General features: G+C 39.3%; 2 protein-coding genes across 2 annotated transcripts; one reads left to right on the forward strand and one right to left on the reverse strand.

Moving 5' to 3' along the window:
* Window positions 1–12,752: 12,752 nt before the first annotated feature.
* On the reverse strand, window positions 12,753–43,288 carry rpap3 (RNA polymerase II associated protein 3). The gene is made up of 17 exons (XM_062994689.1): window positions 43,184–43,288; window positions 40,454–40,626; window positions 38,719–38,865; window positions 38,496–38,606; window positions 36,177–36,304; window positions 30,524–30,645; window positions 29,591–29,661; window positions 29,352–29,489; window positions 28,590–28,717; window positions 26,691–26,812; window positions 25,474–25,544; window positions 23,985–24,071; window positions 22,570–22,787; window positions 19,497–19,701; window positions 19,304–19,401; window positions 18,121–18,221; window positions 12,753–13,011 (listed from the first exon to the last, which is right to left on the reverse strand). The coding sequence occupies exons 2-17, from the start codon at window positions 40,604–40,606 to the stop codon at window positions 12,926–12,928; spliced, it is 1,986 nt and encodes a 661-aa protein (XP_062850759.1). The 5' UTR covers window positions 40,607–40,626; window positions 43,184–43,288; the 3' UTR covers window positions 12,753–12,925.
* A 2,185-nt stretch (window positions 43,289–45,473) lies between these two features.
* Window positions 45,474–55,232, forward strand: atp23 (ATP23 metallopeptidase and ATP synthase assembly factor homolog). Its single transcript, XM_062994690.1, has 6 exons — window positions 45,474–45,863; window positions 47,689–47,734; window positions 48,723–48,804; window positions 51,198–51,335; window positions 51,472–51,555; window positions 54,481–55,232. Exons 1-6 carry the CDS (start codon window positions 45,713–45,715, stop codon window positions 54,682–54,684), a joined length of 705 nt encoding a protein of 234 aa, XP_062850760.1. The 5' UTR covers window positions 45,474–45,712; the 3' UTR covers window positions 54,685–55,232.
* Window positions 55,233–72,089: the final 16,857 nt, after the last annotated feature.

Genomic DNA, 72,089 nt, shown 5'->3' on the forward strand with positions numbered 1-72,089 from the left:
ATGGGTAATTCCATGTAGTTTGACTGGGTATGACAATCACATATCCTTTGAAGTAAAATCCACACCATAAAAAAGTCAAGATGTTCAAATATTTTCTAAATCTTCCATATACTATATGGACAATAGTATAAGGGCACCTGACTAACTTGTTGGACCCTGACCAGGATAAAAAGGTCAGTGAAAATACAGAATGAACAGATTAATTTAATAATCCTTAATTTCCTATCTATCTATCTATCTATCTATCTATCTATCTATCTATCTATCTATCTATCTATCTATCTGTCTGTCTGTCTGTCTGTCTGTCTGTCTGTCTGTCTGTCTGTCTGTCTGTCTGTCTGTCTGTCTGTCTGTCTGTCTGTCTGTCTGTCTGTCCGTCCGTCCGTCCGTCCGTCCGTCCGTCCGTCCGTCCATCCATCCAATCTTATTCTTAATTAACATGTCATTACAAATTAAGCTAATAGTCAAATTGATAAAAGTCCCAGGTAAATTCTTCATGAAAAAATAGCTTTTATATGTGCCTTTAAATGTGCAGTTACTGGGTTAGAACATGCACTGGTCAGCCGTAATATTAAAACCACCTTCCTAATACTGTGTAGGAAACAGCACAGAGACAGAACAATGCAGAAGTAAAGAACAGCTTGCTGCTGTTGTTTTTGCTGATAAACGTATTTGCTTTATTAATCAAGCAGCATGCAAGCAGCCTCACCTGTCCCAGAATCCTCTACACGCCTGCATTAGCTTGTTCACCAACAATGGTGTACAGACTCATTTTACTTTCTTTTCTACTACACTTTGTCCATTCAACAGGTATGGAAACCAGTTTACATGAGTTTCATTACAAATAGTTCTGTAACCCTTTTAATTAAATAAACATTAGATATACAATAAAAATGTAAAAAAAAATGTTTATATATATTTGTTAAGGAAATGTTGGTCAAGGCAGCTTTGTCACTGACTTCTGTTCTTGGTACTTTATTCCTAAAATGTTTTACAAATATAAAAAATGGTCAAATTGTACAAAGGACAACAAAGATTAACAATTGTTTGGTGTAGAAAGTTATAAAATATCATTTAACTTATGTAAATGGCTGTGTGAATAGAGTTAGTTAACTACACCCATTACAAAGTACTGTATTTTAAACAGTGGTAACAGTACTACCAAAAAAGCAGAAATTAGAAGCTGCTGGAACACAGACCATACTGTCAACAGTCAAAAAAGCTTTTTATGGGCTTAAAAACTGAAACTCAAGTAAAAAGTCACTGCTCCTGCTTTTTTCTTGGGCGTGTGACCAGCAACAGATTCTAGTCAAGCTTTAAGGTCTCAATTTTATAGCACAGGTTTCTTTCTTTTAATTAATCATTTTAAACACAAAACTGCCAGAACATACAGTATACAGCCAAAACTATATATACCCTGCCAAACTAAGGAAAACAAACTAGGACATTACCAAGTTAAAGAATATACTACCTGGACCAAATTAGAAAAAAGTTGGGACAAAATTTTATTTTATTGCAGACTGTATGAACCCAACATATTTCATGTTTTGTCTGATTATCTTTATTTCATTTGTTAATATACGTCAATTCCTGCATTTTAGGCCTGCAACACATTCCACAAAAAGTTGGGACAAGAGCAATTTAGGCCTAGTAATGAGGTTAAAAAAAAACTAAATAATTATGTGATTTCAAACAGGTGAATATAATCATGATTTTGTGCAAAAGCAGTATCCTTAAAAGGCTGACTCTTTGATGAGCAAAGATGGCCAGATGATCTCAAGTTTGTAAACAGAGGTGTGAGAAAATTATTGAAATGTTTAAAATTTGCTCTGCTCTGTTTAAAAAATGTTCTGCAAACAATGGTTTGAAAGAATTTGGGTATTTCTCCCTCTACATTGCTACATGTCATCAAATGATTTAAAGAACCTGAATGAATTTCATTGTGTAAAGGGCAAGAGCGCAAGCTTAAGCTGAACGCCCGTGATCTTTAATCCCTCAGACGGCACTGCATCAAGAACCGCCACCCAACAATAGCTGATATAACCACATGGATGAGGGATTATTTTGGCAAACCTTTGTCAAGCACTACAACACAGAGTTACATGCACAAATGCCACTTAAAACTTTACTGTGCAAAAACGAAGCCTTATGTTAACCATGTCCAGAAGCGGCGTCAAGTTCTCTGGTCTACTGGAATGAACCATCACACAGTGGAAACGTATTGTGGTCAGATAAATCAATATTTCAGATTTATTTTGGAAGAAATAGACACCATGTGCTACAGACCAAAGATAAAAAAGGACCATCCAGACTGTTAACAGCAACAAGTCAGGGTCTGTCATGGTATGGGGCTGTGTCAGTGCCCTTGGCAAAAGTAATTTACCTTTCTGTGATGTATATTGAGATCTAAGAGCAACATATGCTGCCTTCAAGGACATCCATGCATTTTTCAACAAGACAATGCAAAACCACATGCTGCACACATTACAAAGACATGGATGCAGAAGAAGAGGGTACAGGTACTGGACTGGCTTGCCTGCAGTCCTGACCTGTCCCCAATAAAGAATGTGTGGAGAATTTTGAAACAAAAAATGCAACAATGACGACCCCGTACTGTTGCACAAGACGTGTTGGCAGGAAGAATGAGACAAAATAACACCTGAAACATTCCATTGCTTGAATCATTGGTACCAAAACACTTATTAAGTGTTGTAAAAAGGAATACATTTTTTGGAATGTGTTGCAGGTCTAAAATGCAGGAATGGATGTTTATTAACAAATAAAATAAAGTTGACCAGACAAAACAAGAATACTGCAAAAGGTTGTAACTGGGCGGATTGCGCCTTGTGACTAAGGCACCAGGCGAGCCCCGCACTACTGCTAGAATTAAAAATAAACGCAATATTGAGGATGGTTATCACCCCTTGCACGCAGCTCTCTTTTTTGCCCACAGTGAACAAACCACCTATTCCACCTATTTAGAATGGTGCACTGCTGGGCCAGCATACAGGTGCTTGTCCCTTTAATGTCTTCCCACCCTGGTTTGGTGTGGTGTTCAGCTTCTGAAAAATTCTCCAGAGAATTCCTACAGAATCTCGAACTTAAGGAGCTGTTCCTTTTGGAGAAAGTTCTGTAATGGGCCCACCTGCCACAAAGTTTGTCTGGCTTGCTCGATTTTGGAATCATATCCCTCTGCCTTGCCAAATTTGGCCAGCAGAGGGGGTATGAAGGAGCAGATTGACAAGTCAGTTCCTTTTAACTGATGGTCACCTGTGCCTCGCCGACCATTAGTTTAATCCAGCTAGGAGTGTTTCTATTTATCATGTTTTTTCCCCCATACAAATTTGCCAGCTCTTTTTTTTAGAGGCCTACCTTTCTCTTGATCCCAGATGTGATCCACTCTGGTTTTCTTGCAAGTGCAGGGCTACACCTGGCAACCCACTGGATTACAAAGGTCAAACATTTCTTATCATAGCTTTGCAACAATGGACTAATGTTGTATATCACTAGTATGCATTAGTCACCACAGAACACAAAACAGTGTTTCCTGATATTAAAACAAAGACTGTACTGCACTATGTTACAAGAGTAACTTTTATAGCAGCTGATGATTTAAATGAGTGTCAGAATGTAAAGAGATTACACTGAGACTTTTGGCCATATAGTATACATTTAATACCTATTCAACACTGGTAAAACACTGGGTAAGTTCCCTGGTTCAAGCCTCACAACCCCTGTGAAAGGCCCTTAACTCTCAAGTTTTTGCATTGCTAAAGTTGCAGTTGTAATTGTAAGTGTAATCACTTTGGATAACAACATCTGCTAAATGCCATAAATGTAAACTAAACTAACATGACTTGCATCACAAATTGCATAATACTGTACTATTTATTATGTCAATTCAGTGCAACAGTATAGATACTATTTTGCACATAATATGCAGCTTGGGTTGCAGTAGAAAATTGCACTTGTAAGAAAACATTGCCTGCTGTTACCATGTATGTAAGCTAGCTTATGACCAAATATGATCATGTGAATTAAGAGCGTAGCTGTGGAGCATAGTGCACAGAACACATTTACCAAAGAAAAATCCAAATTAGTTTATGTCTCTTTAGACTCTTTAGTACAACCCCAAATCAGAAAAAGTTGGGACAGTATGGAAAATGTAAAAAATAAAATAAAAACACAGAGTTTCTTACATTTACTTTTAATTTAATTTTACTTATTTACATTGACTTTTATTTGATTGCAGACAATTTCATTTACATTTTCAGCATTTTGCAGACGAACCTGAGATATTTCATGTTTTGTCTGCTCAACTTAATTTCATTTATTATTAAACATCCATTCCTGCATTTCAGGCCTGCAACATATTTCAAAAAAAGTTGGGAGGGGGGCAATTTAGGGCTAGTGATGAGGTGACAAAACTAAATAATGTTGTGATTCCAAACAGGTGATGTCAGCAGGTGATTGTTTGTTTGTTTGTTTGTTTATTAGAATTTTAACGTCATGTTTTACACTTTTGGTTACATTCATGACAGGACGGTAGTTACTCATTACACAAGGTTCATCATTTCACAAGGTTATACAGTCATGGACAATTTTGTATCTTGCATGTCTTTGGACTGTGGGATGAAACCGGAGCACCCGGAGGAAACCCATGCAGACACGGGGAGAACATGCAAACTCCACACAGAAAGGACCCAGACCGCCCCACCTGTGAATCAAACCCAGGACCTTCTTGCAACAGGTGATTGTAATCATTTACGTTTTTGGCATTTAGCAGACGCTTTTATCCAAAGCGACTTACAATTCAGACTGAATACATTTTGAGCAATTGAGGGTTAAGGGCCTTGCTCAGGGGCCCAACAGTCGCAACCTACAAAAAGCAAAGATGATCAGAGGATCTCCAGTTCGTCAACAAATGCAAGATAAAATGATTGAAATGTTTAAAAACAATGTACCTCAAAGAAAGATTGGGTTCAAACTGTCTGCAATCAAATAAAAGTCAAAGTAAATGTAAGGAACACTGCATTTTTAATGTATCTGCATTTTCTATACAGTCCCAACTTTTTCTGATTTGGGGTTGTAGATACAGTATGTTTGATAAAAGAGAAAATGACAGCTGTACCCTTTATACAGTGAGGGTAAAGGTAATGTGGAGTATGGTAAGTAAAGGTAATCGCTGATGCCACCCATAAAATATTTTAAATATCATTATGTCAAATATTTTTGTCAAATTTTAAACTAAATTAGTGTTGAATATTAGTGTCTTTCCTTAGCAGACCGAACTCTTCTCTTAGATAAGCAGGTCCTAGATTTACTTTTGACATCAGTTTTGTTTGGCAGCAGGATATTAGTTCTTTCCACAGAAATGTATGTATTTAAGCTAGCATTTTAGCAAAGTAGTCTTCAATCTTTGAAATTATGAAGTAAAGTTAATGTTAAATAACGTTTTCTGATTTTAGATGGTCCACTGAATCTGGCACTACATGGTCGGGATGAGGTCACAGTGGGAGTGCCCTTTAGCTTTAAGTGTTCGGCGGATTGCTCACCTGCCTGCAGCTACACAATTAGCATTGATAAGCAGAGTGGAAAAGGAAATGAGGTAGGCTTTACCCTACGCCAATGGGTGGACTCTGAAATGGTGACCTGCACAGCGGAGAACACCGTGACCAAAAAATCCTCCTCGGTCAACAAAAGAATCCGTGTCTTGGGTATGCTGTTATTATGCTTAACAGAGCTGAGATCTCACAATTGAGATTTACAAAGCAGGTATCTTTAGTTATTTTGTGTACTGATGTTTTCCAGGGGGGCCAGTAAATGTCTCCATCAGTGGACCACATACTGTTATAGCTGGTGAGACTCAACTGTTTCTGTGCAGTGCCACCTGCAGACCCTCCTGTACTTACTCGTGGGTTGTTAATGGAGATTCAGTTGACGGCTCAGGAGATGAAGTGGTATTTAGACCGCCTCTGTATGCCACCTCAGGAACACTTACCTGCAAAGCTACAAACGATGTGTCTGGATTGTTCATTACCGCCACGCACAAACTAACGATAACAAGTAAGTACTGCAGTATTTTTCAGTAGTAGCACTGTTCATAGCATATCATGCAGTCAAAATAGTGTTGAATGTTTAATCGATGAATGTTTACGCTATGTGAGGCGCGTGTTTCTGAAGTGCTGACCTGAAAGCTACAAGATTTCCTTACATTTTTAAACATTTCATATATTAAAAAATTTACTATCTAGTGGAAAAGGGTACAGTGCCATTGAAAGGTATTTATCCATCTTTTCACCTGCATGACGCAGGTTCATATGTGGATCAGCTTTGTGTACGGAGAGCCACACCCTGATCAACGCATTATTCCTCGACCCTGTGCAGGCGCCATCGATCAGCCAGTAGAGGTCGTAATTGCATCAGTTATGAGGTATTCCCGTCCGGCTCCCACCCAGCCAATCATTGTTCATGAAGGTGCCTAGCCTGCCGGATGGCAGAGCTGAGTTACGAACTGACAAGTTCGAAATGTCAGCTCTGGTGTGCTAGCGTGTTTTACCGCTGCACTAATGCCATCAGCAAAAGATGTGTTTGGTTGAGCGTGTAGCCACAGATGCACCGCTGCTTTCACATCATCATCATCACATGAAAATCTTCTTCCCCTTAAAGCTTCTTTGAGCGGTCCAAAAAGGTGAAAATCAGATGGCTCTAAATTCGGACTATAAGCTCTCTCAGTCTCTCAGACACGACCAATTACTACTCCTCCCACCCTCACCATTCCAAAAAAAAGTGCAGAAACTTTTTGAAGATCCCTCGTATATATTACATTTATTATAAAAAAAAATGGCAAAAGGGTAAAGTAAAACATGACTAAAATAAAAAAAAAAACTAATTTGCATCAGTTGTGATGTGTTATATAAGCATCAACCAGAGATGTGTTCAAGGTGTGTTGCAACCATGGTGAAGACTAAGGAGCTGTCTCACAAGCTAAGAGGCTAGATTGTTTCATTGCACAAACAGGCAATGGGTATAAGGATATTTCCAAGACCTAGAACATTCCTAGAGATAGCACTGCCTGAAAGTTCCAAACTTGTAGCACAGCAGCAATACTTCCGGGTTTTAGAAGTTCAGAGGCCTTTGCAGTCTAATCACGACAATGAAGAAAACCCTCTCTTACTGCAGAATGACATGGTGAAGGCTGAAACAAATGAGTGGCAACCATAAGAAGAACCCTTAACAACCAAAAACTTCATCGTCAATGCACGCCACTTTCTGGGACACAGTTCTAAGAAGTGATGAATTAAAAATGAAACTGTGTATTCAGGAGTGGCCTTTACAGTCTCAAGATTTTAATCCCATAGAGAATCTTTGGTGGTATTTAAAGAAAGCAAGAAAGCAGTTGCAGCACAAAAGCCAACAAAACCTTGATGAGCTGGAAGCTTTGCATGTACAGATTCTCGTGATTTATGTGCCAGAACTAAGATAAAAATCAAATCATAGTATTGGAAATACTTAAACATGGTATCTAAAATGTTACATTTGTTGTTTAAGCCATAATCTGAAACCAAGCTTATCTGAAACCAAGGCTTGGTTTTCAAACAACTTCCTAAAATTACATATGGATAAAATTGAAAGTCTACTTGTGGGTACAACGGGCAATCTCACTAAAACTGATGCGTTTACTTTAAACATGGATAATTCTGTTGACTCTCCTTCCCCTCAAGTTAAAAGTCTGGGTGTTACTCTAGATAACAATCTTTCCTTTAAAGCACAAATCAATAATATCACACAATCTGCTTACTTTCATCTACATAACATCAGGGCGGCACGGTGGCTAAGTGGGTAGCACTGTCGCCTCACAGCAAGAAGGTCCTGGGTTCGATCCCCAGGTGGGGCGGTCCGGGTCCTTTCTGTGTGGAGCTTGCATGTTTTCCTTGTGTCCGCGTGGGTTTCCTCTGGGTGCTCCGGTTTCCTCCCACAGTCCAAAGACATGCAAGTGAGGTGAATTGGAGACCCTAAAACTGCCCATGACTGTTCAATATAAACTTGCAAACTGATAAACCTTGTGTAACTACTGTTCCTGTCATAAATGTAACCAAAGTGTAAAACATGAGGTTAAAATCCTAATAAACAAACAAACGTAACATCAATCATCTCTGCCCATTCCTCTCTACATTCTGACCTACATCAATGGTACGCCGGTTGAAATTGTCCAGAACACGAAGTTCTTAGGGGTTCACGTTACAGACAACCTGGTTCTTGCACACCTCCTCTCTGGTCAAAAAGGCTCACCAGCGACTGCATTTCCTACGGCGATTGAGGAGGGCCCATCTCAGGTACAGTAGTCCATAAAAGGTACAGTAGTCTACGCTGCAACACGGACCGTTTTAGAAGTAGTTCCTACCCGACTGCAATCAGATTTCTGAACAGAACAAATGAACCCAAATCTGATACATATTTCATCTATGGGTATAACATGTGCAATATCCTTATATCTTAACATGCAATAACGAAATGTGCAATAACGCAATGTGCAATAATTATCATTATGTATAATCACTGTGAATTTTTCTGCATGTGCAATACTTATCTACTATGTGCAATTTTTGTAATGTCAGTATTATTATATTTAACTTTTGATGTACCTCTTTTAATCCTACGTATTTTTATATATATACAGTGGTGTTCAAAAAAATAGCAGTCCAACACCATTAACCTGATAAATCACTGTTTTTACATAGCAAAAAATTTACTTGAAAGTGTAGTAGAGTAATGAAAACAAAACAAATCCAACAATTAGGACATGCATGCCTCTCATTCTGAGTAATTGAAGCATTGATTGAAAGGTGGTTGTTCAATAATAATAGCAGTGAGGAGTTCAATTGGTGAAGTAATTCATTCTGCAGAAGAACGGGTGTCAATTTTGGCCCTTATTTAAGGTAGGAGGGTGGCAAATGTTGCACAGGTTGGTCATAGCACATTTCCTTCTGAAATACTGGGCGTAAATAGCGTACTTTGATTAAAAAGTTGATTGTAGAGGGAAAAAACATACAGAGAAGTGCAGCAGATTATAAGCTGCTTAGCTAAAATGATCTCAAATGCCTTGAAGTGACAACCAACACCTGAAAGACGCAGAAGGAAGCGTGGAACTACTGTTCGAATAGATCGAAGAATAGCCAGAATGGCAAATACTCAGCCAGTGATCACCTCCAGAAAGATCAAGGAACATGTGAAGTTACCAGTGAGTACAGATGATGAATAAGTGAAACCAATTTACCAGCAAGAACTCCTTGCAAAGTCCCGTTGTTAAGAAAAAGACATGTCCTGAATGGGTTAACATTTGCTGAGGAACACATTGACTGGTCCAAAGAGAAATGGCTCAAAATTTTGTGGACTGGTAAAAGCAAAATTGTTCTTTTTGGGTCTAGTGGCCGTAGACAGTATGTCAGACGACCCCCGAGCACTAATTCAAGCCAAAGTTCACTGTGAAGGTAGTAAAGCACGGTGGTACAAAATGATGATATGTGGATGTTTCTCACACCATGGTGTTACACCTATTTATCACATACGAGGGATCATGGATCAATTTAAATATATCAGAATACTTGAGGAGATCATGTTGCCCTATGTCGAAGAAGAAATGTCCTTAAAATGGGTGTTTCAACATGACAACGACCCAAAACATCTTGGTTACAGACAAACAAGATTGAGGTAATAGAGTGACCAGCACAATCCCCTGACCTCAATCCCAGAGAGAACTTGTGTTCTGACATCTGAAGCACGTTTTTTTAAGCCAAAACCCAAAAATGCAGAAGAACTGTGGAATGTAGTGTAATCATCCTGGACTGGAATACCTGTTCAGAGGTGCCAGAAGTTGGTCGACTCCATACAACACAGATCTCGGAAACAATTGTTATGCCACTAAATATTAGTTCAGTAATTTAAAGTAAAGTGAAACCTCAAACATTTTCAGTTTATAGATACATTTTTTGAGTTTTTAAAGAAAAATGCTGGCACTGCTATTTTTTTGAACAGCCTAATATACATTTTTCTTAATTTTCTGTAAAGGATTAACACAAACTGGCTAAATTTAGTTAATTATTTGATTTAGAATTGAAAGTGTAGTATTTTCAGTGCATTTGCATTTATGGAAATAAAAGTTATTATAATGATTTTGTGCTTTATTCGCTTTTTTAAAATCACTGCTATTTTTTTGAACACCACTGTGTGTATGTATATATATATATATATATATATATATACACACAGTATATATATATATATATATATATATATATATATATATATATATACTGTATATATATATATATTGCACATTAATAGAGAGGCGAAGGGAAGGAAAAGATGTGGTAGAAAAAAGTGTACAAGCAATAGGGATAACCGCACCCTGGAGAGGATTGTGAAACAAAACCCATTCAAAAATGTGAGGGAGATCCACAAAGAGTGGACTGCAGCTGGAGTCAGTGCTTCAAGAACCACCACGCACAGACGTATGCAAGACATGGGTTTCAGCTGTCACATTCCTTGTGTCAAGCCACTCTTGAACAAGAGACAGTGTCAGAAGTGTCTTGTCTGGGCTAAAGACAAAAAGGACTGCTGAGTGGTCCAAAGTTATGTTCTCTGATGAAAGTAATTTTTGCATTACCTTTGGAAATCAAGGTCCCAGAGTCTGGAGGAAGAGAGGAGAGGCACAGAATCCACGTTGCTTGAGGTCCAGTGTAAAGTTTCCACAGTCACTGATGGTTTGGAGTGCCATGTCATCTGCTGGTGTTGGTCCACTGTGTTTTCTGAGGTCCAAGGTCAACGCAGCCGTCTACCAGGAAGTTTTAGAACACTTCATGCTTCCTGCTGCTGACCAACTTTATGGAAATGCAGATTTCATTTTCCAACCAGTACCTGGTTTAACGACCATTCTATCCCTGTTCTTAATTGGCCAGCAAACTTGCCTGACCTTAACCCCATAGAAAATCTATGGGGTATTGTGAAGAGGAAGATGCGATACGCCAGACCCAACAATTCAGAAGAGCTGAAGGCCACTATCAGAGCAACCTGGGCTCTCATAACACCTGAGCAGTGCCACAGACTGATCGACTCCATGCCACGCCGCATTGCTGCAGTAATCCAGGCAAAAGGAGCCCCAACTAAGTATTGAGTGCTGTACATGCTCATACTTTTCATGTTCATACTTTTCAGTTTGCCAACATTTCTAAAAATCCTTTTTTTGTATTGGTCTTAAGTAATATTCTAATTTTCTGAGATACTGAATTTGGGGTTTTCATTAGTTGTCAGTTATAATCATCAACATTAAAATAAATAAACATTTGAAATATATCAGTCTGTGTGTAATGAATGAATATAATATACAAGTTTCACTTTTTGAATGGAATTACTGAAATAAATCAACTTTTACATGATATTCTAATTTTATGACCAGCACCAGTACATACATACTGTATATATATATATTTTTAATTACTATTTTATATATATTTTCTATTTTAAACCTGTGGTATTTTTAGCATGAACCAATGCACGTAATTTTGTTTTTTTCTGTACACTTTGGTGTACAGTGAAATGACAATAAAGTAAATCTTGAGTCTCTCCCCATGAAGTGCTGCTATTCTCGTTCACGCCCTGGTCACATCCCGTACTGATTATTGTAATTCTCTTCTCTTTGGTGTACCCCAAAAAACTCTCCAATTACTACAATTGGTCCAGAACTGTCACTAGAACACCTTCCATCGAACACATCGCTCAGGTTCTTAAGCAGCTTCATTGGCTTCCTGTCCAGTACTGCATACAATTTAAGATATTGTTATTTACATTTAAGGCTCTCCATGGCCTAGCACCACCATATTTCACTGACCTTCTCGTACACTTAGATCTTTTCTTCTGCTTTTCAGCTTTTCCCTCTATACGTCTGTCCACTATGGTGGCCAGAGCTTTTAGTCACTCAGCCCCTTATCTTTGGAACTCTCTCCCGCTTGAAATTCAAACTGTCGATTCCTTCTCCACCTTCAAATCCCACCTAAAGACTCACTTATTCAAACTAGCCTACCATTAATTCACTTGATTGTTCTGTGTTAATTGTATATGTCTTGTATTTTCTGTGTATTGTTGTTTAACTGCTCTGTAAGATGTAAGGTGCCCTTAAGTGTTTTGAAAGGCACCTATAAATAAAATGCATTATTATTTATTATTCATAATAAGGTTTGAAAGTGTTTCCAAATATTTATGGTTGTATTTATTTCCTTTTTTCAGGCATGGCGAAGAGTGTGGAGGTGCTGCCAGCCCTGGTTATTGGATGCAGGATTCTAGTTTTTACATCATAATTCTACTATAAAATGGATATTATTGCTTAACAAAAAGCTTTTATTATTTACTTGTTATTTACTAATATATTTTATACCTCAGTGGCTGTATCTTCTACAGGAAATGATAACCTAAACTGAATTTTAACAACCGACTGAAAATTGGTACGACTGGTAGGGTTTAACATTGGCAAAAATGTAAAAGTGTAAGAGAATATATATTAAAATATGGAAAACAAATCATGTGCCTTTGTTTATGCAATAAAATCTAAACTTTAAATAAAACAATGTTCCAGATGCCCCTGTGCTCACACATGTGTACATCATTCTCATTTTATGGTAGCAAAAAACTGAGAAATTAAAGATAGATATAATCACAGTCAAGTACAGTATATTCAAAGAAGGTTTCCATCTATCATCTTTAGTTAACCCAAGTTTAATGTGAATATTTAGCTTTGAAGTCAGAACAAAAACATGTTTACATTTGCATTTTTTAACGTGTCCGGATTTCAGTCCATGCTTTGTTTTGTAGAAGTTGCCACTGACGCTAGACGAGCCCAGTTCTCCTCCTCTTCCCTGTCTGAACACAACGGTTATACTCCATATTTCTTCTTTAGGGCACGTACTGAATCATCCTCCAGTCCAGCATGTGAAATACATTCAAACAGTTCCTGCAATACTGTAGGAAGATGAATATTTTAGTATTTTGAGGTCACTGGGTCATATACTGATCAGCCATAACATTAAAACCACCTCCTTAGTTCTACATTTACTGACTGTAGTCCATCTGTTTCTCTGCATGCTTTGTTAGCTCCCTTTCATGCTGTTCTTCAATGGTCAGGACTCTCCCAGGACTACTACAGAGTAGGTATTATTTAGGTGGTGGATGATTCTCAGCACTGCAGTGACACTGATATGGTGGTGGTGTGTTAGTGTGTGTTGTGCTGGTATGAGTGGATCAGACACAGCAGCGCTGATGGCGTTTTTAAACACCTCATTGTCACTGCTGGACTGAGAATAGTCCACCAACCAAAAATATATCCAGCCAACAGCGCACCGTAGGCAGCGTCCTGTGACCACTGAAGGTCTAGAAGATGACCAGCTCAAACAGCAGCAATAGATGAGCGATAGATTGTCTCTGACTTCTACACCTACTAGGTGGACCAGCTAGGTAGGAGTGGATGGTGAGTGAACACGGTATTTAAAAACTCCAGCAGAGCAGCTGTGTCATACCAGCACAACACACACTAACACACCACCACCATGTCAGTGTCACTGCAGTGCTGAGATGATCCACTACCTAAATAATACCTGCTCTGTGGTGGTCCTGACCACTGAAGAACAGGGTGAAAAGGGGACTAACAGAGCATGTAGAGAAACAGATGGACTACAGTCATGGACAGTGAGTATAGAAACAAGGAGGTGGTTTTAATGTTATGGCTGATCAGTATAATTATATACACAAATTGTTTAAACATATACAGTATAGACAGGCTGTGTAGGCATTTACAGTGGGGTAAAAAAGTATTTAGTCAGCCATTGATTGTGCAAGTTCTCCTACTTAGAAAGATGAGAGAGGTCTGTAATTTTCATCATAGGTACACTTCAACTATGAGAGACAAAATGAGAAAAAAAAAATCCAGGAAATCACATTGTAGGATTTTTAAATAATTTAGTTGTAAATTATGGTGGAAAATAAGTATTTGGTCAATAACAAAAGTTCAACTCAATACTTTGTAACATAACCTTTGTTGGCAATGACAGAGGTCAAACGTTTCCTGTAAGTCTTCACCAGGTTTGCACACACTGTAGCTGGTATTTTGGCCCATTCCTCCATGCAGATCTCCTCTAGAGCAGTGATGTTTTGGGGCTGTCGCTGGGCAACACGGACTCCACAAATTTTCTATGGGGTTGAGGTCTGGAGACTGGCTAGGCCACTCCAGTACCTTGAAATGCTTTTTACGGAGCCACTCCTTTGTTGCCCGAGCGGTGTGTTTGGGATTATTGTCATGCTGGAAGACCCAGCCACGTTCCATCTTCAATGCTCTCACTGATGGAAGGAGGTTTTGGCTTAAAATCTCACGATACATGGCCCCGTTCATTCTTCCCTTAACACGGATCAGTCGTCCTGTCCTCTTTGCAGAAAAACAGCCCCAAAGCATGATGTTTCCACCTCCATGCTTCACAGTAGGTATGGTGTTCTTGGGTTCTTCTTCTTCCTCCAAACACGACGAGTTGAGTTTTTACCAAAAAGTTCCATTTCGGTTTCATCTGACCACATGATATTCTCCCAATCGTCTTCTGGATCATCCATATGCTCTCTGGCAAACTTCAGACGGGCCTGGACATGTACTGGCTTAAGCAGGGGAACACGCCTGGCACTGCAGGATTTGAGTCCCTCTCGGCGTAGTGTGTTACTGATGATAGCCTTTGTTACTTTGGTCCCAGCTCTCTGCAGGTCATTCATCAGGTCCCTCCGTGTAGTTCTGGGATTTTTGCTCACCGTTCTCATGATCATTTTGACCCCACGGGATGAGATCTTGACCCCAAGGGAGATTATCAATGGTCTTGTATGTCTTCCATTTTCTTACAATTGCTCCCACAGTTGATTTATTCACACCAACCTGCTTGCCTATTGTAGATTCACTCTTCCCAGCCTGGTGCAGGTCTACAATTTTCTTCCTGGTGTCCTTCGACAGCTCTTTGGTCTTGGCCATGGTTGAGTTTGGAGTCTCAAATAAATTCTTTAAAAACCCTACAATGTGATTTCCTGGATTTTTTTTTCTCATTTTGTCTCTCATAGTTGAAGTGTACCTATGATGAAAATTACAGACCTCTCTCATCTTTCTAAGTAGGAGAACCTGCACAATCAGTGGCTGACTAAATACTTTTTGACCCCACTGTATCAGTCTTGTTCAAAGACATTTGTAAATACTCCACCTCAACCACCAACCTACAGTTCAACCAACTTCTTGCAGACAGTGTGTTGTGGATTGTATTTTGAATAAATACAGTTACCATTTTTTTTATTATTTACAATTATTCACCCATAATGAAGTGAAAACATGTTTTTGCCCAATTTGCATCACGCCTCCTCTCTGCCAATCCCTGCCCTGACCGAGGAGATCGAAGCTAACCCATATCCCCTCCGACACGTGAGCAGCAAGCCGTATGCATCTTGCCACCCACACATTGATAAGTGTTGCGCCACCTAGCGTTGCGTGCGGAGAGACACACCCTAAGAGCACTCCTTCCTTATCTCTGTGCAGGCGCCTCTAATCAGCCAGCAGAGGTCGTAACTGCACCATTCTGACAGAGAGAGACCCACTTCCGGCCCTAGTCCCGCCCATCTGAACAACAGGCCAATCATTGTTCATATGTTCAGGTGCAGCGTGTGTTTTTACCACTGCGCCACCTGAGCGGCGAAAACATGTTTTTGGAGAAGTTATGGTAGCCCACTACAGCTGAGGTCCAGGGTTTAAATCCTCAGCAGGGCTATCGGCAAGTTGGGTGTCTACATACAGTCACGATTTATGTCTGAGAGGGCCCGCAATGGAATGCCATCCTGTCTGGTTACTGCATTGCACCCAGTGATTCTGGGGAAGCCGGACCCACTGGGCCCCTGACCTGTACAAAGCAGCAGTAAAACATGCAAATGAGATTAAAAAAACCCCAAAACAAACTCTTATAGAAGACCCTTTGGCAGCAAACACACTTGGATTTGGCTAGTTTATCACATTCTTAAGAGCAGAATCTCTCAAGCATTTGTCAGATTACATAGTGACCATCTGTGAACTGCCATTTCTGGTCTTTCCACAGATATTCAATAGAGTTTCAATCTGGGCTTTGTCTGGGCCACTCTTGGACATTCAGAGACTTGCCTTTTGGCCATTCCACTGTTGTTTTGGCTGTATGCTACAGAGCACTTTCGTAAGAAAATGAGAACTGTTCCTCCACCACTCTGGGGGTGGTTTTCTTTAAGGATATTTCTGTATTTGGCTAAATCTATCCACTCCACTCTGTATTATAGTTAAGGCCCTAATCTAATTCGTGTCACGGACAGTGAAATGAGCCGTTGCCCGTGAAATGAGCCATCTCCCATGTAATATGCAATTTGCTGTAAAATGTAGGGTTCGTGTTTAGCGATTTAAAATTTTTGTATTCGCATAGCTATAAAATATGATGCGCAATATGAGGCAGTCATAGCAATCATACGGCAATTACGTTAGTGTTAGAGACTTTTCTGTGGTGTACCGTACTGACAATGTTTGATGTATGTGTTTACTTATTGAGTGCATTTTGTCCCTTTGGGGATTCCATAAATTGTCGCATCTTTACATATGTCATAATTTCTCTGTAGTTTGTGCTTGAACCAATAAAGTATTATGCTCCCGACAGTTCGTCTATGTATACTTTATTTCTTTTTTTATAAACTCAGCAAACTCTAAAGACGCTCGATTACACTAGCAATCAGTTAGACAAAATGTCCAAGATGTCGAAATATAAAGCAGCTAAAAAAAAACTACTCAGGCAACTGAGTTTGGAAAACTCCCAAATGACTCAGTGGACGCAGAGGATGGAGTGTCACAACACGGACAAGTATTTTGGTCTTTGAGATGGAGCTATTATAGGCAGGCTGTGCTGTGTATTGTAGCTTCCATTGATTCCATCATTCAGTTTATGAGTGTTATTTAATGACTGCCGTGAAATGAAGTACTGCTTTTAAAATCCGTGTAATCTGTGATTATTGAAAAATGAGGTCCGTGAAATTGACCCTAATTATAGTGCTTGACAAAGGTTTGCCACAGTAATCCCTTGCTCGTGTGGTTATCTCAGCTATTGATGAATGACGGTTCTTGTTGCAGTGTTTTCGGAGGAATCGGAGATCATGGGTGTTCAGCTTAGATTTGCGCCCTTACCTTTGAAGCACTTTTTCTGATTTGGGGTTGTAGAACACTCCAGACAACAAGACACTAATTATGCTTTCATGTCTATAAAGCAATAACGGCATTACAGAGTATTCATAACAGTCAAACATGGCTGGTAGTGTGATGGTGTGGGGAAAATGTAAGGTGATCCGTCCATGAACTGAAACTGGGGCGCAATTGGTTTAAGCAGCAAGACAACGATCCAAAATACAAAAATAAGTTTGCACCTGAATGGTGGTAAAGAAACATAAACTGTGTTTTGGACTAGCTTATTCAAAGTCTTGACATGAACTCAATTGTGATGCAGTTGTATTTCTGATCGAGTTTGGTTTTACTATCAAAAATCATTTGGACTAGCCGCTCAGGTGGCGCAGCGGTAAAAACATGCGCTGCAACCTTCACCCGTCGAAAGGCTGGGCGGCTATATGAACAACAAATTGGCCTGTTGTTCAGGTGGGGGGGGCGGGACTTTAGACCGGAGGGTATACTCTCTCAGGAATGGGGCGGTGGCGCCCTCTGCTGGCTGGTCGGTGGCGCCTGCATGGAGACGGGAGGGGGTGCGGCGGAGTGTGTGATCCTCCGTGCACAGTACTCTGACGCGCTCCACTCGTCAAGTGTGGGTGATAAGATGGTCGATTGGCTGTGCACGTATCGGAGGAGGCGTGGAACGGCCTCGTCAGCCCCCAATTAGGAGCAGGAACCGGTATAATGAGAGATTGACTGATGGGATGAAAATTGGACGCGCTAAATTATAAAAAAAATAAAAGTAAAAAAAAAATAAAATAAAATAAATCATTTGGACTGACAAATATCCTGGACCAGAGAGAATCACTTTTACGTCACTGTATAAGAGGACCTACCTTGTTTCTCAGCAGATGACATAAACATCACCGCCATGTCAAATCTTCTCACACTTGACAAGCTTTTCAGGATGGCCAAAATGACTGATGGTTCCTCGTTTCTGAAGACAAACAGATCAGCAAATTAATAATGGGCAGATATTAAGTATGTTTAATAAGCATTAAAAATGAATGATTCCTTATGGATGCTCCTGGTAATGCAAAGTTCACACTACACGACTTTACAAGTTTACACTACACGACGGTGATAGGGGGTTTCATACTACACGATCTATCACCAACTGGAATCGCAGGCGAGCTTCTCTGGTCTCCCAAACTACGTTCTGTCACGAAAACACACACGAGAAGTGATGAGGGGTTTGATGATACCATGTCCAAAAATGCACGTCAACAAGTAGTGAGCGATCAAAGTTTGTGCGCTGATGTGCAGCGTAAAAGCAAGTAGGAAAAATAAATGAATCTGAGTGGATTGGCCTACGTGACCAGCAGGGATTGTTTGTTCTATAGCGAGTTGGAGTTTAATGAAATATTTTTGCAATGCAGCGTTGGTGTTATGTTTTGTAGGGAACGATAAGGTCAGAAATACTGTAAAACTTGTGTATGTGTGCCGATGTATTCTGATGTAAACTATATTATGCCCCTGTCCCACCTTTTTACAACGCCTACCCTGCGTTTCCCCTCACCTTGTATCTTGCGTTCTCGTTGGCTGTTCGACGCCGCACTCATTGCCAGTCGGCCGACTCATATCCAAATATCTAGCATGCTAGATAATTATCTTCAGTTGCCGAGCGCTCGGTGAGCGCTCGGCGAGCCGCTCGGATCGAGTCGTTGAACAGTTTACACATAACGATTGAGAGCTGAGTTTTGATCGCCGAGCGAACGCCGAGTTGCTCCCGAGCCGGCGAATCTGTCGGCGAGCGAAAATCAGGACAAAAAACGTGTAGTGTGAACTACGCATAAGAGTCGCCACAGCAGATTCTTCGTCTGTATATGTGATTTGGCAAAGTTTTTACACTAGATGCAACCCTCCTATTTATCTGGGCTTGGGAGCAACACTAAGGTTGCATTGATTTGCGCCCCCCTCTCCCTCCAATGGCCAGCTTCATGTAACATCCAATCCAAACAAACCAACACTAAAAAAAAAAGAATAAACAGAAATGTGTACAGTTTACAGACGACTTACTTGATGTAAAAGCATTGAAGTGTTTTTAATATCTTGTTAAGAATGTCAGGTTCCAGAGAGTTTTGGAAAATAGTTTGGTAGGCTTCAGGCTGAATTTGCTGCAACAATAAGAAAAACAGTCAAATTTAAGCCTGTATGACAGAATTTCATTCATATGAGTTGCCAGGTATAAGCAATAGAATGCAGAACTGACCTTTAAATACTTGTAGCCGAGTTCAGGCTGATGGCCGATCTTTCTCAGATCTGCCTCTAGCTGAAAGCTGTTGGTGGGGACTGGAGGTATAATGTCTGGTTGCACTTCAACAGAACCAGAAGATGAAAGATGCTCCATGTTCTCTGCAACTTTTTCCTCTTTGTGTAACACATTCTGTTTTTCAGAAGAATCTCTGACAGGACCTCTGAAAGCACCAATAGATAAAATTTATAAAAATTAAATTAACAATTTTTTATGTGGTTTTCTCCCAATTTAGTGTAGTCAATTTGTCTTCCGCTGCTGGGGATCCCCAATTTTTTGCAGTTGAGGAGGGTATATTGCTGCCTGCGCCTCACCCGACCCAAGTGCAGCCCCTAACGGAACTTGTTTCCTCCTATGCACTCTGTACAGGCGCATCCATCCGCCAATCAGGATCCATATAATGCGCTTGAAGACCCCGCCCTCATATCATACCTCCCTGCAGGCACTGCCAATTACAGTGCCTTGCAAAAGTATTCAGCCCCCTTGAACTTTTCAACCTTTTGCCACATTTCAGGCTTCAAACATAACGATATGAAATTGTAATTTTTTGTGAAGAATCAACAAGTGGGACACAATCGTGAAGTGGAACGAAATTTATTGGATATTTAAAACTTTTTTTAGAAATAAAAAACTGAAAAGTGGGGCGTGCAATATTATTCAGCCCCCTTGCGTTAATACTTTGTAGCGCCACCTTTTGCTGCGATTACAGCTGCAAGTCGCTTGGGGTATGTCTCTATCAGTTTTGCACATCGAGAGACAGAAATTTTTGCCCATTCTTCCTTGCAAAACAGCTCGAGCTCAGTGAGGTTGGATGGAGAGCGTTTGTGAACAGCAGTTTTCAGCTCTTTCCACAGATTCTCGATGGGATTCAGGTCTGGACTTTGACTTGGCCATTCTAACACCTGGATACGTTTATTTGTGAACCATTCCATTGTAGATTTTGCTTTATGTTTTGGATCATTGTCTTGTTGGAAGATAAATCTCCGTCCCAGTCTCAGGTCTTTTGCAGACTGCAACAGGTTTTCTTCCAGAATGGTCCTGTATTTGGCTCCATCCATCTTCCCATCAATTTTAACCATCTTCCCTGTCCCTGCTGAAGAAAAGCAGGCCCAAACCATGATGCTGCCACCACCATGTTTGACAGTGGGGATGGTGTGTTCAGGGTGATGAGCTGTGTTGCTTTTACGCCAAACATAACGTTTTGCATTGTGGCCAAAAAGTTCGATTTTGGTTTCATCTGACCAGAGCACCTTCTTCCACATGTTCGGTGTGTCTCCCAGGTGACTTTTTATAGATATCTTTGAGAAATGGCTTTCTTCTTGCCACTCTTCCATAAAGGCCAGATTTGTGCAGTGTACGACTGATTGTTGTCCTATGGACAGAGTCTCCCACCTCAGCTGTAGATCTCTGCAGTTCATTCAGAGTGATCATGGGCCTCTTGGCTGCATCTCTGATCAGTCTTCTCCTTGTTTGAGCTGAAAGTTTAGAGGGACGGCCGGGTCTTGGTAGATTTGCAGTGGTCTGATACTCCTTCCATTTCAATATGATCGCTTGCACAGTGCTCCTTGAGATGTTTAAAGCTTGGGAAATCTTTTTGTATCCAAATCCGGCTTTAAACTTCTCCACAACAGTATCTCGGACCTGCCTGGTGTGTTCCTTGGTCTTCATGATGCTCTCTGAGCTTTAAACAGAACTCTGAGACTGTCACAGAGCAGGTGCATTTATACGGAGACTTGATTACACACAGGTGGATTCTATTTATCACCATCAGTCATTTAGGTCAACATTGGATCATTCAGAGATCCTCACTGAACTTCTGGAGTGAGTTTGCTGCACTGAAAGTAAAGGGGCTGAATAATATTGCACGCCCCACTTTTTAGTTTTTTATTTCTAAAAAAAGTTTAAAATATCCAATAAATTTCGTTCTACTTCACGATTGTGTCCCACTTGTTGTTGATTCTTCACAAAAAATTACAATTTCATATCGTTATGTTTGAAGCCTGAAATGTGGCAAAAGGTTGAAAAGTTCAAGGGGGCTGAAAACTTTTGCAAGGCACTGTATGCCCGCTAGTTGAAAATCCATTATTAAGTTCAGATGTTTCAGCCACACCCATAGCCAAAATGTGTATAATTAATTGGATGAAATAAATATGCTTTTAACTTTGTTCCAACATTTTCGGTAAGACAATTTTTGTCCCAACATGTATGTGCACTGTGCACTGTGCACAAAGCTAGGTCTATGAAGTCAGTGGTTCTCAACCAGGGAACCTAGAGAAGGGTCCCGTTGCATTTACTGGAGAAGAGAATAAAGTGTGACAGGACGGGAAAATTTGGCATTTGGGAGATTTCTTGTAATGTCATATAGATCTACTTTAAACTGCCTATAGCCTATGTTGGGTCTTGGAGAATGGAAACATATTTAATTTGACCGTCAACTGCAAACCTACGTTACTGTCTGACCTCACAAATGTTTTTTTTTATTGAACGGGCACAAATTCCTACAAACACACTGCAAAACCTTGTGGTAAGCCATCACAGACTATCAGACAATTTCACACAGCACTGGAGGAATATGATGGAGTATTCAAGATAGTGGACGAAACATCAATAAACTTGATGCAAATGACTTAACACACATAGCAGAAAATCAGGAATACGTGAAAGCCCTGATAGGACAAGTTGATGAACAGACTAAAAAACATGGGACTTTTAGCTGGGACTTTCAGCTTAATATGAGGAGAACCAAAGTCATGAGAACAGGAATGATGCCTTCATTCAATTACACTGATGCTCTCTTAAAAGCTGCATGTGTGGCATTTGGAAAAGATAGATTGTCTGCTTAATATGCATCTTGAATGAAATGATATTCTTATACCCCAGTGATTGATTGTTGTAATGCGACAAGAATCCAATCACCTGGGTCAAAAAATGTAAAACAAATAATTACAATAATTACTGTATCTTTATAATTATTTCCAAAATCTCAAACCTACAGACACTTCAAAAAATATGAAACAAAGCCGACTCTTACTTGACTGGAGGTTGGAAAGGAGAATCTGACAGCTCTTCTATCTTCTGGATCTTGGCAGAAGGGACATCTGAGAGTGAAGAGCTCTCCTCAACCTTTGTTTCCTTCTCTGATGACAGAGCCATTGTACTAGACTTGGCATTGATTGGGGCCTTTTGAGTTTCTGTCAAACATGGAATCGTTCCACCAACTTCTTCTATTTCTATTCTTTTCATCGGCTTCTAAAGTACCAGAGCAAAGACATGTTTAGGTTTAGACATTCAGATTATGGTACAATGTGGTATTGCTGAAAATTTGCAAAATATGTGCTTTTGTTTGGTATTTGTTCTTATTATTACACATTAGAAGGCATTTTCTGTAATTAGAGCTCCTGGATGCAGAGATTTCAACATTTAATGGAAAGTTTGCAGAAACTTGTAAAGAACATGCTGTTTCACTGCTTTACTAAAAAAGACAAACATTTCCTTCTGTCTCGAACCAAGCCAGATGTTTTTAGACCACTCATGCTGAATTGTATTGGTCTGGTGTCAACTTCAGGTAAAGCAATGGAAAACTATGTTGTTCATCCACCAGACTACTGGGTTTCTTGCACTGATGACTAAAAAAGACCTTCTGTAAGACAATCTGGATAAGTTTGTCTGCTTAATGTTTGTTTGTTTGTTTATTGGAATTTTAACGTCATGTTTTACACTCTTTGGTTACATTCATGACAGGAACGGTAGTTACTCATTACACAAGATTAATCAGTTCACAAGGTTACATCGAGCACAGTCATGGACAATTTAGTATCTCCAATTCATCTCACTTGCATGTCTTTGGACTGTGGGAGGAAACCGGAGCACCCGGAGGAAACCCACATGGCCACAGGGAGAACATGCAAACTCCACACAGAAAGGACCCAGACCGCCCCACTTGGGGATTGAACCCAGGACCTTCTTGCTGTGAGGCGACAGTGCTACCCACTTAGCCACCGTGCCGCCCTTGTCTGCTTAATGCTGTACATGCAATGCACCACTGGCATGGTTGGTACTGCTTGCCTTGCGAATTTGTATTTGTATTTGTTTGTATGACCCCAATCCAAGAACCTAAAAAGGTTATAAATTATCCACAGAAAGTTAAAAAGAACTGTTTTGCATAATCTACAAAAGTGTACTACTATAGTATTTAAAACAATGCACACAACTAAATTTACAAATTTGCTGAATCAAGAAAAACTTGGGGTAATCAAAAATGTTAAAATAGGTTATATAATATGCATAATTAGCACAGAGCTCTATGAGTGTACAATAAAGTGAAATTAAGGTTAAAAAAATGTATGTCTCCATTAACTGAAATAATGTGTTGTTTTTAAAATTTTATTTATTTAAAAGTTGCTAAACTGAAAAGAAATATATATGAAATTATTGGAAACTACTTACAGTAGATCTTAGATGTTCTGGTTTGTTGACTGGCTGAACTGTCCTTCGCTGTGTGCCGTCTGCTTGTTGTAATCCAGTGGGAATTTCCTGATTAATACACAAACATACCAGGCCTTACAAATAATGTATTTATCAACTATGGTCGCTACACCATATTTATATCAGTACCTAACACATTTCTCCAAGAAACCCAATCCCAGACAAGTTGGGACAGCTTGTTGTCTGATTCTTCAGTTTATGTTGCACCATACATTATCAATAGGACACAGATCTTGACTGCAGCCAGGCCATTTAAGCACACACTGTGTCTACAAAACTACAGAGCTGTAGTGTGTGCAGCTATGATACCCTCACCTGTTACCAATTCACCTGCTTATTGTGGAGTGTTTCAAAATGGTGTAACTAGAAAATACAATAAACTTTTTACCCCAAATTGCCCTGTCTCAGGTTTTTTTTCTCAGGTTGCAGCTATCAGATTTAAAATTTTATATTTACAAAATCCCATCAAGTTAGATAGGCAAAAAAATCCTTTTTACTTTTGTCAGTTAAATAACATTACATTTTACAAAATGTCCAAATGTTTCTAGACATGAGGATTGTAAAAGCTATAGTTGTAACCATGCTTCTTCTAAAAACACCCACAGCAAAGATGAGGAAAATTACTACCCCAGGTCAAGCAGATTTTTCTTTGAAACTATTGACGAGTGGCCTTTCTTTCTACCATCCTCCTTCCACTTCCAGGGCAATAATTATTACTTTAAAACAAACAGAACTGTAATTAACCTGCCTGGAAGAGTGATGCAAGTATATTTTGCCTCAACATACAACACCATTACACCAACAAACAATATGAAATGTGCACTGAAAAAAGGTGAACACAAACACAGGTGCCAGAAATTTACCTTTACACTAGTCACAAACTGGCAACAAATAGTTTTTACACTTAGTTCTCACTCAAAGGTCCCAAACAACTATTTAATTTAATACATATCTGGCTGCCAAGACACTAAGACAACTAAGATAATGATTGTATTGGGGCAAGACAAAGATCTAAACAATACATTTATAGTTACAAAATGATGATTAATCTTTCACTATAGCTATTCCAGATGCCTGACCTAAACCCCACAAAAAACTGTAGAATGAGCTAAAGAGAAGCCTGGAACTAGTAGCCTGTAGGATTTGAAGAGATTCAGAATTAAGGAGTGCTCTCAGAGTTCTTGCTCTGTATCTTCTATTACTATTAAGCACTGCAGAAAAAAAAACTCTTTGTTCTTATGTTGGCAAAGGGGAACTGCAAAAAAAGAAGTTATATATTTCATATTGTGGTGTGTTATTAAGCTAATCAAGAACAAATACATGCATTTTTCATGACATTTTTAGAGAAAGAGCTAACATGGCAAAGAAAAAAAACAAGTACTAAAATTCCAGTGCACTGGTGGAACTGTTTCATGGTCTGTATCAAAGGAGAAGAAATTTCAAACATTACCATGTTAAGTTTTTTGAGTTCGTTAATTGCTTGCTTGTTTCCAGGTTCAAGCTTCAAAACCTGCTCAAAATCTGAAAACAAAAATAAAAAAGAATTACTATACACTCACCAAGCACTCACTTACTACACTGTATGTACATTCCTTAATTATTTTAAACACACTGCCATACAGATGGACTTTGTGGTTATACAAGTACTGACTGCAGCCCATCTGACACTCTGCACAAAATGTCACTCCATGTACTCAATCCAAATGAGCCCCCACAGTACACCCACTGACCAGACAGCTGTTCGGTTAATGGTCTACCCTTGTGTTTGGATGGTCATTTTTGTCTCTGGCACACGTTTTCTTTCAAAAAAGACCTGAAATACTGATTTGTCTGACCATAATACATGATTCCACTGTAAGATGCTCCATCCCAAATGCCATCGAGCCCAGAGCACTTGACGCCGCTTCAGGACATTGTAAACCTAAGGCTTCTTTTTTTGCACAGTTAAAATGTTAAGTGGCATTTGTGCATGTAACCATGTATTGTAGTGCTTGACAAATGTTTGCCAAAGTAATCTTTTGCTCATGTGGTTGTATCAGCTATTGATGAATGACGGTTATTGATGCGGTACTGTCTGAGGGATCAGAGATCACAGAGCACAAGCCTAAGCTAGCAACCCCTGTTAGTGTTTAGTGTAGGTGTACAGTGGGAGACATATCTTTTATTTCATTCTTCCTCTAGTCATTTACTAGTAGACACTTTCTGATCACAGAAAACCTCTTTTAATGTATTTATATTGTTGTAGTCATGAATGACAGGACTATTTCATATGAAAGTCACAAATGAAAGCAGTTTTGTGTCTATATGGAGTCTGACTGCATGTTAAACTCTGCACATGTGAACCTGTGTGTAAGATTTTGTTAACTATTAAATATTTTTAAAGTTTTTGTTACTACTTATTTTCAGAAATGATATTTGGATAATTTGCATCATGTCATGCATATTATCTTCTAACAACTATACTTGTGTGATCAGAAAGAGCTTTAAGATACAGACATGTCTCTATTCTTTGATTAACAGGTTTAGTTAGGGCATATATTGAACTGTTTGCAGTTACAGACTTTGTTTGGAATCTAAACTGAAATCTGCATGTGTGGATACATGAACATTAAATAAGAAACAAAAGTGGTATGTAGTGTGTATTATACAAACAAAATTTTCCCAGACCTTCCCTGGCTTCAGAAAGCTTTCCTAAAGCTGTTCTGGCTGTGGCACGTCGGGCAAAAGCTTTCAAGTAGGTGCTGTCCAGAGCTATAGCCTTAGAGCAGTCATCCTCTGCCTCAACATACCTGTGCAACATTTATAAGAATCATATGTTTTAAACTATGGCTAGTTTGGGTTACTTATACCTACATGTAGTCCCATTCTGTATCGGTGCAAAAGTTTTATCTATTAGTCTTTTAAGGGTGTTGTCACTTTTGGTCTGCCTGATTATGGTTTGGATACAAATGATCCAGTTTTGGCCAAATGTTATAGAGTGCCATGCACCAGCCCCTAAAAAACCTTTAGCCATGATTTGACACCCTCTTAAAAGTCCCTCTTAGTTTGAATTATGTCATGCCATAATTCCCATATATACAGTAAATATATACTATATACATATACACTGCCTGGCCAAAAAAAAGGTCACACACTCTAATATTTGGTTGGACCGCCTTTAGCTTTGATTATGGCACGCATTTGCTGTGGCATCGTTTCCACAAGCTTCTGCAATGTCACAACATTTATTTCTGTCCAGAGTTGCATTAATTTTTCCCCAAGATCTTGTATTGATGATGGGAGATTTGGACCACTGCGCAAAGTCTTCTCCAGCACATCCCAAAGATTCTCAATGGTGTTCAGGTCTGGACTCTGTGGTGGCCAATCCATGTGTGAAAATGATGTCTCATGCTCCCTGAACCACTCTTTCACAATCTGAGCCAGATGAATCCTGGCATTGTCATCTTGGAATATGCCCGTGCCATCAGGGAAGAAAAAATCCATTGATGGAATAACCTGGTCGTTCAGTATATTCAGGTAGTCAGCTGACCTCATTCTTTGGGCACATAACGTTGCTGAACCTAGACCTGACCAACTGCAGCAACCCCAGATCATAGCACTGCCCCCACAGGCTTGTACGGTAGGCACTAGGCATGATGGGTGCATCACTTCAGCCGCCTCTCTTCTTACCCTGATGCGCCCATAACTCTGGAACAGGGTAAATCTGGACTCATCAGACCACATGACCTTCTTCCATTGCTCCAGAGTCCAATCTTTACTAGCAAATTGAAGCCGTTTTTGCCGGTTAGCCTCACTGACAAGTGGTGAGGCTACACAGCTTAAGGCTACAAAGCTGTTTAGTCCCAATCCCTTGAGTTCCCTTCGCATTGTGCGTGTGGAAATGCTCTTACTTTCACTATTAAACATCTCCCTGAGTTCTACTGTAGTTTTTCTACCATTTGATTTCACCAAACATTTAAGTGATCGCCGATCACTCAAGATTTTTTTCTGACCACATTCCTTCCTCGAAGATGATGTTTCCCCACTGTCCTTCCACGTTTTAATAATGCGTTGGACAGTTCTTAACCCGATTTTAGTAGTTTCAGCAATCTCCTTAGATGTTTTCTCTGCTTGATGCATGCCAATAATTTGACCCTTCTGAAACAAATTAACATCTTTTCCACGACCACAGGATGTGTCTTTCGACATGGTTGTTTAACAAATGAGAAGCTACTCACTGCATCAGTTAGGGTTAAATAACTTGTTGCCAGCTAAAACAATCACCCATGCAGTAATTATTCAATGGGAGGCTCTCACCTATTTGCTTAGTTAAATCCAGGTGGTGACCTTTTTTTGGCCAGGCAGTGTATATTCTACAATTTATGTGAAATGTTTAAATATTCCAAATTCCACTAAATTGTTATGCTGATTACATTTTATAAAAGAAAACAAAAAACATAGTATAAAAAAGCAAAAATGTGGACATTGCAGAGAAAAGTACCATACATTCGGTATGTTACAGATTACTATGCAGTAATATCAATGCACTACTTAAGTTTAATGTCCACAGTTTTATGAAAAACATACCTTTCAAGTTTGAGGTACGCCATGGCCCTGTTAGCAGCAAGCAGAGCGTTTGTAGCATCAGCCACCATTCCTTTAGAGTAGCAATCCACTGCTGCCTCGTACTTTCCCTCTTTAAAATAAGCATTGCCCTATTAAAACACAAAAATAAAACTTTTCTCAATGGCATTGTCCCAATTTAGGATATATCCTATGATTTATGCAGTTTGGTGTTCTCATTGTCAACATATTTGTTACAACAGCTAGCCATGGATTCACTCTGTCTTTACATGTAAAGAGATCACCCTAGGCTCTTTTTATTCCTCCACCACTTGTGTTGGCAATTCAACCAAACAAAACTGCATAAATTGTCTCTATAGGCTTTTTCAATTAACTTGATACTTCAGGAGTTTTCATAATTTTATGGAGACTGCAAATAAACAATATTTTTATATTGCTTTTGTGTTCCAACACCCCATAATTTCCACCCTTGTGTTAAGGTCTCAGAGACACAAACTAGAATCCATAAATAAAGGCAAGAGACAGTTTCTTTCTGGAGTTGACAGTGATAGCCCTGTAGATAGAGGTTTGGGCTATCAATTAAAAGGTTATGGGTTCAAGGTCCTTAAACCCCAGGGCCCCAGGGGCACTGTACAATGGCTGACCCTCTGCTCTGACCTTAGCTTTCCAACAAGTTGAGATATGTGGAAAAAGAATGTCATTGTACAGTACATGTGTACACCAACCAGACATAACATTATGACGGTGGTCATAATGTTATCTCACCCTGTCTTTATGAATCACTGCCTCTTGTCTTCTCAGCTGTTCCTCGTCCACATGCTTCAGGTTTTCAGCGTCTGTAAGCGGCACTTCAGTAACATTTTTCTCCATCATGTCTTTTTTCTGACCTTGGGATACTAAAACCTGGATAAAGAAATACAGTTTCAACACGGTTTAGTAACTAGATTTTCTATCCGATTTTACGTGAACATGTAAAGTGAACATGAAAAGGTGGTTTTACCAACCTGGTTCAATTTCTTAATCTCATTTTGGGCATCTAGGTTTTCCGGATCCAACTTCAGGACAGTGTCATAATCTTGTGAAAACAAAGGGTTTATACATTAATTCAGGCATCCATTCATTTATTGTCTATTTTACCACCGCTTTATCCTGGTTAGGGTCACAAAAGGCAGGAAACACCCTGGGCAGGTCGCCACTCCATCAAAGGGCAAACACACACACACACACACACACACACACAGCTAGGGCAATTTTGTATCTCCAATTAACCTGACAGCATTTCTTTGGACTGTGGGAAGAAACCAGAGTACCTGGAGAAGTCCCCACTCCACCTGGGAATCAAACCTAGGGCCTTCTTGCTGAGATGACAGTTCTACCCACCAAGCCACCGAGCAACCCTCAATAATTATTTTAACAAAAATAACCCTACAGTACACTACACCAGAAGGTAGAGGATTGCCAACACCCAAACATTAAACACTCAAATTATGAGACTCAAAACCATGAGCACAGGGTTGGCACCAGCTTTTCTGCTATTGCAGCATCTACTCTTTGAGGAATGCCTACAAAATCACTATCACTATTTTTTTAAAACATGGCAACAAGAGCACGATTAGGTTTGGGCAGAGATCTTGACAAAGCCTTGCTTGTGATCACTATTATAAATTATTACAAAGGTTATGGAAGACATTGAGGTCAAGGCTCTGTATGAAACAGGCAAAAAATTGGTGCTACCTTAATCCATTAAATTTCACAGGTTCTTGTTTTTAATACATTTTACAAAAATGCCCCCAAATTTCTGTACAGAAAAAATGGAATAAACACTGCAGATTTTTAATGCACGTTCAGCTCTGGCCTGCCCATGAATAGACTAGACCTGAAATTAATTTAGATACCAGTTTAGATGTTGTAGACCAAATACTTTAGGTAGGTCTTACCTTCTAGTGCAGCTTGGTGTTTTTGTAAAGCAAATCGAGCTGCTCCTCTTCGAGAAAGGGCTTTAATGTATTTGCTGTCCAGTGCTATGGCGAGATTACAGTCAGACTCAGCAACAGCATACCTGCAACAAACACTACTGTGTTATATACTGCAGCAAAATGAACTTTAAAAAACAACAGCCCCAAAAAAGCCTTAGACTTAATTCTTATAATCTACCTGATACTTCTATTCCCTTGCAAGGGGTAAGTAATTTTGTCATTCAGTGGATCTCACTGGCACTTGGTGGTTTTAGGACTGATGTCAGTTTGGAGTTTCAGCAGTGCAATAGAATATGAATAAGGTTGGATGTTGGGGTGCATGAACTTGATCTATGATCACAATTTTTTGCTCCGAACAGGGCTTGTAATGTGCAGAATATACTTTTGCTATTGGCTGTTGTGATTATTTGACATATTAATATTAATATTATAATCAATGCATGACAAGCAAAGCTAAATGTCAACTGTCTGAAAATAAAATAATTGTGCTAAATGACTTATTGAGCTTAATAGCCAGTTGCCTTCAATTATTAATTAAACATTTAATTAGATATTATCTTAATTTTGATTTAATGTTATTTAATTAGGCATAATACAAACAAAAAAAATATGAATATATATATATATATACAGTGTATCACAAAAGTGAGTACACCCCTCACATTTCTGCAGATATTTAAGTATATCTTTTCATGGGACAACACTGACAAAATGACACTTTGACACAATGAAAAGTAGTCTGTGTGCAGCTTATATAACAGTGTAAATTTATTCTTCCCTCAAAATAACTCAATATACAGCCATTAATGTCTAAACCACCGGCAACAAAAGTGAGTACACCCCTAAGAGACTACACCCCTCAATGTCCAAATTGAGCACTGCTTGTCCTTTTCCCTCCAAAATGTCATGTGATTTGTTAGTTTTACTAGGTCTCAGGTGTGCATAGGGAGCAGGTGTGTAGTACAGCTCTCACACTCTCTCATACTGGTCACTGAAAGTTCCAACATGACACCTCATGGCAAAGAACTCTCTGAGGATCTTAAAAGACGAATTGTTGCGCTACATGAAGATGGCCAAGGCTACAAGAAGATTGCCAACACCCTGAAACTGAGCTGCAGCACAGTGGCCAAGATCATCCAGCGTTTTAAAAGAGCAGGGTCCACTCAGAACAGACCTCGCGTTGGTCGTCCAAAGAAGCTGAGTGCACGTGCTCAGCGTCACATCCAACTGGTGTCTCTGAAAGATAGGCGCAGGAGTGCTGTCAGCATTGCTGCAGAGATTGAAAAGGTGGGGGGTCAGCCTGTCAGTGCTCAGACCATACGCCGCACACTACATCAAATTGGTCTGCATGGCTGTCACCCCAGAAGGAAGCCTCTTCTGAGGTCTCTACACAAGAAAGCCCGCAAACAGTTTGCTGAAGACATGTCAACAAAGGACATGGATTACTGGAACCATGTCCTATGGTCTGATGAGACCAAGATTAATTTGTTTGGTTCAGATGGTCTCAAGCATGTGTGGCGGCAATCAGGTGAGGAGTACAAAGATAAGTGTGTCATGCCTACAGTCAAGCATGGAGGTGGGAATGCCATGGTCTGGGGCTGCATGAGTGCAGCAGGTGTTGGGGAGTTACATTTCATTGAGGGACACATGAACTCCAATATGTACTGTGAAATACTGAAGCAGAGCATGATCCCCTCCCTCCGGAAACTAGGTCGCAGGGCAGTGTTCCAGCATGATAATGACCCCAAACACACCTCTAAGACGACCACTGCTTTATTGAAGAGGCTGAGGGTAAAGGTGATGGACTGGCCAAGCATGTCTCCAGACCTAAACCCAATAGAACATCTTTGGGGCATCCTCAAGCGGAAGGTGGAGGAGCACAAAGTCTCGAATATCCGCCAGCTCCGTGATGTCGTCATGGAGGAGTGGAAAAGCATTCCAGTGGCAACCTGTGAAGCTCTGGTAAACTCCATGCCCAGGAGAGTTAAGGCAGTTCTGGGAAATAATGGTGGCCACACAAAATATTGACACTTTAGGAACTTTCACTAAGGGGTGTACTCACTTTTGTTGCCGGTGGTTTAGACATTAATGGCTGTATATTGAGTTATTTTGAGGGAAGAATAAATTTACACTGTTATATAAGCTGCACACAGACTACTTTTCATTGTGTCAAAGTGTCATTTTGTCAGTGTTGTCCCATGAAAAGATATACTTAAATATCTGCAGAAATGTGAGGGGTGTACTCACTTTTGTGATACACTGTATATATATATATATACTGTATATATATATATATATATATATATATATATATATATATATATATAAAATATATTTTATTAAGCATTTATTTGTATATAGTGTATACAGTACCAATCTATGATAGCATGACAGTGTATGACAGTAAAGCCTCTTAAACAAATTAGGGTTGCAATAACTATGCGAGTAGATCTCCAGGACTGATCAGGCACCACTAGAAATTTTTTTAATTATTTATGGCTTGTGTAATACCTATCTCTCAGACTAAGCTTGGCCAATATAACTGAGTAAAAAGATAGTTAGAAAATCTTGAAGTACTGCTCTTAGTTGTAGTACATACAGTTGTTTAGTCAGCAAAAACTCCCTACAAATTAGCAGAATGATTATGATGTTGGGGTTATGAAACCAGTATGTATCATTATGTTCAAATGATGTATGACCACATAGGCAGGTACGTCACGGTGAATAGACAATGCGTTGCAAACCATGTAAACATCTCATTATATGGAATACCATATGTTTGGCCCTGATGGTATGCCATAACAAACCCAGTCTAACATATGGTACCACATCATCCCCCCTCGACACTTTGAGTCTGAAGACCAGGCTCATCTGCAATTCATCCTGGTGGAAGACTGTAACATGTGATCCTCTATCGATATCGCTAAACAACAAAGACTCCTAATTACAAGACAGCAACTAATATTAAGCATTTATTTGTATATAGTGTATATAGTACCAATCTATAATAGCATGGCAGTAAAGCCTCTTGAACAAATTAGGGTTGCAAAAACTTTGCAAGATCTCCAGGACAGAATGGGCACTGCTAGAAAATATTTGAATTATTTAAGACTAAGCTTGGCCATTATAATTCCAATTGGCTGTACGAAACCAAGACATGAATACACTACATTTTCTGCCTACACTAATAATTTATTTATGTGTTGAAATGTAATATTTGTCCAGACAAACAGATCTAAAATATTTTGTCCCTGATGGTATGCCATAGAAAACAAGTCTTACATATGGAATCACAACATCCCACTTGTCACTTTTTGCAAGTGTTTTCATGACAAAACTGAGATTGGAAACCTGGCTCATCTGTGATTCATCCTGGTGAAAGACTGTGTAATGTGTGACCCTCTATTGCTGAATGCAGACATCCCAAGTTGCAAAAACTCATTTCAGGGAGGTACCCCCAGACCCGGACCCCCCCCCCCAAAAAAAAAACCCTAAAAAACCTCTCGCACACACCAAAGGATATGGGTGATAACAGAACTTTTAGGAGCTGCTAACTGAGCTACTAAGCTAACTGTTCGCGTCACAGACACATTAATGTGTACTACATAGTGCACTAGATTGTATATTAGAAAATAATTTATGTTCCTTACTTAGTGCACTAGATAGTGTACTAGATAATAGACTTATGTTTCTTACATAATGCTTTAGGTAACGTATTAGTTAACAAATTTAGGTTCCCTACATAGTGCACTAAATTGTATATCAGATTACAGATTTATGTTCCCTACATGGTGCACTAGATAGTATTTTAGATATGAATTTATGTTCCCTACGTAGTGCGCTAGATAGTGAATTAGACAATTGGTTTATGTTCCCTACACAGTGCACTAGATTGTATATCAGATCACGGATTTATGTTCCCTACATAATGCACTAGAAAGTATAACTAGATGATGATTTGTGTTCCTTACATAGTGCACTAAATAGTGTATTACATAATTAATTATGTTCCCTACATAGTGCACTAGATTGTATATCAGATAACGGATTTATGTTCCCTACATAGTGCACTAGACAGTATATTAGATAATTGATTTATGTTCCCTACATAGTGCACTAGACAGTATATTAGACAATTGATTTATGTTCCCTACACAGTGCGCTAGATTGTATATTAGATAACGGATTTATGTTCCCTACATAGTGCACTAGACAGTATATTACACAATTGATTTATGTTCCCTACACAGTGCGCTAGATTGTATATCAGATAACGGATTTATGTTCCCTACATAGTGCACTAGACAGTATATTAGACAATTGATTTATGTTCCCTACACAGTGCACTAGATTGTATATCAGATAACGGATTTATGTTCCCTATATAGTGCACTAGACAGTATATTAGACAATTGATTCATGTTCCCTACACAGTGCGCTAGATTGTATATCAGATAACGGATTTATGTTCCCTACATAGTGCACTAGACAGTATATTAGACAGTTGGTTTATGTTCCCTACACAGTGCGCTAGATTGTATATCAGATAACGGATTTATGTTCCCTACATAGTGCACTAGACAGTATATTAGACAGTTGGTTTATGTTCCCTACACAGTGCGCTAGATTGTATATCAGATAACGGATTTATACGGATTTATGTTCCCTACATAGTGCACTAGACAGTATATTAGACAGTTGGTTTATGTTCCCTACACAGTGCACTAGATTGTATATCAGATAACGGATTTAATACGCGATCGGGGAAAAAAGTCTGTGTCGCCTGCGTGCGCGTGTGTGTCGCTCTTGGCCGCTCGTTCTAAATTCCGGGAGATTTTATCTGACTTGCAGGCATCAGGGAGCCGCTGTGTATATGCGGGAGACTCCCAGAACTTCCGGGACACTTGGGATGTCTGTGAATGTATAGTGTAAACAATACAGCGATCTGACGACTTTAAAAGTCGTGTAGTGTGTCCATGGCTTTAGAACTTTTCGTCCTGGTGTGATTTCATAAACATGACCACCAGACATTTCCCTGCTACTATTCTCAGAGATTTTAAAACCCTCGCCATCTGCTCATAATGGTTTAAACAGAAACAAACTTGTGAACACTCTGTAAGTATTAGTTCATAAACAGATATAAAGATGGACTCATCACAAATGTAATCGCTTAAATCAGTATGTTGTTTTATGTATTTTATGTATTTACATTTTGTACTATTTTGTTATAAAAGCCTAACCAGGGACTGGGGCAGCAAATAAGCTTTTGCTAGAAGGCTTTTATACAATACATATGGTGCATTTGATGTAACAATGTTTATCTGTATTGTCCCTGTTAAATAACCTATTAAAATAAAATAAATTGACATGTTCTCACTGTGTCTGCAAAGGTGTCCTCCAGGTACTCGTAGAAGGTGAACTGGTGACTACATTGCTCCCAGGTGTGAATAAATACATGTTGTGAATAAGTGGTGCCCTAACATGGACTGTCATTTTGTCCATGATCTATTTCTGCCTTGCGACTATTGTTTCCTGGTGGTACCAGACCCACTGTGACCCTGATTAGAATAAATCTACTTCAGAATAAGGATTAAAAAAAGTTTAGTGGACTTACTTTTTCAGTCTGAAGAAGCAGGTGGCTCGGTTTGTGGGCAAAACAGGATTGTAGGGGTCAGTGCTCATACCTCTGGTATAACATTCAATGGCATCATCATACTTCCCATCTTTGAAGAACTGGTTGCCCTGAGACAAAAGTGAAAACACTCCTAATTTATTTTAATAATAAACAAGTAAAGTATTAAGCAGAAGGCTGTTCAATATGGATTAGCAACCAAAAGTTTTTCAACATTTTTTACAGTTTTGATTATTTAAAACTGGGCTCTGGTACCACCAGGAAACAATAGTCGCAAGGCAGAAATAGATCATGGACAAAATGACAGTCCATGTCAGGACTGTTGGGACAGTGGTAGCCTAGTGGGTAGAGCTTTGGGCTATCAACCGGAAGATTGGCGGTTCAAATCCAGCCTCTGCCATGCAGCCACTGTTGGGTCCTTGAGCAAGACCCTTAACCCTCTCTGCTCCAGGGGAGCCGTACAATGGCTGACCCTGCGCTCTGACCCCAGCTTCCAAACAAGCTGGGATACACGAAGAAAGAATTTCATTGTACTGTACACCTGTATATGTACAGTATATATGACAAATATATAACATCAGTAACCAGTAAAAGCTGCAAGTTAAAACAATAGGATTTATCAAGAAGAAGTCACTGATTTTGTTGGGACACCCCTCCCCATACGCTGAAAAGCAGTGTGGGGACTTTAACAATAATGCACTGCAGGTTATGGTAAATTGCAATTGTAAAGGTGAGGAAAAGGCAATTGACAAAAGAAGAAAAGCAGACATTACAAACATCGAGAGTGTAGGTATTTTGTATCAAGAAATGATGATGAAAGCCAAGTGAGTACAGTTTTCTACACCATCAAAATATAATTTAAAACTCTAAAAATGTGGCAGTCCCAGAACCACATCAGCAGCATTAGGGGAAAAAAGGACATTCGCCCCACTCAGGTTGACACAAAATACATCACAAAAGCCATTTGCTCGCCCCACAGTGGCATTGGCCATAAACCACAGGCGAAACACACAACTGCAGAAATAAGTTAAAAAATTAGACGTTAGGCCGGTTCAAGCCCCGCCGCCACCAAGTTGCCACTGTTGGGTCCCTGAGCAAGGCCCTTAACCCTCAATTGCTCATCGTGTTCAGCTCATTGTGTAAGTCGCTTTGGATAAAAGCGTCTACTAAATGCTGAAAATGTAAATGTAGGGAATCAGGCATAATTTACAAACAGATGTGTGCAGGACCTAAATATTAATACTCCAGCCAACTGTGATTAATTTTGAAATGAACTAAAGCCTATTTAAATAACAACTGTACACATCACAGTTAGGAATATGTTAAATGTTCGGCTGATGGTAGTTACTCACACAACATGTGTTAAATGCAAATGATCAGACACAAAGACCTAAGTGACTTAATCTGAGTGAGGCCTAATCGTTATGGTCAGACAACTGGGTTCAAGTATCTCCAAAACAGCAACACAGACAGCAGTGGGTGGTGAGTACCCACTGACAGTAGTCGGAGGCAGTACATGCCATTAGTTGCTGACAGGTTGTTCGCCGGCCAAGACTCCAGGACCACCAGAAGGCTAATGCATCTCAAATTGCAGCTAATTTGAATAATGGCAATAAGGTGAAGGTGAAGGTCATTAACATTACTATAATTGCTACAGAAAAATAGTGGCAATGAAGAAGCATTACTATTATATTTTATATCTTACCATTAATTTGGTAAAAATGGCAATAAATAAAATTAAAAAATTGCCAAACTAGCCGCTCAGGTGGCGCAGCGGTAAAACACACGCTGTTCACCAGAGCTGAGATCTCGAATACATCGTATCGAATCTCAGCTCTCCCTTGCCAGCTGAGGCTGAGTGGCTACATGAAGAACGATTGGCCTGTTGTTCAGATAAGGGGCGGGACTAAAGCCGGATGGGGACTCTCTCTCAGACTAGTGTGATTACGACCTCTGCTGGCTGGTTGGTGGCGCCTGCACGGAGATAGGGAAGGATTGTGGTAGAGGGTGTGGCTCTCCGTGCACAGCGCTGTACCGCACTGCACTCGTCAAGTGTAGGTGATAAGATGTTCAATTGCTGTGCAAGTGTCGGAGGGGGCGTGGAGCAGCCTCGTCCTCCCCAATCAGGAGCAGGGACCAGCATTAGTGAGAGGATGATTAACGGGTAGAAATTGGATGCGCTAAAGTGGGAGAAAAAGGGGTAAAAAAAATAAAAAAATAAAAAAATAAATAAAAATTTGCCAAACTAAAGGAAAATGACTATAATGAGTCTAATAATCAAACCCCAGGGCACATTCTTACTTGCTCCCTCTCTTTCATAGCGAGGTCTCTGTCCACTTGTATCTCCTCTGAGTCTGACTCATTAGATTCAGCAGCACTGCCTTCTTTATCCACTGAATCAAGAGCTTTCTCCTGGAACACATTAAACATTCCGTTCACAATATAAAAAATAATACAAAATCTGTGCTGTTTCCTCATTCTTTATTTAAGGCTAAAACACTGACAGCGAGCAGAGGAGTATTACCACATCAAACGTGTCCCAGGATTTGTAATCATACGATTTGATTCTCTGTACTGGCTTCTGCTCCCCTTGGCCATTCTTAGCAGCAGCCTTGCTTCGGACCCTCCGTTTCTTCTTGTAATCCTTGTTTCTTACAGGAGGTAGAGTTTCCTGTGAAAAAACCCAAAAACAGAGATAATAGCAGAAAATAGCAGATTATTTGAACATTGATACCCTTCTTCTCAGTGAATGTTAGGTCTACAGGTGTGTGTTCTCTTTAGATCTGTTACCTGTTCAAAATAAAGACGAGCAATGTTGTGTGATGCAGTACTGAAATGTAATTATTTTTCTTTAATATAAGTAGGGTAAGGCAATTACACATTTGTGGGTAATTACAAATTTTAGATAGATAGAATAATATTACTAGGCTTTTGGGTATTAATTAATATTACCATTGTCTTAATGTTCCTTCATGTATTCCACATTACATTTTAGTCCACATAAAGTTTATTTGAGAAGCAAATTTAAGTTTCACATCTATTCATTTATTAGGATTTTAACGTCATGTTTTACACACTTTGGTTACATTCATGACAGAACAGGTCATTACTGGTTACACAAGATTCATCAGTTAAAGTTTTAATTAGTCACGGACAATTTAGTATCTCCAATTAACCTCACTTGGACTGTTGGAGGAAACCAGAGCTCCTAGGAGAAAGCCACACAGACACTTGGAGAGCATGCAAACTCCACACAGAAGGACCGGGACCGCAACACCTAGGAATGAAACCCAGGACCCTCTTGCTGCGAGGTCCTGTGCCACCTGGTTTCACATCTAACAAATTCTTAGTAGTAGTACACAGTACACCTGTGCTTGGCCATATGAAAGCATCACATCAAAAATACAGAAAGCTGAAATTTGTAAAAACAGCTTTACCTATGTGGTTTACACATGAAACGTATTTGGTATCAATTTTATTTTATTAACTATATGGCCAAAAGTGTGTAAAACCTGACCATGAGCTTGTTGGACATTCAGTTTTAAAATCATGTTTAATATGATTCCATTTCAGTCCATTCCAGCTACAATCCTTTTTTTCCCACCCCCAGACTTCACTGTGAATATATTGTTCCTAAAAGTATCCACAATCCTTCTAGTACTGCAAAAACAAATAGACAAAATCAATCTAAAAAGGTTTCATTATTGATTGGTTGGTCTATTAGTTGTTTGTTCTATAATGACACAGCTAAATTTAAAACCACTGATGAACTGTCTTGGTCTTGCTCTCATGAACTGAATTCTGTGCTGTACATAGGTTATAACACTTATTGTCTTTTAACTCTAGGTAGTAAATTCTGTAGCCAAGTGAAGTTATTTAGTGGCTATTAGTGATAGTGCTAATAATATTTAGACCAAAAACTTAAGAGAAAACATGTCAGATGCCCAGAAGAAGGACGCACCAGAAGAAGCTGAAATGTTAATATTTAATTGTCGACCATCAATGGTTGGTTATTTGTTAAAATAATTTAACCGAATACCTACTCATGATGCTACCAATAATTAGTACAACCCTCTTGTTAAATGGTGACATTCCAGCTGTTTTTTTATTTTATTTACCGTGACCCTTATATTTCTTTTAGCTTCTGCAGCTGATCTATGGGTTAAATTTATTTTTAATAAAATACTTGGCAGAAATGTACCTGCCAAATAAATGTATGTAAATGTAGAAGCAGAATACAGAAAGATAAAACTACCAACCTCAGGATCTGGTGGGTTTCCAGTGAGCAGCTGCTCATCTTTTTTCTTCATATCATCCTCCCAGCTGTCAAGCTCCTTCATGAAGTTTTGGACATCCTCTGCGTTCTGGCGCATCTGCATCTGTAGCTCCAAGGCTTTGCTTCCTCCTGACATGGTGATGTCTTTTGCTCAGTCTGAAATGCATCAATACAGAAATATTTTTTATAAAGTGATTTAAATTGTTCACACGAGTCAATTATTCATCTGTCATGTGGGTGAGTTTCCTTATACCTTCCAAAAACAAGCAAAGTGTGAAGTGGTTGGATTACTATTGCCCTGCTATGGTTGTATTTTTTCAGCCTTGCACTCAAGGACTTTGTTTTTTGTGTCCAGATTTAGTGTCTTGGTGAACCAAATTGTATTCATCTTTAAAAGTTCCAAGTACATTGGCCTCTTTCCAACTATTTTCTTAGCAACAATATACAACCAATATCTTAGCAAACACACAACCTCCATGAAATGTTGTATTTGCACAGTGCATAGGTTGGTATCAATTACATGACATATATTACATTCAGGTTGGTCAAACATAACATTGTGTGTAATTCATATGAACGTGTTAAAAATGCAGTTCAGTATTATTTGTGTTGGAACCAACATAACATGTTCTGACAAGCTTTCAGTCTACAACACCATATCAAAAGGGACAGTATGAAAAATGTAAATTGAAAAAAGATACACTTTGACTTTCAATTCATTGCAGACAGTAACCCAAAATATTTCATGTTTTGTCTGGCCAACTTCATTTTATTTGTTAAAATACCTCCATTCCTGCTTTTCAGGTAAAAAAAATGATAGTGCATTGTAATTTAACAGGTGAAGGAATCTGGAGGAATTTCAGTGTGTAAAGGGCAAGGTCACAAGTCTAAGCTGAACACCCGTAATCTCTGATCCCTCAGATGGCACTGTATCAAAAAACTTCATTTATCAATAGCTGATATAACCACATGGGTGAGGGGTTACTTTGGCAAACCTTTGTCAAGCACTACATTACAGAGTTACATGCACAAATGCCACTTACAACTTTACTATGCAAAAAAAAAAAACCCTTACGTTAACCATGTCCAGAGGTGGCTTCGAGTTCTCTGGGCTCTAAGGCATCTAGAATGGACCATCACACAGTGGAAATTTGTACTGTGGTCAGATAAATCAGTATTTCAGAATTTTTTTTTTTTTGGATAAAAATGTTCGTTATGTGGTAAAGACCAAAGACAAAAAGACATATCCAGACTATAATTAGCATAATACCCTAAAAGTTAGGGTATGTCATGATATGGGGTTGTTTCAGTGCTCTTGGCAAAGGGAATTTACACTTCTGTGATGGCAGCATTAATGCAGAAAAGTACATTAAGATTTCAGAGCAACATATGCTGCCTTCAAGATGCTGTTTTCCAGGGTTGCCCATGCATTTTTTAACAAGACAATGCAAAACCACATGCTACACACATTACATGGCTGTGGAAGAAGAGGGTACGGGTACAGGACTGACCTGCCTGCAGTCTTAACTTGTCCCCAATAAAGAATGTGTGGAATATTTTAAAATAACAAAATGCGACAGTGACAACCCCATACTAGTGTACAACTTAAGACGTGTTTGCAGAAAGAATGGGACAAAATAACACTTGAAACAATTAGTATCCTCAGTGCCAGAGTGCTGTTAGAAGGAATGACAACATTACAAAGTGGTAACTGATTTACTGTGCTTACCACAACTTGTTTTGGAATGTGTTGCAGGCCTGAAATGCTGGAATGGACGTATATTAACAAATGAAATGAAGCTGACCAGGCAAAATATTAAATATCATGGGATTATACTATCTGCAATAAATGAAAGTCAAATGTAAATGTAAGAAACACTGTGTTTTATTATATAGCATTGTTCATACTGTCCCAGTGTTTTCTGATTTGGGGTTGGACATTGTGCAACTCTGCTTCTACCTGTCTGAAACAAAGAGTAACAGTATAATTTAAATATCTTTTAGGTTTTTTAGGCTTCTATTAAAAATTTGACTACAGCAGTGATTAATTAATTGGAGTTAGTTACTTTTTTTGTTCACCTGATATACCTAATTATTGGCACTTTTAGAGAAAACTCAATAGTAGAAATTAATAATGATTATTTATGTTTTTGCAATGTTGTGCTAGGAAGCAGCTTGGGACGTTGGAAACGGTTGTTAGATACCTAATATACACCGATCAGCCATAACATTAAAACCACCATTGAAGAACAGCATGAAAGGGGGCTTACAATGTATGCAGAGAAACAGATGGACTACAGTCAGTGATTGTAGAACTACAAAGTGCTTCTATATGGTAAGTGGAGCTGATAAAATGGACAGTGAGTGTAGAAACAAGGAGGTGATTTTAATGTTATGGCTGATCGATGTAATTACATGCACACAACGTTGCTAGGACCTTTCTCTAGAACTTTCCATCTATCTGCCGAACCCAAGTTAGTAAAATTATAACAGAACAATTACTAAATGTGTTAAATAACCAAACAATAACAAAACGTGAGAAAGAGTCTTTAAGAACTAGACTGAAAGTGAAGCCTGAAGTGAAAGCAAAAAGGAAGTGCGAGTCCTGCTGCACAGATCGTGTTAGTAAGTGTAGATGTGATTAATGAAGTGAGTACAGCTATCTCATTCCTTTATGTGACACCGAAGTGAAAGAGTCGACTCATGATCATACCTCCACTCTCAAAGTCCAGCGCTTTCTTCTTCAATAGAAATCCTCCGATCTTACTCCAGATGTGCTGCTCATGCTGCTATTACTGTTTGGGTTCGCCGCCATGACAGCCAAAATACCAGCATGCTTTGCGCTCAAAGCAAACCAAAGACAGTAGAGCAGTGACCGAGATGGGTAAAAGTATAAGAGAACTGTGTTTCTTATTTTGCAAAACACGCCACACAGTGGTTGAAAAAGTACTGCACAACGTACAGAGTTGTAACTTCATTCATTCAAAAGTTCAAGAGTTCAAGAGTTCAAGAGAGGCTTTATTGCCATTTCAGCTATACAAGTACAGTGGTACCTTGTAACTCAACGTCCCCTACACTCAAAATCTTTGAAACTCAACGCCCTTCATCGAGAAATGTGTACCCCTAAACCAGACATCCCAAGTTGCAAAAACTAATTTCAGGGAGGTACCCCCGGACCCGGACCTCAACCCCGACCCCCCAAGCTAAAAAAAAAGAAGCTAAAAACCTCTCGCACACACCAAAGGATATGGGTGATAACAGAACTTTTAGGAGCTGCTAACTGAGCTACTAAGCTAACTGTTCGCGTCACAGACACATTAATGTGTACTACATAGTGCACTAGATAGTGTGAAGGATAATAGATTTATGTTCCCTACATAGTGCACTAGATTGTATATTAGAAAAGAATTTATGTTCCTTACTTAGTGCACTAGATAGTGTACTAGATAATAGACTTATGTTTCTTACATAATGCTTTAGGTAACGTATTAGTTAACGGATTTAGGTTCCCTACATAGTGCACTAAATTGTATATCAGATAACAGATTTATGTTCCCTACATAGTGCACTAGATAGTATTTTAGATATGAATTTATGTTCCCTATGTAGTGCACTAGATAGTGAATTAGACAATTGGTTTATGTTCCCTACACAGTGCATTAGATTGTATATCAGATCACGGATTTACACATAATGCACTAGAGTGTGTATTAGATAACGCATTCATGTTCACTACATAGTGCACTAGAAAGTATAACTAGATGATGATTTGTGTTCCTTACATAGTGCACTAGATAGTGTATTACATAATTAATTATGTTCCCTACATAGTGCACTAGATTGTATATCAGATAATGGATTTATGTTCCCTGCATAGTGCACTAGACAGTATATTAGACAATGGATTTATGTTCCCTACATAGTGCACTAGACAGTATATTAGACAATGGATTTATGTTCCCTACATAGTGCACTAGACAGTATATTAGACAATTGATTTATGTTCCCTACACAGTGCACTAAATTGTATATCAGATAACGGATTTATGTTGCCTACATAGTGCACTAGACAGTATATTAGACAATTGGTTTATGTTTTCTACACAGTGCACTAGATTGTAAATCAGATCACGGATTTATGTTCCCTACATAGTGCACTACATAGTGTATTAGATAATGCATTCATGTTCACTACATAGTGCACTAGAAAGTATAACTAGATGATGATTTGTGTTCCTTACATAGTGCACTAAATAGTGTATTACGTAATTAATTATGTTCCCTACATAATGCACTAAATTGTATATTAGAAGGGCCAGTGATAGCTCAGTGGTTAAGGTACTGGACTAGTAAACAGAAGGTTGCCGGTTCAAGCCCCGCCACCACCAAGTTGCCACTGTTGGGTCCCTGAGCAAGGCCCTTAACCCTCAATTGCTCATCGTGTTCCGCTCACTGTGTAAGTCGCTTTGGATAAAAGCGTCTGCTAAATGCTAAAAATGTAAATGTAAATTGTATATCAAATCATATGGATTTATGTTCCCTACATAGTGCACTAGACAGTATATTAGACAATGGATTTATGTTCCCTACATAGTGCACTAGACAGTGTATTAGACAGTTGATTTCTGTTCCCTACACAGTGCGCTAGATTGTATATCAGATAACGGATTTATGTTCCCTACACAGTGTGCTAGATTGTATATCAGATAACGGATTTATGTTCCCTACATAGTGCACTACATAGTGTATTAGATAATGCATTCATGTTCACTACATAGTGCACTAGAAAGTATAACTAGATGATGATTTGTGTTCCTTACATAGTGCACTAAATAGTGTATTACATAATTAATTATGTTCCCTACATAGTGCACTAGATTGTATATCAGATAATGGATTCATGTTCCCTACATAGTGCACTAGACAGTATATTAGACAATGGATTTATGTTCCCTACATAGTGCACAGTGCGCTAAATTGTATTGATTTTATCTGACTTGCAGGCATCAGGGAGCCGCTGTGTATATGCGGGAGACTCCCGGAACTTCCGGGACACTTGGGATCTCTGCCTTGGAAACATGTAGCATTGGAGGCTCTCGCCTTTCTGACAGGATCTTTGGCGTCTCTATTCGCCCGTTTCCTTCTAAATCACGTGACTCAAACACACTCATTGAACGCGACCTCTCTCGGTTACACCAGTAGAAGCTTTTCACAGTGCAGTGTGTGAGCAGTAGTTATATTAATGAATCAAACTAAAGACCAAAACGACGATTATGGCTATAATCTCTTTCCAGAAAGAAAGAAAAGCAAATATAAGAAAGGATCCATCGGAGAGAGTTTGTTCACTTTCAACCACAAATGTCAGGTTATGCTTCAATTCGCACTGGAGACCAGTAAGTACTTCACTGGTTCTAATAATAATCTGCCTTTCTGATCAGTGCACTGTATACTGTTATATATGTCATGTTTATAATATTTTAATGCATCTGCTTCCATTTGTGTATTGCAATAATGCTAGATCATAACATTGTAGTATGTTCATGGTAAACAAAACCAGTTTTGACTTTGTAGCGATTAAACCGAGTTGCAGACTCATCTGCACACTATTATACTGCACACTATATAAGTCATTGCCATTTAACTGATAATTAGCACTTTATTTGAGATTAGAAAGCATCATAAGCAAACTAACATATTTAAAAAAGACAGAACAATGTACCTGATTGTTGTCACATAATTTATTTATTTATTAAGATTTTAATGTCATGTTTTACACTTTGGTTACATTCATGACAGAAACGGTAGTTACTCATTACACAAGATTCATCACTTAGTTTTTTTTTTTGTTTTTTTTTGCATTTTCTCCCCTTTTTCTCCCCCTTTAGAGTGTCCAATTATCCAATTTGCATCGTGCTTCCTCTCTGTCTATGCCGAACCCTGCTCTGACCGAGGAGATCGAAGCTAACCCATATCCCCTCCACATATGAGCAGCAAGCCGGATGCATTTTTGCCACCCACACCGCTGGATTCGATACCATGTATTCGGGTTGCAGCGTGTGCTTTTTACCGCTGCGCCACCTGTATGTATCTTTGTATCTCCAATTAACCTCACTTGCATGTCTTCGGACTGTGGGAGGAAACCCACACAAACACTGGGAGAACATGCAAACTCCACACAGAAAGCACCCGGACCACCCCAAGTGGGGATCGAACCCGGGACCTTCTTGCTGTGAGGCGACAGTGCTACCCACTGAGCCACCGTGCCACCCCTGTCGTCATGTAAACTGGAGCACATACGCTGTCAAATATGATTAAACAGCAGCAATAAAGAACAACTAACACTTTTCTGATTGAGTACCCCAAAAAGAGACACAAATGAACATCAGAAATGAATTATTGCCTTTGTGACCCAGACTTAATAAAAACTACACATCTTGAGCTTCACAAAGCTGGGATTTCTTGCAGCCACCATTTTTATGAAAGACCAAACTGTGTGGATGCATAACTAGGTGTAAGAAGCACAAAACATGGACCTCTGAGCAACAGCAAAAAGTCCATTTTCACCAGATTTTCTACGTAGTCATTTAGTCTTCCACTGCTGGAGACCCCGATCACATCCAAGGACTGTATATTCCACCTCTTTTTATTTACCCATACCTAGCGGATTCGCGCATGAAGCCAGTCCTGCTTGGAGAGTCACACACTGATCTCCACGTTCCTCCACTTGAGTACAGGCGGCTCGGGATACTAACCAAAATCCTCACACAGGATCCTTACAAGCCCCCTCTCACTTATTAGTCTGGACTTTTCCCACTCAGCAGACTTAGTGCCCAATTTTGTCTGCTGCAAGCGATGCCTACTAGGGGGCACCCAGCCGACAGGATTTCAGAACCCAGTGCTAGTGCACTAGCGGAACATCCTGCTCCGCCAACTTGGTGCCAGATTTACTTTTTGAATGTCAAAACATGCCCTGAACCCATAATGTCTGCCAGCAACCACTGGGTACCATAATGGCAGGATCCAAAATGACATGTGTAGCATCTTTGATAATTACCTAGTATAGTCATCTACCGTCACCTACTTAACAAATATGAGCCTGATGTACAAAACCACCTCTTTTAAGATGTATTAATGAAGTTAAGCTTCTTTCTTACTGAATCAAATGTTAAAAGACTTAAACTCAGACTTTTAACCATATCATATCATTTTTCTTTTTAGATCCATATGCCAAACTACTCCTAGGAGCGATGAAGAACTCTGGCTGGTATGTCCTGTCGCTGCACTCACATCCTGCTCTCATTTTTCATTTTCTAGCCACCTTGCATGGCATTAACAGTGTTTCCGCTACATGTACTTTGCGGTGGCGGCCCGCCGCTGCTTAATTATTGCCGCCGCTCCATCAGAATTTATATAATTACATGAAACCGCAATTACAAAAGCAGAGGGCGTTTATTTTGGAGTGAGGAATACAGGAATTGGAAAAATGACTACACACCTGACAAGTGAGCGAGAGAGGGAGAAAAAGAGGAGAGGAAAGAAGGAAAGGTAGATTAAACTAGCTAACGTTAAGTTAGGTTTTACAGTTGAAAACATTTAGAATGTTACTTTTGGTTTGGCACATACTGCCTAATGAATTGAGCCTGTTTAGATTCTAAGCTTTAAAACAGTGCTGTCATGGCTAATGTGTTCATTTTTAACACAGATTGATCATATGACCAAGTTTGACCCCAACATTTATTTAGTAAATTAGGAGATTTTAATTTAGAAATCATCAAAACTACACTGAGATAATTATAATAAAGAAAAAAGATTCCTCTATCCAGTTTGTCATGTATACTACACTACAATTTGTTTTATTCCTCCCCATACAAATAATTACTAGTATTTTAACTTGTAATTTATCACAGAATATTGTTGCAATTAATAAAAGTATTGATTCTTTTATTTTAAATTTAATGATCCATTTATTAAAAGCTTCAGTCTTAAGAAAGAAAAGAAAGTTATGCAATTAAGTTAAAAAAAATTATTCATCCACAGCCACACTTGAAGTGTTTTTCTTATATATATATGATTGGGTGTAAACCCTTGTAATCACCAACATTGTGTAGTGTATGTATTCTTCTTTGCTTTTTAATTAATTTTGCACTGCACCGGATGGGGGCCGTGGGTGTGTGGGGGGTTGAGGGTGCCTGCCACCGCTGCTAAAAAAAAATTCTAGAGGAAACACTGATTAATGATGAATATGTTTGCAGCTCTATCAACAAAGACAGACATTTCTCATGCGAGGACTGTGATGGAATCGTCAGCGGGGGTTTTGATGCCACAACATCACAGGCAAGAAAAGCTAAAGCTGCTTTAAACTGTCAAGTGCTGGTTCTAAAATGGTTGTTGATGGCACATTATGCTGGTTTAATGAAAGGTGATTATGACAATAGTTAGAATATCGTGACAATGGCAACCCCATACTGTTGCATACATTAAGACGTGTTTGCAGGAATGCTTCATCACTTGGTGTCCTCAGTGATAAAACTCTGTTAAGTGTGGTGAGAAGGAATGGCAACAATATAAAGTTGGAAATGCTTTACCATCCCAACTTTATGGAATGTTTTGCCAGCCTGAGTAAAGCAAAATTTGTTTTTTATTCGGCATTTTCCAATTGTATCTGATTTGGCATTGTAAAAAAGGTGGGAAGTCTATCTAGGAAAACGGCGAAGATATTAAAAGTTGTGTCTCTGCCACTAAGATGGCGCAGTGGTAAAACACGCTGTTTACCAGAGCTGAGATCTCAGATACATGGTATCGAATCTCGGCTCTGCCTTGCCGGCTTGTGCTGAGAGGCTACATAAACAACGAAGCTACATGTAACGAAGATATTAAAAGTTGTGTCTCTGCCACTAAGATGGCGCAGTGGTAAAACACGCTGTTTACCAGAGCTGAGATCTCAGATACATGGTATCGAATCTCGGCTTTGCCTTGCCGGCTTGTGCTGAGAGGCTACATGAACAACGATTCATGAGCTACATGAACAACTTTAATATCCTGTTGTTCAGATAGTGAGCAGGACTTAAAGCCGGAGGGGGACTCACTCTCAAACTAGTGCTGGTTGGTGATTGATATGGGAAGGAGTGCGGCAGTACTATGTGATCCTCCGTGCGCAGTACTATGCTGATTGCTGTGCACGTGTCGGAGGAGGCGTGGCGCAGCCTCGTCAGCCCCAATCAGGAGCAGGGACCAGCATTAGTGAGAGGATGATTGATGGGATGAAATTGGATGCGCTAAAGTGGGAGAAAAAAGGGGTAAAAAGGATAAAAAAAATAAATGTTTCTCTGGTTAAACTTGCAGGAATTTTTACTATGTGCCTTAAAAACAGCACAATAATTAGTTGTTACGGTATGCAGTTTGCATGATGAACTATAGCTGTAGTAAATTGAATGCTAAAGCTTGACGCAATGTGAGCATTTTTGTACATCAGGCCCATGGTGTTTTATGTATAGAATCTGTTAATGTACACTAAACTACTATATTGGATCCTTTTTACCCTCATTTTCTGTGTGGGGTCCCTGAGACCTTAGAGCCTCTTTAACATGTCACAAAATATCCTTGGCCTTTTTCAATCAGCTTGATACTTCATGTCTTTTTCTAATTGTATGGAAACTGCAAATAAACATTGTTTTTATATTGATATTGTGGTCTCAGAGACCCCAGCTAAAATACATGATTCAGTGCGTCCGTGTTTGTATATACAGTATATGACCAAATACACTGATCAGCCATAACATTAAAACCACCTCCTTGTTTCTACACCCACTGTCCATTTTATCAGCTCCACTTACCATATAGAAGCACTTTGTAGTTCTACAATTACTAAATGTAGTCCATCTGTTTCTCTGCATGCTTTGTTAGCCCCCTTTCATGCTGTTCTTCAATGGTCAGGGTGGTGGGACACTGACATGGTGGTGGTGTGTTAGTGTGTGTTGTGCTGGTATGAGTGAATAAGACACAGCAGCGCTGTTTTTAATCACCTCACTGTCACTGCTGGACTGAAAATAGTCCAACCAAAATATCCAGCCAACAGCACCCCTTGGGCAGCATCCTGTGACCACTGATGAAGGTCTAGAAGATGACCAACTCAAACAGCAGCAATAGATGAGCGATCGTCTCTGACTTTAGATCTACAAGGTGGACCAACTAGGTAGGAGTGTCTAATAGAGTGGACAGTGAATGGACTCCAGCAGCACTGCTGTGTCTGATTCACTCACACCAGCACAACACACACTAACACACCACCATGTCAGTGACACTGCAGTGCTGAGAATGATCCACCACCCAAATAATACCTCCTAAGTGGTGGTCCTGTGGGGGTCCTGATCATTGAAGAACAGGGTGAAAGCAGGTTTAAAAGGTACGTAGAGAAATATATGGACTACAGTCAGTAATTGTAGAACAACAAAGTGCTTCTATATGGTAAGTGGAGCTGATAAAATGGAGAGTGAGTGTAGAAACAAAGAGGTGGTTTTAATGTTATGGCTGATCAGTGTATGTGGACTCCTTAAGCTTGCTGGAGATGCGATTCCAAAATCCTGGTTGATATTACAGACTTGCCCCTCAAAGCTTTAACAGCACTAACTGTTCTGTGCTTATTCAGTTAAAAGACAAGGATTATGTTGTGTATTTTTATAATTATATATTTTATACAATATGTAATATGATTTTTGATTGTTTTACAGATTGTGTTATGTCAAAACAACATTCACCAGCAGGCTCATATGAACAGAGTTGTTACACATGAGCTCATTCACGCATTCGATCACTGTCGTGCACACGTCGACTGGTTTGATAACACCAGGCACCTAGCCTGCTCAGAGGTGAGACTGTGTATATTGTAATACTGTTATTGTGGTTGACCTGTTTAGGAAAATGTATTTATCTTTAATAAACTTGCCTAATCCATGCTTATATTTTATCCAAATCCTTTGGTGTTGTTTTTTTTTTTTGTGTTAGATCCGAGCAGCCAGTCTAAGTGGGGACTGCTCCTTCAGTAATGAACTCGCCAGGTTTAATTTTGGCCTTAAGCAGCACCACCAGGTAACGAGTCTCTATTGTACACTATATTACCAAAATTATCTGGACACCGTCCATAATCTGTTTAAGCAACCCTTACTTAAAGCATAGGTATTAATTTGGAGTCCCCCCTTTTTTTCGTTATGACAGCTTTCATACTTCTAAGAAGGTTTTTCCACAAGATTTTGAAGTCTGTGGAATTGGTGCCTATTCAGTCAAAAAAGCATTTGTAGGTCAGATGATCCACTTGGGTGAGATGGCCTGGATTGCAGTTGAGATTCCAATTCATCCTAACAGTATTCACTGGGGTTGTGTTCAGTGCTCTTGAGGCCATTGAAGGCAAACTTTTCATGCTATGTGTATCTTTATACCACGTGTCAAACTCCGGCCCACCAGGTAATTTTATGTGGCCTGTGAAGACCTAATAGGTGTATGATTGTCTTAAAATACATTTTAAAATAGTACTTATAAAACGGATAGTTCCGGTCCTACAATCTGATAGGCTGTAAAATCCCCATATTAATCCCCATATTAATACGCCACTGAAAAGAAAAAGTACAAACTTGGTTGAACACTATTTTAAGTCATGTACTATACATGGAAATGTCCAGATTAATATAAACAGTAATGCTAATCATTAAGCGGGTGTTTCGTCCAAGAAATAGTGTAATAGTGTTTGTGGAGGAATGTTTATTGCGAATGTTACGTTCGCCCTCATGTTGCCTAGCAACACTGTTAACGGACTACCTGATTTCGCGGAAGAATGCTTTTTATAAGTGTTTATGTAAATAAAAACATTTATAAATTGAACATTGTTATTATATTTTATGTTGACCGCCGTTTTATGAAAGCAATACGCCACGAGAGACCGTGCGTTACTGCTATGATTTTATCACGAGGAAAGACGTTTTTGGCACTCCGCTTTGCATTGTGCCAAAACATCCTTCCCCGTGAGAAAATCGCAGTAACGCACGCTCTCTCGTGGCTTATTGCTTTAATAAACTACGTCCTACAATGAATGTCGATTTTGTGACTTGTGAAGTGACCGCATCCTGCCACTAGATGGCAGTGTTTCAACATCAGCGTCTAACTGAGAAGGGGAACTCAACTGATATCTACAAATTATCCCAAAATGTCCAAGAAGAGAAAATTGATGCAGAATGAAGGTAATTTAATGAAAGATGGGAAAGTGAATACAAGTTTGCTTAAAGAAGAAAAAACGGTACGTCTCTTGTGTTATGAGGCCGTGTCGTAGTAAAGGAGTACAATATTGATATAGAAATACAATATAAACACGGAACGAAGTGTGCTAAATTTAGCCTTAAAGAAAAAAACGTCAAATTGTCCAAGAATTAAAAGGCAGACTCCAATCGCAGACTTCTATTTATATATACAGGGTGAGTCAAAAGTCGCAGGACACTCTTTTATTTCAGAAACGAAAGGAAAAATGACATATCTGAATACCCCAGCAAGTAATGGGTGAGGTGGCCTATCTTTCAGGCTATGTCCGGAACATGGCCGTCATCTTGAAAGCCGCCATATTGGATCAAGGGCAAGTTTTTCCAGTGGGAAGGTGGTCATGTAGCATATCAAAGGATCTCTTGTGGTTCAAAAGTTATCAACACAGAAAGTTGCAACAACAACCGGGAACGTTGTCTGTGATGCACAGCTATTTGATGTGTTCAGTGTGTTGTCCCTGGTGCTGAACACAGAGCTGAAGGCGCTGGATCAATTTGTTATGAACCTGCATGAGAATCTCTGGAGAAATGCTGTCACAAGCCTCCACGATGCGGTGCTGAAGGTGGTGTTAGTTGCGGATTTTCTCAGCATACACAATTTGTTTGAGATGACCCCAGAGATAAAAGTCGAGTGGTGTGAGGTCGGGTGATCTGGGCGTCCATTCCACAGGACCAGGATGGCCAATCCAATGACCAGGAAGGAAATTGAATATCCAGCCACTGATGAACACCTGCTCCGTAGTGTGGTGGAGCCCCATCTTTTTGGAAATAACAGAGGAAACTGCCATCTTCGGTCAGGGTCTGGTCGATGAAAATGGGCCCGATTGCACGGGTGTGCAATTCCACACCATAACCTTCACATCACCTACGACGTGTCTGCCATCCAGTGAGGGTTTTCATCACTCCAGTACCTCACGTTCTGACGGTTGACCTTACCACTGACATAAAAATTGGCCTCGTCACTGAACAGAATGCCCTGTGCGAATGCGGGATCCCGTTGATGTTGGTCTAACACCCAGGTGCAGAACTAGACACGTCTATGAGGGTAATCCTCTGATAGTTTCTGCTGCAGCTGGATCTTGAAGGGGTGCCACTTATTGGTATGAAGAATGTACAAGGGATGACTGGCTGACGCCACATTCTGCTTCGGACGACCACTACGTGGCTTGTTGTCCACAGTCCCGGTTTCTCGGAATTTGGCTATGAGGGATGCCAGAGTGCTCTGTGAAATGGTGGTCTTTCTGGGTGTCGGTTGTTGAAGTCTGCAGCTATGATATGGCAGCTGCATTCCCCTGACATCAGAATCACCTCAATCCTCTCTTCTTTTGTCAATTCAATCTTCAGTTACCTGTAACGAACAACACGAGTTTTCTGTTTTGATAACTTTTGAACCACAACCACAACAATATTGCAAATCTGATTGCGGCAATCAATTTCTGAGAAAATTCTGGTCTTCTTTGATATGCTACATGACCACCTTCCCATTGGAAAAACTTGCCCTTGATCCAATATGGCGGCTTTCAAGATGGCAGCCATGTTCCGGACATAGCCTAAAAGATAGACCCCCTCACCCATTACTTGCTGGGGGATTCAGATATGTCATTTTCCCTTTAGTTTCTGAAATAAAAGAGTGTCCTGCGACTTTTGACTCACCCTGTATGTAATTACTCAGAGATAAACATTTTGTCTTATGTAACTCATCTCTTCTCAGAAATGTGTTCGGAGCCGGGCGATGCGTTCCATCCTCGCTGTCCGCAACGTGACCCCAGAGGAGGCAGAGAAGGTGGTCAATGAAGTGTTTGACACCTGCTACAATGACCACGCACCTTTCGGCCGCATCCCGCACAACAAAAAAGACGCAAAGTTTGCCTGCAGAGATTTTGAAAACAGAGATCGATACTATGCAAACATATAGCAAAGGAAGTGTGAGCTTTTGTGTGAATAAAGATTCAGAAATGTTCAGTGTTATCATCACACAAACACATCATTAATGCACCCTGCTTTATGTTGCTATTAAATACATATTATACTGTTATATATTAGGTACACCCATCCGGTACATACGTTCATTGATTATAAGCTTCACCTACCATGTAGATGAATTGTAGTATAATTGTGGTTATTCAATTACTAACTTTGGCACATCTGGTGCTTTGTATAGTTTGTCACCCCTGTACTCCATTCTTTAATCAAAAAGGGCCCCCAGATCAGATGATTGGATGATTGTGATGGTTTGGGTAATAGATTAATCTTACACTACCAAGATAGCATCATCGCAGTGCTGAGACTGGTCCACCAGCCAAATGATATCTGTTCTTTCTGGATCCCTTTCAGTTGATAACTGAAGTACTGGTGGAGATCAGTAACTGTATACCCACAAAGTTCCTCTGGCAGCTTCATTGAATGTATGTACCAGACAGAAGTACTTCATAAAGTGTTGAGTGAATAAACAATTTAATGTTGGGTTGCTTTTGTTAACTAATACATTTTATGTACACAATATGGCCAAAAAGGTTGGCAGGGTGGCTCGGTGGGTAGCACTATCGCCTCACAACAAGAAGGTCCATGGTTCGATTTCCAGGTGGAACGGTTCAGGTCGTTTCTGTTTGAAGTTTGTACGTTCTCGCCGTGTCCGTGTGAGTTTTCTCCAGGAGCTTTGGTTTTCTCCCACAGTCCAAAGACATGCAAGTGAGGTTCATTTGAGATACTGAAATTGCCCTTAGATGTGTGTGTAGGTGTCTATGTGTTAAGGTGTGAATGTGTTTGTCTGCCCTGTGATGGACTTACGCACTGTCCAGAGTGTTTCTGTGTGCCTTGCGCCCATTGTGAGCTGGGAAAGGCTCTTAATGGGCGCAAGCACCCTCCACAACCTTGATTAGGATAAGCAGCTTAGAAAGTGAGTGAGTGGGAATATGGCCAAAAGTATTTGAACACCTGACCACAAGCTTGTTGGACATCCAATTTAAAAAAACAAATGGTATTAATATAGAATGACATTTTCAGTCATCTTTTTAGCTATAACAACAGCCACTTATCTAAGAAGGCCTCTCACATTGACGAAGACATTAAGGTATGTCTGTAGGAATTTGTGCCCATTCAGCCAAAACAGCATTTGTATGGCTGGGCACTGATGTTGGTCAAAAAAGCCTCAGCCGATGTTCCAGTTCATTTCAAAGTTGTTCAGTGGTGCTGAGGTCAGGGTTCTGTGCAGGCCACTGGAGTTTCTTTAAATCAAGCTTTTCTTCATGTCTTTATAGACCTTGCTTTGTGCACAGGGGCACAGTCCTGCTAGAGCAGGAAAGGGCTTTCCCTAAACTTGCTGCAAAGTTAGAAGCATACAATTTTCTTTACTTAACTGATTTATTACAACTGTTAGCAATTGTTGTGGCTGAATTTCTAAACGTGTCTTCTGGTGATTATAACTTTCCTAACAAGGAATATTTTTGTTAGTTGAAAATATGAGAAATGTAAATCAACAGTAAAGGATAAACTTATTTAACCAATTTAAATAAAAACATTTTCAAGGCAAAATGTAGATGTTGCAATGACAGATGAATAACCTTAAACACAATGAATGGTGTGACTGACAAATTTAAAATATACGTAATTTATAAATATTTGAGCTCTGTGAATTTTTAACTGGCAAACCTTTGCAGGAGAAAAGTTATATTTTATTACAGTCATTGTCGCCTAACAACAAGAAGGTCCTGGGTTTGATCCCCAGGTGGAGCAGTCCGGGTCCTTTCTGTGTGGAGTTTGCACGAGAGCTCCGGTTTTCTCCCACAGTCCAAAGACATGCAAGTGAGGTGAACTGGAGATACGAAATTGTCCATGACTGTGTTTGACATGAAAACTTGTGAACTGATAAATATTGTGTAACGATTAACTACTGTTTCTGTCATGAATGTAACCAAAGTGTAAAACATGACGTTAAAATCCTAATAACTAACCAACTAAGGGCCTGTGTTTAATCTCTCCTTGTGAAATTTCTCTATGTGTCTGATGCAGAAACAGGCCACTTGAAGTCAGGACTTGGTAAATCATTATGAAACATCAGATTTAATTAATCTCAAAAATCAGGACAGGCCTGTCACAGAAAGTTTCAAATCATATGATAGTCAAATTAAAACATACCTAAAAATAGAACCATATTTAACCATGCTGATTGTGCAGCATTAAACCTGATGGGTTTTGTCTTTTACTAGATGTTACCTAAGTATTTTGGTTTAAGAAGTTCAAATATATTCTATCTATGGGTCACTCATAGGCCACATGATCATTTTACACATAGACTACCATCTAATCAGGGTCCAGCGACCAAGGACTACTGCGTTGTGCTGTCGCCCCAGGAGAATTTGTTATGTCCTGTTTGTTATGGCCTCGCAAATGAACAGATTACCTAGTTTCTTTTACATTATCTACAAACACTAAGCACTTTAATAGACACAATTATCGTGCACATAAATTCATTAATTATTTTATAAGCTACACCTACTATACAGATAAACCTTGTGGGTATACAATTACTGACTGAAACCCGTGTGTTGCTATGTGCACTTTGTCACACCCTGTATCCCATGTATCATTATGCATTTTTACTCGTCCAGCCAGCAGAGAGCGCAGTTGCATTAACAATGAGTAAATGCCTTGATCACCATCATCAAACAGTGGATCGTCTTCGTTTAGGTGCCCGGGCCAGAGCGACAGTAATGGGCTTATTAAACTCATTAAACCATTATTAGATTTAGGGGGGCAATTACTTTTTCACATGAATGATTTAGCTTAAAAAAATTATTTATCGCATTGTAGGCCTTCAACACATTCCAAAAAAGTTAGAACAGGGCAATTTAGGGCTAGTAATGAGGTAGAAAAAAAAAACAACTAAATAATTACATGATTTCAAACAGGTAATGTCAACAGCTGATTATAATCATGATTTGGCACAAATCATGTTCAGATAAAGAAATAAAATGTATTTCGTTCTATAAATTCTTATGATGTGAAGGTTTGGGGTCGGCTCCATTGTTAAGGTGTGTTACAGAGTTAAAAGAACAATCTTCTGACCGCTTCCGTTTTTATTAACAGCATTTACTTGTACTTCTACTTTTAATACTTAAGTACATTTATTATCAGAAAATTACTTTTGATACTTAAGTACATTAAAAATCAAATACTTTAAGACTTTTACTCAAGTAATATTCTAAAAGGTGACTTTTACTTCTATCAAAGTAAATTTCTGGTAACATACTTGTACTTTTACTCAAGTAGCCTATGGCTTTCAGCTACTTTATACACCACTGTTCGTAACCCAAAATGTTCGTATGGTAAACCGTTCGTAACTCAAGGGTCCACTGTGTATATATATACTGTATATATATGTATTATATGTTATTATAATATAATAACATATAACTCTGGCAATACTCTGACAAAAAAATAGAATAAAATGGGAAGGGGGCAAATACTTTTTCACAGCACTGTACCTGTCATCAAACACGTGGAACACTAGTTAGTGGATTAGTCTTTGTAACTAATAGTTAACTAAAAATAAACCCTCTTTTAAGTTATCAGGTTGCCATCTTGCCAAACCCAGGCGAACTTCATTAGCATTTTCAAAGAAACCACAATAATAATTGCTTAATTTTATCATACTGTACAACTGAACACATCTGGAAGCATCTGCACCTTTGTTTCTTCATCCACCTCTCTCACCTGTCTGTAGATTAGTTTTTGTGTTTCATGCATGGTAGTTTAGACTGAACTTAGCATTCAAGGCACAGTTCTTCAGTAATTAATATTTTCAGGCCATGACTGTGAACATTTATTTAGCTAATGATATGTGTTGTAATTAAACAATTAGCATAACAAACACTGATCCTAGGAGAGGGGAACTGTTCTCTGTTTGCTAGATGAATGTTTGTTAATGAGTCCCCCTGTCAGATAACTTTAAACAACTTATTTATCTAGTTTATAATGAAGTCACTTAATTCACTATATAATTCCACTGTTTTCAAGTCGTACTTAGTATTCAGTGTATAATAAGTAAGTATACTCATTACCCACTTTTAAAAGAAAACAAATAACATTTCAGTTAAAATTATTAATTTCACTCAATAATGCCATGAACTGAAAGATTAAGTATGATATTAAAAGTATTGTTTTTCACAACCCCAAATTAAAAAAAGTTGGTACAGTATGAAAGTTAAGTAAATAATAAAAAAAAGCAGTGTTTTCTACATTTACTTTTATTTTATTGCAGACATTATTAACTTAAATTAACTCATGTTTTGTCTGGTCAACTTCATTTCATTTGTTAATATACCTCCATTATCTAGTGGGTAGAGATTTGGGCTATTAACTGAAAGCTCTGCCATGCAGCCACTGTTGGACCCTTGAGCAAGGTCCTTAACCCTCCCTGCTCCAGGAGCGCCGTGCAATGGCTGACCCTGCGCTCTGACCCCAGCTCCCAAACAAGCTGGGATATGCAAAGGAAGAATGTTATTGTACTGTACATCTGTTTGTGTATAAATGACAAATAAAGGCATTCTATTCTATTCTATTCCTGCATTTCAGGCCTGCAACACATTCCAAAAAAGTTGGGACAGAGGCAAGTTAGGGCTAGTAATAATTACTAATACAAAAAAAACCCTATGTATACAGGTGATTCAATGCAAAAACAGTACCCACAAAACGCTGAGTCTTTAAAGAGCAAAGATGGGCAGATGATCTCCAGATTGTCAAGAAACATGTGAGAAAGATATTTAAATGTTTAAAAACAATGTACCTCAAAGATAGATTGCAAGTATTTGCATATTTCTCCCTTTACAGTGCATAATATCATTGAGCAATTCAAGGCTTTATTTATTGCCTACCACATGACTGCCCCTCTTTGCTGGAGTATGATTAATCAGGACTGCTGAAGTGGAACCAAATGCATTTAAATTTAAAACCTGAGGTTTACAAAGTTTTAATGTTAGCCAACACATACCAACTCAATCGATTAGTTGATGGTTACACATAAATAGCCAATTTATTTGTGTGGTCATTAATTATGGTAGAGACTATCCACAAACTAAAGTAACTAAGCAGTTTAAAATCATAGATTCAATCATAAAGTTTGTTTGTTTGTTTATTGGAATTTTAACGATTTGGTTACATTCATGACAGGAACGATAAGTTACTCATTACACAAGATTAATCAGTTCACAAGGTTATATCAAACACAGTCAAGGACAATTTAGTATATCCAATTCACCTCACTTGCATGTCTTTGGACTGTGGGAGGTAACTGGAGCACCCGGAGTAAACCCACACAGGGAGAACATGCAAACTCCACACAGAAAAAACCCAGGCCGCCCCACCTGGGGATCGAACCCAGGACCTTCTTGCTGTGAGGTGACAGTGCTACCCACTTAGCCACCGTGCCACCCTCAATCATAAAGAAGTAAATATCTGAAGAGAAATTTAAAACCATCTTAAGTTAATATGTTAGAAGGCTTAAATTCTAACACAAAATATTCCTTTATAGCAGCTACTGACTTCAGGGACAAAGCTGAGATTAGTACCTGCTGATCCTAAAAGGTTATGTTCAAGGTATTACAGTTCCCAGTAGTCCGAAGTGGCCACAGGTCCCAGAAATAAAGAGAATAGTAATTCCTTATGCACCAGATAAGAAGACCATTGCCTGTTTCTGACTGTTCTTTGCCACACATTGTGATTGCTGCAGATCTAAAGATGTGAACCTAAATGACCAGTACCTCTACAAAGGACCAGAGCTTTTAATAAAGGTTCTAATAAAAGATAACTAGTAGTTCCAATCAAACAGCTCAGCATACCGTACTATTAAAAGGTTCTCTCTCCACATGTGTAGATAAAGAGAATGAAACTTACTAAGTTACTACATGACCTTTGGCAGAGTTTAAATTTAAGCCTTTGACCGTTCACACAGACCTCGGCTGCATTCTCTAACCTGTTTTTGATCATGTGATGCAAGCAAAACATGCCACAATTAATTTGTACGTTATTATTTGCTGATCCCACTGACACGCGGGATTGGCAATTTGCAAGTTCGTTAACCATAACTGGTTTGAAACCTGCAGGGGGTTCATTAGTGGGGATGTTGGCCTTCTCAGCTTTCCTAAAGACCAACTTTTTGACCTCTCAGTCTCATTATCTACAGAGATGTGAGGGACAGGCGACTCCAAGGCACCAGAGCACAGTGCATGGCTCCTAATCAGCCTTTATATCAAAGAGGTTTGTTGCTGAGGGCTTTAAGCAATTAAAAGTTGGAAAACATAATAATTACACTAATGATTTCATATTGGGACACAGAGAAAAGCTTGAATTACTGCTGGCAACACAGTACTGTACAGTCTTTACAATTACCCTTTTTATATAAAATTCCATTCCACTCAATTAATTTTATAAATTCACATGAAAGAAGTAAACAAAAAAACATTTTATGTCTTGCTTTTCTTTTTTTTGTTGTCTTATTGTTGTATTTTTACAGCCCCAAATCAGTAAATGTTTAGACAGCATGGAAAATGCAAATAATAAATAAAAATTATAGTTTTTTACATTTACCTTTATTTGATTGCAGACAGGATGAACCTGAGATATTTCATGTTTTATCTGCTCAACTTCATTTCATTTATTAATAAACATTTCAGGCCTACAACACATTCTAAAAAAAGTTGGGACAGTAAAGCATTAACCACTTTGTAATGTTGCCATTCATTTTCCCCACACTTAAAAGACGTTTTGGCACCGAGAATACAGGTCAATTTTTTCCAAAAAAAGACCTGGAATGCTGATTCATCTGACCACAATACACGTTTCCACTGTGTGATGGTCCATCCTAGATGCCTCAGAGTCCAGAGAAGTCGACGCCGCTTCTGGACATAGTTAATATAAGGCTTCTTTTTTGCACAGTAAAGTTTTATGTGTCATTTGTGCATGTAACTCTGTATTGTAGTGCTTGACAAAGGTTTGCCAAAGTAATCTCTCACCCATGTGGTTATATCAGCTATTGTTGAGTGGCGGTTCTTGATGCAGTGTCGTCTGAAGGATCGAAGATCACAGTCATTCAGCTTAAGCTTGCACCCTTGGCATTTAAGCACTGAAATTCCTCCAAATTCCTTAAATCATTTAATGATATTATGCACTGTAGAGGGAGAAATATGCAAATCCCTTCCGATCTTTCTTTGAGGTACATTGTTTTTAAACATTTCAATAATTTTCTCACACATTTGTTGACAAACTGGAGATCCTCTGACATCACCTGTTTGGAATCACATCATTATTTAGTGTTTTCACCTCATTACTAGCCATAAATTGCCCTCGTCCCAACTTTTTTTGGAACATTCAGAAAAAGTTGGAACTAAGGCATGTTCACCACTGTGTTACATCAACTTTTTAATATGTACTCTGGAACTAAGGGCCCTAATTGTTGTTTAGTAAAAAATTGCATGTGGACTTTTTGCCAATTATTAATTTATACAAGAAAGCAGCTGCTCAAGAGTCGGTGGTCACCATTATCTGTTTATGATGCTAATAGGAGACAGATCTGGACTGCAGGCAGGCCAGTCAAATACACACACACACACACATACTGTAGTGTGGGGCCACGCTGTTGTAGTGCATCTAGAATTAGGCCTTTCATTGACTTACTGAAATAACCATGGACTTCCCAAAAAAAGCTGTCAAAGTAATAACAGCAGGTGTCTCTCTAAAATCCCAAAATACCCCTCAGCATCAATGGTATGCAAGTCACCCATGCTTCGGACACTGACGCACCCTAGTATTATAGCAAATGTTGGCTTTTTAATTTTTTACTGATAACAGTCTATATAGACATTTTCTTTTTTGGTACATAGAACTCAACATCTGTTGTTTTTTTCTGAAAACAAGCTACAATGTGTACTCTTATGACCACAGCTCACATTTTTACTGTCCTTCAGTCCATCTGAGATGAGCTCAAGCCCAAAGAACTCGGCAGCAATTCTGCATAGAATTGATTTTTGGCTTTTTCTTTGCGTAAAAGAGTTTCAGGTTTTACTTTTTGATGCAGAGGTAGACTGTGTTAAGGGACAACAGTTTTCTGAAGTACTCCCAAGCCCGCATGGCAATATTGATCAGTCAATGCCATCTGAGTGCTTAAAGGTCACACACATTTAACAGAGAATCCAGTCTTGTTTTACACTGATTTCTCCTGATTTCCCAAAACCTGTCATGTTCAAAACCTGTCAATGTTCCTGTCATGAATGTAACCAAAGTGTAAAACATGACGTTAAAATCTTAATAAACAAAACTAAATAAACAAGCATCTAGAGTGAAACAACACAACATCAACGAAGCATTACTCACACTTAACAAAAGATAAATGAAAATGTGCAAAACAAAAAGAAAAATCAGCATCCACGTGACAGTATTTGTAAGTATTTAGTGAAGATTGGCATTCAGAAAAACCAAGGAGCTCATCTTTGATGGGTTGATCCTGTTTCTCTTTTCTGTTATGATCTGCCCTGTTAAAACAGATTCTCTCTGAGGGGACAGATACACAGTCTATGTGCCATCACATGTATAAAATGTGGGTAGACTGAACACTTCGTCTCCCACCAGCTCAGTGGGTCTGAACTTCTCTGTAAAAGGGGCTTCTTGTGTCCAAACTTTACTATGTCTCCTCTCACTCATTTTCCTCACCTTTCCAGCATGTAATGTCTGGCTGCGTAAAGCACTGAGTTCTCTCTCTCTCTCTCTCTCTCTCTCTCTCTCCCTCCTGTTCGTGTGCACACAGTGTAAACACACAAACGCCACCACGTATCTTGACCAATCACGTGCGGTTTTGACATTAAAAAAAACCCGGAAAAAAACGAATCGGCTCCCAATCAGGAGCCGGATCCCGTCGTTCACTTTAAAGAGCCGGCTCTTAGAGCAGGATCGTTCGCGACCAACCCATCACTAATGCACACTGGCTACCCTGTTGAATACAGGCACTGGAAGTGAAATGGATGGCTGACTTGTCATGCAGAACAAAGTGTTTTTCACTCAGTCACTTCAAGACTTGCCCAGGTTTACAGTCATCGACGTTGCTTGTAACATTGTATTATTCAGGCATCCTGCCAGACCTCAGCAACCAAGAAGGAAAAGGGATTCAAACTCTATGTTGTAACACACCATGTAGTATTTAGGTACCATAGTTTCAAAGACGTCCGTTAGTCGCCAGCAGTTCATCGGTTCTTCATGGCACCTCAAAAGACTAGTGGATGGCGGAGCTAAAATCAGTAAAGAACTATGACCAAATTTAAAGAGCCTTCTTAGCTGATGACTCTGAAACAGAGGCAGAAATAAGACTGTGGGACAGGAGACGAGGTGTTAATGAAAGTATTTGAGATTTTGCTTTATAGGACAGAGCATTGTGCCTTTGCTGGAAAAAAGACATTATGGAGAAGCAGTATGGAGAAGCTGCAAACAGTTTTAAGAAATTGAAACCCATTTTCAGCCAGTTTTTTGAGGGGCACAGTCAGCACCTTTGATAAGCTGGTCAAGATGGGATCATTGACTGAGAGAGACTTAACAGAAGCCAAGCACTATTGGGAAAGAGAAAAACCCTCCCTGGTAAAAAGGCCATGTCAATGTCCTGACACACCAATGTAGTTCTGGATGCACCATCACAAACAAAGTCACAAAGTCACTTCTGCTCCCCTTAATGAGGGAATGGGCTGTGGCAGCTATGGCGGACACTGGTGTGACTCAGGAGTCATGGGAGAAGGTGAATGGAAGTCCAGTAAAGGACAGACCTTCTTACTGGCAAATGGTCTTCATCAAGGGGCAAATAGAAAAGTGGAGTTGAGATAATGACTACATAGTCAAGTCCGACCTCATTTCTATGTATGCCAACATTTCAGTGTCTGTATTTACTTGGGTAATCAACCGTCCAAAGCCATACAGTATTTATATGAACTAAGTTTTTGAGCTGCCTTGACATTTAATGTCAATGTACTATGCTCATATTATGAACATGCTATGCTAGTTTGTTATGCTAACATGCTATGCTAAATGGAAACGCTAATAGTTTGATGTATGTGCTACCTGTTTACCTGACAAGAAGTTTTTTTTCTTGTGAGGTTTAAGTCCTCATGTTGCAATGTAAATTGATAGGACATACAGTAGATTGGAAAAGGTACACATCTGGACTTATACACCAATCAGCCATAACATTAAAACCACCTCCTTGTTTCTACACACACTGTCCATGTTATCAGCTCCACTTACCATATAGAAGCGCTTTGTAGTTCTACAATTACTGACTGTAGTCCATCTGTTTCTCTGCATGCTTTTTAGCCTGCTTTCTCTCTGTTCTTCAATGGTCAGGACCCCCACAGGACCACCACAGAGCAGGTATTATTTGGGTGGTGGGTCATTCTCAGCACTGTAGTGACTTTGTGTTAGTGTGTGTTGTGCTGGTATGAGTGGATAAGACAAAGCAGCGCTGCTGAAGTTTTTAAACACCTCACTGTCGCTGCTGGACTGAGAATAGTCTACCAACCAAAAATATCCAGCCAACAGCGCCCCGTGGGCAGCGTCCTGTGACCACTGATGAAGGTCTAGAAGATGACCAAGTCAAACAGCATCAACAGATAAGCGATTGTCTCTGACTTTACATCTACAAGGTAGGAGTGTCTAATAGAGTGGACAGTGAGTGGACACGGTATTTAAAAAATAACACACCACCACCATGTCAGTGTCACTGCAGTGCTGAGAATGATCCACCACCCAAATAATACCTGCTCTGTAGTGGTCCTGTGGGGGTCCTGACCATTGAAGAACAGAGAGAAAGCAGGCTAAAAAGATATGTAGAGAAACAGATGGACTACAGTCAGTAGTTGTAGAACTACAAAGTGCTTCTATATGGTAAGTGGAGCTGATAAAATGAACAGTGAGTGTAGAAACAAGGAGGTGGTTTTAATGTTATGGCTGATCTATGTAAGTCACAATTCAAAAATTCCAAGGAACTGCTTGTGGATCTCTAAAATCCAGTTGTGGAGGAGGATACATCAGAGCAAAAATAGAAAGTAATATTTAAGGTTTTGAGTGTTTTCAGGACCACAGTGGACTCAATCATTTTAAATGAGAAGTCTAGCATACCAGCAATTTGACCAAATAGGGCATCTGTGCAAGAATGCCCTTGGTCGGGGGGTACAAAAATAAGCAAAAGGTCACTCATCTCAGTGCAGAGATGGAGGAACCTGTTGGATGGGCAACAATATCTGCAGCACTCTACAAATGAGGTCTTTATTGCAGAGTGCCAAGAAGTAAGACTTCTTTGAGAAAAAGTCATTTGTCAACCCACTTAAAGTGTTTTGTGTCTTTGGGAAAAATAGCAAGCACTATGTCTGGCTAAAAACAGACACTGTAAATTAACTGGCTAGTGCCAGCAAATGTGGTGGTGGCAGCATCATGCTTTTAGCAGACATCCCAAGTTGCAAAAACTCATTTGCGGGAAGGTACCCCCGGACCCGTACCTCGACCCCGACCCCCCAAGCCCAAAAAAACCCCCCGAAAAAACCTCTTGCACACACCAAAGGATATGGGTGATAACAGAACTTTTAGGAGCTGCTAACTGAGCTACTAAGCTAACTGTTCGCGTCACAAACACATTAATGTGTACTACATAGTGCACTAGATAGTGTGAAAGACAATAGATTTATGTTTCCTACATAGTGCACTAGATTGTATATTAGAAAATAATTTATGTTCCTTACTTAGTGCACTAGATAGTGTACTAGATAATAGACTTATGTTTTTTACATAATGCTTTAGGTAATGTATTAATTAACGGATTTAGGTTCCTTACATAGTGCACTAAATTGTATATCAGATAATGGATTTATGTTCCCTACATAGTGCACTAGATAGTATTTTAGATATGAATTTATGTTCCCTACGTAGTGCACTAGATAGGGAATTAGACAATTGGTTTATGTTCCCTACAAAGTGCACTAGATTGTATATCAGATCATGGATTTATGTTTCCTACATAGTGCACTAGATAGTGTATTAGATAACGCATTCATGTTCACTACATAGTGCACTAGAAAGTATAACTAGATGATGATTTGTGTTCCATACATAGTGCACTAGACAGTATATTAGATAATTGATTTATGTTCCCTACACAGTGCGCTAGATTGTATATCAGATAACGGATTTAATACGCGATCGGGGAAAAAAAAGTCTGTGTCGCCTGCGTGCGCGTGTGTGTCGCTCTTGGCCGCTTGTTCTAGATTCCGGGAGATTTTATCTGACTTGCGGGCATCAGGGAGCCGCTATGTATATGCGGGAGACTCCCGGAACTTCCGGGAGACTTGGGATGTCTGTTTTAGGTGCTTCTCAGCAACAAGGACATGAAGACTACTAAGAACTGAGGGACGAATAAATGCTGTCAAAATACAAGAACATCCTTGAGGAAAACCTTCAGAGCAGATGCAATTTAACACTGGGGCAACAGTTGTTTCAAGTTTCAAATGTATTTGTCATTTGTACATGTCAGCAGCAACTGTACATTGAAATGTGTGTAGGCAGGCTTTAGAACTCTACAAATGTGCAAACAAAAATAGAGAAAGAGAAAAAGAGAGAATAGCGAGGATAAAATGGGGAATAGGGTAATTTAAAATAATAAAATAAAAAAATATTTATATACATACATTTAAACATTGTAAAGTGCAGAGGTGATTATTATTAAATGTAAACAGTGACTAAGAGTAACCAGTTATCCATGCAATTATTTCTAGTGAGACTGATAAATAGTACTGCAGAAGAAGTTATAGTCCAGCTGTAATATATTGCACATGCCCAGTATGTGACTGTGGGTAGGTATGTGTATGTACGTCTGTGTGTTGTGTGAATAGTGGTGGAATTAATGAAAAAGAGGGTTATTTACATATTGTTCAGCATTCTGATGGCCTGCAAGAAAGAAGCTGTTCTTCAGCCTGCTAGTTTTGGATTTAATGCTGCGGTACCGTCTGCCTGATGGCAGTCTTGTAAACAGTTCATGTGCAGGGTGGGTGTGATCCGTGTTCATTTTCAGAGCCTTCTTTACTTGAGCACTACAACAATGGCCCAAGGACTGTCTTCAGCAAGTCTAAGTCTAAGTTCTTAGTGATGAGCGCACAAGTCATCACAGTACATTTGCAATGAAGAAGTGAGTCACTTTGACTTGATAAACGAGGGGGATTAGTCTGAGCACGGCCACAGATTAAAGCTTCAGTATTCTGGAAGATTTTGCTTTGGCACCATAAATAATGACTTTCTGTGTTTTCTGACAGTCAAAGAAAAGATCCAGACAAGCGGAATTTACATTTTCACAATCAGCATTCCTGAAAACACATTGTTAGAAAAAACAAACAATTATTTCAATTATTTCTTTTTAGCCATGATAACCATTCACAAACAATGGCAGTTAGCTGAACATTCAGTCTTTTCTATATTCAGTTACAAAAAAGTTTGTTAACCCTTTAGAATTACAGTAGACCCAGTAGAGTTACGAACAGTTTACCATACGAACATTTTGGGTTACGAACGATCTTATTCAACTTAACGTACGAACAAATTTCGGATTACGAACAGAAATTCGCGAAACACGTGACGTCACGAACAAGTTGGCTCAGACTGTCTCTCTATATACAGTGTATCACAAAAGTGAGTACACCCCTCACATTTCTGCAAATATTTTATTATATCTTTTCATGGGACAACACTATAGAACTAAAACTTGGATATAAGTTAGAGTAGTCAGTGTACAACTTGTATAGCAGTGTAGATTTACTGTCTTCTGAAAATAACTCAACACACAGCCATTAATGTCTAAATGGCTGGCAACATAAGTGAGTACACCCCACAGTGAACATGTCCAAATTGTGCCCAAAGTGTCAATATTTTGTGTGACCACCATTATTATCCAGCACTGCCTTAACCCTCCTGGGCATGGAATTCACCAGAGCTGCACAGGTGCTACTGGAATCCTCTTCCACTCCTCCATGATGACATCACGGAGCTGGTGGATGTTAGACACCTTGAACTCCTCCACCTTCCACTTGAGGATGCGCCACAGGTGCTCAGTTGGGTTTAGTCCATCACCTTTACCTTCAGCTTCCTCAGCAAGGCAGTTGTCATCTTGGAGGTTGTGTTTGGGGTCGTAATCCTGTTGGAAAACTGCCATGAGGCCCAGTTTTCAAAGGTAGGGGATCATGCTCTGTTTCAGAATGTCACAGTACATGTTGGAATTCATGTTTCCCTCAATGAACCGCAGCTCCCCAGTGCCAGCAACACTCATGCAGCCCAAGACCATGATGCTACCACCACCATGCTTGACTGTAGGCAAGATACAGTTGTCTTAATACTTCTCATCAGGGCGCCGCCACACATGCTGGACACCATCTGAGCCAAACAAGTTTATCTTGGTCTCGTCAGACCACAGGGCATTCCAGTAATCCATGTTCTTGGACTGCTTGTCTTCAGCAAACTGTTTGCGGGCTTTCTTGTGCGTCAGCTTCCTTCTGGGATGACGACCATGCAGACCGAGTTGATGCAGTGTGCGGCGTATGGTCTGAGCACTGACAGGCTGACCTCCCACGTCTTCAACCTCTGCAGCAATGCTGGTAGCACTCATGTGTCTATTTTTTAAAGCCAACCTCTGGATATGACGCCGAACACGTGGACTCAACTTCTTTGGTCGACCCTGGCGAAGCCTGTTCCGAGTGGAACCTGTCCTGGAAAATCGCTGTATGACCTTGGCCACCATGCTGTAGCTCAGTTTCAGGGTGTTAGCAATCTTCTTATAGCCCAGGCCATCTTTGTGGAGAGCAACAATTCTATTTCTCACATCCTCAGAGAGTTCTTTGCCATGAGGTGCCATGTTGAATATCCAGTGGCCAGTATGAGAGAATTGTACCCAAAACACCAAATTTAACAGCCCTGCTCCCCATTTACACCTGGGACCTTGACACATGACACCAGGGAGGGACAACGACACATTTGGGCACAATTTGGACATGTTCACTGTGGGGTGTACTCACTTATGTTGCCAGCTATTTAGACATTAATGGCTGTGTGTTGAGTTATTTTCAGAAGACAGTAAATCTACACTGCTATACAAGTTGTACACTGACTACTCTAAGTTATATCCAAGTTTCATGTCTATAGTGTTGTCCCATGAAAAGATATAATGAAATATTTGCAGAAATGTGAGGGGTGTACTCACTTTTGTGATACACTGTATATACAGCGAGCGAACATTCGAACAGTGGACGGTGTTTTTCCGGTGTTTTCTTCATATTTTGTAAAATTCTATATTAAAATGTCCCCAAAGAAGGTGCAGAGAAAGCGCAGTTTTTTGTTGTTGTATAATTACTCCTGCCAGTAGCTGTCACTGTGTATCAGACAGAGGGGACAGTGAGTAAGAGAGAAGAAGGAAGTTATTCTTTCGTGAAATTACACCTACAAAATACAACACTATTGAAATAAAGAAGGAAATAATAGAGAAATATGAGAGTTATTGTTGTTTTTTGGTAGATACAATGTATTATGGTGTATGGTACAGCACACGTACTGTACTGAAATGTGATGTGTGTTTGTGTACAGTACAGTACTACTGTGTATTGTTGTTTATTATTGTTTAGTACAGGAATGTCTATTCTATAATTTAAAATTTAAGGGAAAATATACTTGTATTTATCACAAAAAAGACCATTTAAGAAGGGTTAGGTAAGGGGGTGGTTTGGGAGGTCTGGCACAGATTAATTATATTTACATTATTTCTTATGGGAAAAATAGGTTTAACTAATGAACATTTTGACTTAAGAACTGCCCTTTGGAAACAATTAAATTCGTAAGTCAAGGGTCCACTGTACCTGATTTTTTTGTTGCTATAAATTACTCAGAAAATATGGTTGTTCTTCTGTTAGTGGAAAATATAAACAGAGATTTGGCAAGTACAAATGATTTCGAGGCCAATCTTTTTGTGGACTATCAGATCCAGTAGAAGAATGTCTAGCAATTAGTTTGTGACCTATAGCTTAACTGCAGTTAGGTTATGTACCAAAGCACAAAAGCAAGTCCACATCTGAATGGCTCAAAAGAATCTGATTTAAATCCCATTGAGCTGCTGTGGTAAGACCTTAAACAGGCAGCTTAAAACCCTTAAATGTAGCCAAATTAAAACAAGTGATTTAAAAGTATTTATACATGTTTGATGGCAGTTGATGCTGCCAAAGCTGGAACAACCAGTTATAAGGTTTGCTGCTCAGGTGGCGCAGCGGTAAAAACACACGCTAGCACACCAGAGCTGGGATCTCGAATACATCGAATACATCGTATCTGAGCGACCACATGAACAACAATTGGCCTGTTGTTATAACGTTTAAGGGGCAGATTGGCTTGTTGTTCATATAGGGCTGAGATTTAAGCCGGATAGGGACTCCTCATGACTGGTGCATCTACGACCTCTGCTGGCTGGTTGATGGGTCCTGCACAGTATGTTGATCAGGGTGTGTTTCTCTGTACACAAGGCTATTCGCAAATGTGCACTCGCCTAGTGTGGGTGTATAAAATGCATACGGCTGCTGCCCACGTGTCGGGGAAGGAGTGGGTTAGTTTTATTCTCCTCAAATCAGAGCGGGGGTCGGCATTAGTGGAGAGAAAGCATGACGCAATCTGGCAATTAGACGCGCTAAAAAGTCGGGAGAAAAAGTGGAGAAAATGGATAAACAACAACAAAAAAAAAAACAGTTATAAGTAAGTAAAGTAAGTAAAATTTATTTATATAGCACTTTTCACAGATAAGAATCACAAAGTGCTTTACAAAAACATTGCATGACAAAATATACACTCATCTACATAATAAAACACAACATAAAATAAATTAAACAACAACAATAATAATAATAATAAATAAAAAAGCAAATAAAAGATTAAATAAGAAAATAAAAATAAATAAACATATAAGGTTTAAGGGGCACTTTTTCTCATGGATGATATAGGTTTTAAATAAATCTTTACCTTCAGCAAATGAAATGATCATTTAAATGCTGCATTTTTTGTTTACTCGTCTTTACTTTATATTAGAATTAGTTGGAAGATCTGAAATATTTAAATGTGACAAATTAGCAAAAATACAATACATTAAATCCATGTACAAAGCTTGGACATGTTCACAAAGTTAAAGACAGAGAAGTATAATGCAGACTTGTCAAGTCACCCCACCCCTCTGTTAAAACTGGTGGCCTCTTTATAACACAGACACCAGAAACCACTTCTGATGGA

This window comes from Trichomycterus rosablanca, chromosome 1, assembly GCF_030014385.1.
Source record: "Trichomycterus rosablanca isolate fTriRos1 chromosome 1, fTriRos1.hap1, whole genome shotgun sequence".
Classification (NCBI taxonomy): domain Eukaryota; kingdom Metazoa; phylum Chordata; class Actinopteri; order Siluriformes; family Trichomycteridae; genus Trichomycterus; species Trichomycterus rosablanca.

Coding starts and splice junctions, on each gene's coding strand:
- rpap3 (XM_062994689.1), bottom strand. CDS start 40,606: ATGTCAGGAGGAAGCAAAGCCTTGGAGCTACAGATGCAGATGCGCCAG. Junction 38,607..38,718: donor CCTGGGACACGTTTGATGTG/GTAATACTCCTC, acceptor AATGTGTTCCAG/GAGAAAGCTCTTGATTCAGT. Junction 25,545..26,690: donor GCTTTCTGAAGCCAGGGAAG/GTCTGGGAAAAT, acceptor TTTTGTTTTCAG/ATTTTGAGCAGGTTTTGAAG.
- atp23 (XM_062994690.1), top strand. CDS start 45,713: ATGAATCAAACTAAAGACCAAAACGACGATTATGGCTATAATCTCTTT. Junction 45,864..47,688: donor TCAATTCGCACTGGAGACCA/GTAAGTACTTCA, acceptor TTTTCTTTTTAG/ATCCATATGCCAAACTACTC. Junction 51,556..54,480: donor GCCTTAAGCAGCACCACCAG/GTAACGAGTCTC, acceptor ATCTCTTCTCAG/AAATGTGTTCGGAGCCGGGC.